Raw genomic sequence first — 70160 nt, forward strand, 5'->3', positions numbered from 1 at the left:
GTTTTGTAAGTTTTCTCCAAAATGTGTTTTCCCCACTTAACCAGTTCATCCTCCATGGGGTCTGCCTGCCCTTGGTCACCTGTCTCAAGGTAGCCCGAAACCAAGGGTTACTGCCTTCCTGTGCTCAACCCATAGCAGGGGTCTGGGTACCTGGCTTCGCTGGGGCGAGTGGGCCAAACACGGAGGGTCCCTGAGGCGCCCTTCACCTTCACGCACCCACAAAGGGAAGATGTTTGGGGTAGAGAGTGGGAGGATTTTTTTTTTCAGCTCTTCACCAGTCTGAGCCTGGCTCCTGTTACCCAACTTAGCCCTCCCCCTCGGAACGTGGGCCTTTCCGTGCCCGGACTTCCCCCTCCCAACCCAAACACACACCAGCGTCCCCAACCCCAACCTCCCATCCTCCCAGTCCCCTTGGGCACAAGTGGTATTCAGGGACGCGAGTTTTGTTTACAATCTAATTTGTTCAGATAATTGCCTCGATTTTGCTCTGTGCTTGGCCCGCGTGGATCCAGCCTGAAGCCCCTTCTCCATTGGTTCTCACAGCACTTTATAGGAAATTCCCCTTTGCAGACCGAGGCGGCAGCGCGTGCGCGCCGGGTTGGGGGAAAGACTGTTCACAAAGCCCAGAAAGAGCCTCCCCAGCCCCAGCCCCCACACAGTGGGGAGTCAGAGGGAGGCGCGGCAGGGCCCGCGCTGGACGTCGGCTTCGGACTCGGGGGGCCCCCTGACCACTCCCCGCGCCAGGCGCAGCCCGCCCGAAACCAGTGAACCGTGTGCCAGCAGGACTTGGCCGTACCTCCAGGCTCTTGGAAAAGGCCAGAGTTAATAAAGCGTCCCATCGGATGGGTCCCCAGTCCACCGAGAACCTCTACGGCCTATCGACTCTGGCAGATCTGTAGCCCCACGTCCCCATTTTTTCCTTCCCCAAAGTTTGGTCCACGTGGTCCTCTTCGGCTTGCCGCTGGCCGTCTCGCAGGGGGGAAAAGTGGCTGCACCTGCTTTAGGCGAATTATGGTAGCACTAGAAGTTAGTCTCCCCTCCCTCCGCCGCTCGCTGGTTCGCTCCCTCCTCCCCGTCGCTCGGCGCGCTCCCTCCTTCCCTCCACCCCTCCGGTCCCCCGCCCGGTGCGCCCCGCCCGCGCGCCGATCGCTCGCAGCCACTCGCAGCCGGGGCTCAGTCGCAGCCCCTCGGAGTCCGGAGCCGGTCGCCCCTGCGGACCGGACAGTGCCACCGGCTGCCGGGACGGAGCCCCCCAGCACGCGATCAGGGCGCGGCGCAGGCGGCCGCGGCGCGGCGGGGAGGAGCCCGGGCCGGAACCAGGGCTGGGCCGGGGGCGGGGACGCCGGGGTCCCGGAGCCCCGGAGCCGGAGCGAGCTCAGGAGCGTCGCCGGAGCCGGGGGAAGGGCGATCGGAAGCCGGAGAGAGCTAAGCCATCCTACAAAGTGCGATGCCCCCAAGGGGCTGAGGCGCGCGGCGATCGGCGCTAGAAAGATCGCTTCGGAGCGGCGCGGCGCGCAGGGGCAGCCCCGGCGAGTGGCGGCGGGCCCGGGCTGCGACCCGAGCGAGCCCCATGCCCCGTGCTGGCTGACGGGCCGGAGCCCGCACTGAGCGGCCGGGCCGGACAGGTAGGTGGCCGATTCAGGGACCCCAGGGACCCGGATGGGGGCTGGGCCAGCGACTCGTCCAACTCCCCAGCTCGCTCACTCTCTCGCCTGTTCCCTGGCTCACTTTGTGTTTGCAAACTGCCCGCCCGAGGCGCGTCGGGCGCCGGGAGGAGCCCGGCCCGGGGCCGGAGCACTTTGTTCCAGCTGGGCCGGCCGCGGCGCACTGACCCTGGTGAGTTGCGAGACCCTGCCCCCGGCCCGGGCCCCTAGCGGATCGGAGCTGTCTGGGGAACAGGTGGGGGCTGCGGAGCCGGGCTGGGGGGCAGCGGGAAGCCGGCCGGGAGTGGGGGACAGCTTGGAGAGGCCACTGAGGCCCGCCCTGCCCCAAGAATCTGGGCTCCGCCCCCTCCTGGCCTCGCTGCTGGGAATGGGGTGTTAGGGGGCGCGACCCCCCCTCCCGGAGTGAGACAAAGAATACTTCCCGGCCCGGACTTTCCTGAGCCGGGAAGGGAAGTGGTGAACTGGGATCCCCCCCAAGTCCAGTCTGCCCGGGACTCCCCAGGACAAACAGAAAGACGAGTGTGTGTGTGTTGGGGGGGTGGGAAACAATCTCAAACACCTCGTCGCCTTGGTTTGCGGAGGTCACACTTCGGAAGTGCCGAGACTAGTCAACCCCCTTTCCTCGCATCCCTTAATCAGATCTGAGATAAAGCGGAAAACTTCTTGGGGACTTGTGAGAGACTGGTAATGGCCCCTGTGATTTTTTTTTTTTTTTTTTTTTTTTTTTTTGTGCGCCGGAGCTGGTCTGTGGGGGACTGATCTAGTGGATACCCTCCTCATTCGGACACAGCTCCTGCGGGAATAAGGGAATAAGGTAACAGAGAGTGGGCCCAAGGCCAACAGAGATGAGGCTGCCGGAGTGACCAATCTGGACTCCATTCCCCGAGACCGAGGACTCTAGTGCCTCGCTAGACGTCTGTCTCTCCAGCACCCCTCTGGCCCGCGGCCATCCTCCGCGGCGCTCAAACCTTGCACTTTGCTTCTCCGTAAAACTTCTACTTCTTGGGCTTCACCGGAGCAGAACCCGGTGGCGCCCGGTGGTGAGGTGTCCTAAGAAACCTGGGGCCGAGGCCACCTGTGTGAAGGAACGTGTGATTTCGTGGGACGCGGATTCGAGGCTCTAACCATCACGGATTACCCCCCCCACACACACACACACACACTCCCCAATACTGAAGCGACCTCGTGAACGCTCTGATATTGCATCCGGCGACTCTAGGTTGGGAGGGCGGGATATTAGCGGGGATCCTTTCTCTCAGACAGTGACCCTATTTTTTGCACCCTGAGCCTCTTGCGCCAACACTGCCCCGTGGGTTTCCACGTTCCCTTGTTTCGCACCTGAGATCTCAGCTATCTGGAGATCAGCGCTTGTGGCGTGCCCCCTTGCACCGGTCTCCTTACCCGGAGGACCGCGGCGCTCTGATTCGACCTGGGTAGATTTGGGGGCCGGGAGGAACAAACCTGAGTCCGGAGCCATCCGTTTGGCGGTTCCGGAGCAATCCCAGAATTTTGGCTAATGCGGGATTTTTACCTCGAACTTAAAGCGTCGTTGCCCGAGTTGGAGAGCACCCGCCTAGACTGGCAACCGACGGCGTTGGGTCTGTAATTCAGGGTCGGGAGAGAGAACGCAGTTTCAGCGACAGTCGCTGTGGTTTGCTCGAGTGTCCCACGAATAAAGGAAAGAGTGGTCCTCGCTGTTCCACCGCTACCTGGAGAAGCTTAACCTTCCACCATCCCCTTCCCATCCCCACCCACGTGAACCTCAGTGGGTTGGCCCCTTGGCCTAGGTACCCTGCGGCACCGGCATTTTAAGTCCCTGGTTGATTTCTACAGAGAAGCCAGGAGGAGCCTCCTGAAGGGGAGCGGTCGGCCTCAGACGACCTCTGCCCGCCCCCGCGGAAAACCGCTGTGGGGAAGTCTGCAAGCTTTTCTTCTTTCTTTCTTTCTTTCTTTCTTTCTTTCTTTCTTTCTTTCTTTGCTTCTTTCTTTCTTTCATTTCCTTTCTTTTTCTTTTTCTTTCTTTTTCTCTCTCTCCTTAAACTTAAGAAACTTCTCCCTTGCTGGCTCTGAGGTGCCCTGAGAACAGAGAGTGTGAAGACTGCAGTGGACCACCAGTCTAGGCTGTTGGGCAAGGTGGCCTGGAGTATCGGGGATGTTGTGCCCCCCACTCCCCACTTGCTGCAGATCCTGTGATATCCGAATCTCAGCTTGTGGAGATCCTTAAGTGCCTCACTGGTTTCTTGTCCTTCCTGTTGTGTTGTTTTATTTGTTTTCTGGGCCTGGAGGGGAGACTTGAGACAGTGTCTCTTATGTTGCCTAGGCTGGCCTCACACCCAGTGTGCTTCTTTCCAAGTAGCCTCTGGGATGCTGGGATTACAGGTGTGCCACACACACCCCACCAAGGCGCCTACTTCATTTTATCCTAGTTCAACCTTGGCAATGAGACGGAGGAGACCGTGGCTACAGTCTCTTCTGGCGCTAAGGCTGGGCCCCTGGAAGGGGATTGGAACTGAGGAACCTCTGAACATAGGGGAGCCTGACTGGTCAGGCTAAACTTGCTGGAGAACCTGCTCTCTTTCCTTCCTAGATTACCCACCCCTTTCCTCTACCTTTGGATAGAAACTTCCTTTCTGTCTGTCTGGCAGGCCGTTCCCTTTTGGCCAGGAATGTGTATATCCTGCTGGGCCCTGGCTCCAAACACACCTTTTCTTAGCAGGGCAGGGCCCCCAGAGGAGTGGAAGACGGTGGCTTTCTTTGATCTGGTGATCTGGACTCAGTGTTTGCTGAGTCCCTACCCTGTCTAGGCAGATCCCAGGCTGGGTACTAGGGTCCCCTTGTGCTGCCATCAGAATCCTGGAAGAGAAAAAGATATGATTGGGGGGTGGTGGCATGGAAGGGGTTTGGTTTCAGAGGACTGGAAGGACTCAGAAGGACTGAGGCAACGAAAGGGCATCTCCCCCTGAAGCCATCCTTTCTGCTCTGCATTTTAACCCTTTACTGCCCGTGGTACTTTTTGGAAGGTCTCCTTTCCGAACACAATATGCTCCAGCCTGAGCCTTTATTCTTATTCCCTAAACAACACAAAATACTTCCTTCCATTCACGGGGCTTCTCGGTTTCTCTGCCCCCCATCCGCCCTCTCAGCTGCTCTCAGCCTCCCCAGGCCCAAGGCAGCCATGGGCCCATCTTTTTTTGGTCAGGCTTCTGTGCCTCCATTGGCCAAAATAGCTTCCTCTGAGGTGGTTCCAGAGCCCTAGAACCCAAGGCACAGAACTCATGCGTCCCTAGGGCCATCCGTGTGTCAGAGTGAAAAGGGCTTTGGAACTTGGCACTAGAGATAGGGCTCTAGGGAACTTCATTGAGCTGCTGGAACCTCTATTTTCTTAGCTTATAAGTAGGTCAGCGGTGCCTGGAGTAAAAGCAGCTTTAGAGTTGAAGCAGAGGTAAAGTGTCTGGCCAGCCTAGTGCCGTCACCGATGGTCCTTGATACATTTTCTTTCTTTTTAAAATTAGTTTGCCAGCACTGCCAGGCCACTTGTTGGGCCGAATGCTGGAAACGTTGGAGTATAAAACCTTCATTTTACAGGCTGGGAAATGGAGTTAGAGAGAGGTGGCAACATCTGTGAAGTTTTCTCCTGCACCGGCACAGAGCTGGGACTAAATTGCCCGGCTCCAGAGAAACCAGAGGCTGGAGCCTCTGCTGTGGGTAAGGGAGAAGGGTGGGAATCGAGGGGCTGGCCACTCCTTTCTGCAGTCTTCTCTCTCCCTGGTGTGTCTGGGCTGTATTTCCTGCTTGCTTTTAGTAAGGGTCTGCACTCCCTACATCCACCTACCCTGGCTTGTGCCTTAGGCCTTCTTAAGTCTCTAATAGAAGCAGATTTTGGAGATAGACTTCTCCAGAAAGCTGAAAAGGAAAAAATTACTGGACCTGGTGTCTTTTCTTTTCAAGAGGGAGATTCCTAGTGTTTGGGAGTAGATGCTCCTGTTCTCGTAGAAAACTGTCAGGCTGGGAGTCTCAGATTTAGGAACTACCACTGAAGGGTTGGGGATTTAGCTCAGTGGTAGAGCACTTGCCTAGGAAGCGCAAGGCCCTGGGTTCGGTCCCCAGGAACCAAAAAAAAAAAAAAAAAAAAAAAAGGAACTACCACTGAATGGTCATCTCAAAGAGGCAAGAACCTTTCTTGCTAGGAACCTGAACTTGTTGGCTGTCCTTCCCGTCCTCTGTGGAAATGAAAACACCTTTGCTTGCTCCTGGGGGAACCCTGCTTCCATGGCCTCTGACTCTGTGCTTACTCAGAGGGATTGGGGGACGCTGATGGGCTGGAAAAGGAGCACTCTACACAAAAGGTCTTCTGCATAGAACCACAGGACCGCAAGTCATTCAGTCTTCCTTGTTGGGTGGCCCTCCTTGGTTCCAGGACAGATGGACACACACACACACACACACACACACACACACACACACACACACACACACGTATCCACTTACCTGCAGTAAATCTATGAATTACCCGCCCCCTACCCCCAGCCCTATTAGGCCTGTGTCTTCATCCCCAGAGGTCACCTCATCACCTGAGTTCCTTCTTTACCACTGCCTCAGCCTCAGGATAGCTGGGCTGCATGTGTGATGCCAGATAGCAGTGAGGGGGATTTGCTCCCACCGTGGTTGGTTCTGACGGATCTGACCCCAAGCACTACTGTGAAAATAAATGTGCAGGGAAGTCCATGGTGGGTTTCCACATAATAGTAGGCCAGTGTGCAGAAAAACTGAAGTAGGGAGTGGGGCAAAAGAAACCCAAATTTATCTGTCTGTCTATCTATCTATCTATCTATCTATCTATCTATCTATCTATCTATCATGATGTGGAGCATGGCACGTCTCAGAATTCTGAGAGGCAGCAGGCAGAGAGGGAGAAGTGATGGCTGCCCGGCTTGGACAGGACTCCAGAAATACAGATAGACTTTGCAGCATGTCCGGTCTCTGAACCCATCCATCCTGTGTGCTACAGACACACTGGAAAGACCCAGAGAAGAGAGGAAATGAGAGGGGCTCTCTTGCAACTCAGAAAACCCAAAATTGAGCAAGTAGGGGAATGTGGATCATGGAGATGAATTGCTAGGGACAAGAGAGGCCAGCTGGGGTTCTGACGGGGTGCATGTATGGGGGTAGAGTTCTTGCCTTACTCCTATCCCACCCCAGCGTGAGGGGCTAAGTGGAGGGGTGGGCAGGTAAGGAAGCTTCGTTCTGCTTTTTTCAACCCTGCTCAAATGGAGCTGGTTCCTGGGATACAGTTCTAGCTGGTCTGCATTTCTGGGAGTTCGTACTTCTGGTAGACCTTAGCCTAAAGAAGTCACTCCCAAGAGAGTGACTTTCTCCTTTTCTGCAGGAATTCCCTGAGTGAGGAAAGGAAAAGGCCCTGCCATGGAGAGTTTAAGGGGAATAATGAAACATCAAGATATACCCAGGGTCCACTGAAGGGCAGCTGCTGGAAATGCTGGGGGCGAGGGGAGCCAGGGGCTAATGGCACTCAGGGGCAGTAGGCTGTGTTCAGGGTCTTATCTTTGGTCCCCTGGGACAGTCTCTCCTGCTTTACTCCAGAGACCACAGCTACCTGCCCTTCCCAATTGGAATACAATGGAGGTTCTGAATGCCTTCCGCAGACCCCACCCCATCTTCTCCCATCCCCAAGAGCATCAAGCATCCTTGCCCCTTGATGGGAGGTCACATATAACTAAGACCTACCTGGGCCTAGGGACGGAACTGTGCATTGTGGGTGCTCAGACTTTACCACGTACACTTTGCTCTGGAGCGCCGCTCAGCGCCATGCTCCGAGTGCTGAAGGGTGATTTTGTGGCTCCTTCAGGTACTCCCCGGAGGGTCCCGCAAGGCATTGTTACAGAGTTTCTAACTCACAGCCTGGACTTTGGCCTGCTGTTCTCTGCCGATATCAGGTTTCCTACTGTGCAGTTGGTGATCGGACAGCCTCCTGTCTCTGGCCTAACCTTCTTAAGGATGTGCACAATGTTTGTCCCAACCGTGTATCCCTGGCCTACTGCCCTTGAAGGGACTTCCTGAAGGGGGCGCTGTGGAGTTCAGGGCAAGAAACCCTGTGACTCTTGAAAGCCTCCTTTTTGCCAGTTAGGCAGAGCCTGACTCAAAGGAGTTCTGTCCGCCTCCTCCTGCCTGATCCCCATCGACGAGATTTCCCTTCATCAGAATCTCACATCCTCCAGAAATTAATTTGATGTCTCTTGTTATCAATTAATTGAATCTCGTTGGGAGAGAGAGCTCCAAGAGGCAGGCTGCAGCTTGGCCCTTATGTGTTTCTGTCCCCCCACCCCCAACACCCACCACTTAACAGGTCAGCCTAACCCTCCCTCCCCCAAACTCTTTCTTTCTGCTCTTAATTTCATATATATATATATATATATATATATATATATATATATATATATATATTTTAAATGAAAGCGCTGCTGTGAGCCTCTCAGCCAGGTTTGACTTGAACGGCTCCCTCCGGCGGGGTCCTAGTTGGACCCACCTTTACAGACAGTCTTTCTCTCTCTTTGGTTTCTCCTTAAACAAACAAAGTCTCACCCTTCCGGGTTTGTCTCTGACCCTGATCCTGAGTGCTCCACGGGCTAGAACTTGGGAGGGGTTGGGACAGCTACATCCTAGTTAGGGAAAGAGACACTTTAAAAAAAAAAACATTTTGTGTGTGTACACATGATCATGTGCCATGGCAAACATGTAGAAGTCCAAGGACAACTTTCGGGAGTCAGTTCTCTCCTACGACACGGGTTCTGGGACTCAAAACTCAGGTTGTTAGGCTTGGTGACATCCTTTACCTGCCGAGCCACCTCACTAACCCATCCTCCCGCCATCTTGTTCCAGCCCCTTTAGGAGTCATTTAGAGGTTGTTGCCCTTAGTAGGGCAAAAGGCACCGGTATGGACCCCCTCCCCCAGCTTCCTAATAGCCAGGGTAACCATTGGCAGGAACCAGATCTCAACTTCATTCAGAAACATGTGGAATGACTGGATCCATCCCTTGAATGAAAGATGGTGGAGGGAAGGCTCCATAAGATGCTCCCCGTTCTCGAACTTACAAGGAAAGACGTGCTTTTCGGGAGTTCTCAACCGGACACCCTGCACATGAGATATTTACCTTACTGTTCACAGCAGTAGCAAAATCACAGTCACGAAGTAGGAAGAAAATGATGTTACAGTTGGGATTGCCACAGCACGAGGCGCTGTATGGTGCGGGTCGCCACAACATGGGTTTGCAGCTTCGGGAAGGTTGAGAAGCTCTGCTTTCCAGGTTCATCCTGATCTGCCCCACATCCTGGAATGACCCCCAAGGTGTGGTTATTATTGTCATGACAGCTCAAGGACCCAGGTCCAGAGAGGTGCTCTGACGTAGCTGGAATCTCCCGTCCCCTGGGACGCATCTCTTGAAATGCTTCATTATTGCAGGGGGAGGGGGGTATCACCTGGTGACCCCTGGCGACTTCCGTGGATTCCCACATAATCCAACCCATTGTAAGTGTCACATGAAATATTCCCCGCTTGGGCTTCCTTGGGACAATCACAACCTGCCTTTCTGTGCAGGGAGGACATGTTGAAATTGAGTGACAGATGCTTCTCCCCTGGCCTCTTCAGAAGCCATCATAGCTACTGGGGGCATATCACTTAGCATCTTTTTTTTCTTTTTCTTTTATGTGTATGGGTGTTTTGCCTGCATATATGTCTGTATACCACATGTGTGCCTGGCTCCAACAGGATCCCTTGAAAGAGAGGCCATTGCTCTTAACCACTAAGCCATCTCTCCAACCTGGACCCCACCCCCACCCCCCTCCTTCCCTCTCTCTCCTTCCCTCCCTCCCCCTCTCTCTTTCCTTTATTCCTTCCTTTCTTTTTTTAAAAGATTTTATTTATTTTATGTATGTGAGTATACTGTCACTGTCTTCAGACACACCAGAAAAGGGCATTGGATCCCATTACAGATGGTTGTGAGCCACCATGTGGTTGCTGGGAATTGAACTCAGGACCTCTGGGAGAGCAGTAAGAGCTCTTAACCACTGAGCCATCTCTCCAGCCCCTTTTCCTTCCTTTCTTTTTCCTTCCTTTCTTTTTTTTTTTTTTTTTTTTCCAAAACAGGCTCTTTCTGTGTATCTGGGGCTGGCCTTTTTTTATAAATTTATTTTTTTTAAGATTTTATTTTATTGTACGTGAGTACACTGTAGCTGTCTTCAGACACACCAGAAGAGGGCATCGGATCTCATTACAGATGGTTGTGAGCCACCGTGTGGTTGCTGGGATTTGAACTCAGGACCTCAGGAAGAGCAGTCAGTGCTCTTAACCGCTGAGCCATCTCTCCAGCCCCCGGGGCTGGTCTTTAAGTTCATATATATTCTGTCTCTGCCTCCCAATCCCAATTCTGAGATTCTAGAAATTAAAGCTGGCTAGCATCTTCCACATGGATGTAATTAGCTGCTCTCCGTATTCTTTAAGGAGTCTTGGGGTCAGGGCTGGTTAGGGAGAAGCTGCCTCGAAGACTCAAAAGAGATGTGTCAGAGAAGATGATAAAGACCCTCTGACCAGATCAAACTCCCCATGCTGCTGCCTAAGAATTGACGATGGCGTGCAATTCTTGTTGGATTTTGGCGGTACTAGGGGTTGAACCAGAAACCATTAAACTGAATCATTTCAAGTAAGTCTATCCCCCCTTTCTCCTGTGAAGTGAATTGTAAGGCTCATGCCTCCAGAGGCTGTGCAAGTTCAAAAGGAGCCACCAATCCCTGTCCGGGTAAGGCTCTCCACTGCAGAAATTCTTAGCATTTCTCTTCTTCCCACCCAAAACGTATCCTTCTTGTGTGGGCAGGAGCCCCCACCTCCTACCATTCCCCAGGGTTGAGATTTCCCCCTCACCAGAATCTCACATCCTCATGAAAATAATCTGATGTCTCGTTATCACTTAATGGAATGGGGGGAGCAGTCCTCTAAGAATGGGACCACGAGTGGGTTCTGGCCTATGGAGGCCTAGGGAGAACCGAGCACTTCTGAAACCAATTGGCACGGGGACAGAGAGGTGGTGCAGGGGCGTCGAGCCTTTGTGTGTTTGCATGTTGCTGTTATAGATGTCTTTGAATTGATGCCTAAGATCCTTCTGAATGCCGTGCTTAGAAATCTTCTGGGGAGAGAGAGAGGGGCCAGGGCCAGGTCAAGGGTCCATGGAGCACCAGACCAGGTGGTCTGCTGCAGGCCTACAGGAGCCCTTGGTGCCAAGGGCACCACCAGAACCAGACTCCAGACAGGTTCCAGATGGTCACTTGGGCCCTGAATGAGTTGCCCCTACCCCTGAACCGGCAGGCCCCCCACGTAAGACGTCACTATTTAATTAGCTGTGTCTGATTAACCAAACTTGGCATTAGACTCCTCTTGCCCTCATCTTTCCCAGCTCCGAATCAATGGCTTTGATATGCTAATTAGGGAGTAATTTAATTTCAAAAGGCCGCAATTAACAAGGGTGTTGTGGACATGCTGTAGTTAAGCGGAGTAATCTAATTTGCATTAGTAACAAGCAGGGACTAATTAGAAGCTTAATTAGACACTTAGATGGCTCTTATGTTTACCTTCTTAATGAGATGGAGTGGGCTCTTTGGTTCTCTCCGTCTCTCTGTCTCTGCCTCTCTGTTAATCCTTCCTTTTGGTCATGGTAATAGGAAGGCGCATTGAATGAGGCTTCCTTGCCAGGGCCTGGTGGAAGCATTGTGATGTCCCCATTCTCCTGGTAAAAGGTGAAATGGAGAAAAAGTGTCGTGCGTAGTGTCTCAGGTCTGTGGATTTGTCACCGCTGGGGTGGGATGCTGGGAAAGGTCTGGGGCTAGACGACCCTGTCTAGTTTGCTGTCTTTGAAGACTGGTTCCTCTTTCAGAGTAAGCCCCAGGCGTGTGGGGAAGAGAAAAGGATCTGAGTGAGGTGGAGGCGGGCAGGGACTGGGAGTGGAATGGCTGTCGTTAAGAAGCACAAGATGCACTTGGAGGTCTAGACCTATAATCAAGGCTAGTCAGGAGGCTGGGGCAGGACAGGCACACATTTAAGATCTGTCTAGTTATAGAGTGAGTTCAAGGCTAGTCTTGGCTCCCTTGGGGAAACCCTGTCTCCTACTTTAGGGGGGAAATGTGTTTTGAAGGGTTGATGTGGTAATAATACCCTTGTCTGACATACATAAGAATCAAGACTCAGTCTCCAGTACCGTATGGAAAGGAAAAGAGACACACAGAATGACAGACACACAGAGGAGGTCTTTCCAGAACACCACACCCTGTTGGGGCACCCATCCTTCTTCCTTTCAGTGCCTAACATAACATTTGCAGAATGGAGGGTGTGTGTGTGTGTGTGTGTGTGTGTGTGTGTGTGTGTGTGTGAGAGAGAGAGAGAGAGAGAGAGAGAGTATGCTTTTCCACCCTGGCTGCAAAACTGTTGGAGGTACCCACTCGTGCCTGCATCCCACTCTGCAGGGTCTGATTTAACTGACCATGGGTAAAGAGGAGGAGCGGTTTATTTTTAAGGCACCATCCGTCCCTCGGAAGAGCCTTAAACACCTTTGTTTGCTTAGGATTCTTTTCACTCTGCCAGAAGCCAGGGCTGTGTTTTCTTCACCTCTGTTTGCCAAGATTACCACTGCAGAACAAGGCCCACTCCCACCTCTGTTCTGGGGTTTGAGCACGCTGCACAGACTTAGGGTTGGGTCCTTATGTGGGGCTGAGACTGTCTGGCAGAATGAGCTGTAAGGATTGGAGGGAAATGGCCCCAGACGTTTCCGAGCCTTCAGGATGAAAGGTCAAATCAGTGGACACATGAAATCAAGAGCTTTAAAGATACACAGTTAAAGAAGCTGGGCGGGGACGCCACAGGTGGGAGATCTGAACACCTGGGCAGTGGAAGCAGAAGAATCAAGGGTTCAAGGTCATCCTCGGCAGAATCGCCAGTTTGAGGTCAGTAGGATTTTGCAGGACTGTGTCTTTGTAGTCAGGAGATTCTCGGGAGTTCCAGGCCATCCTGGTCTATCCAATAAGATCATGTCTCAGGAAACAACAAAACCAAAATGAAGGACAGAGAAGGTGAAGAAGAAGAAGTGATTGTACCTTCTTCTAAGCGAACTGTAGCGGATCCTGTTTTCCTAAGTGAAGGTAGGTGATGTTCAGGTCTCAGACTCTGGGGCTAACGAAATAAACTCTGAGGGCTTGAGAGATAGAACTTGTTAGGTAGACCGGGCTGACCCCAAGTTCCCAGTGACCCTCTTGCCTCTGCCTTCTAAGGGCTTGGATTACAGGCTTATGAAGCCAGACCTGGGTTTTTGCTTTTTTTAAGACAGGATCTAACTGTGCAGCCTGAAACCTCATCCTCTGGCTCAGCCTCCCCAGAGCTGTGATTATAGGCATGGACTACCATACCCAGCATGCATCCTTCCCTCCCAGAATACTATACCAAGATGTATGTCTGTTGCTTTTAGCATTAGAAAATAAAAATTTCAAAACTTAGTGGAGGACCCTCCTCCAGGAGATAGACCCTCCTCCCCCTCAATGCTTCCCAGTCAAAGGCTGTGTGGGTAAGGTAAACTTTTTAATGGGTCATCCTTGCCCTGCCCCTGAGAGGCCTAGAGTTGGGGGCAGGTAGCTCTTAAAGTGCCACACATCATTTAGGGAGGGTCTTTGGATTGGTGCTCAGCCATAGGCGAATGGAGAAGCTGAGATGTGGGCCTCTGATCCACAGATGGGAAGGTTCCCGTGTTCCAGGAAGAAAGGAACTTGGGGACAGGTTTGTTTTGGAGATGAAACCCAGGGCTTTGCTCACTGTGGACAACTGCTATGTACTGAGCTGGGTCCTCAGCCCTGAGTGGCATTATACTTGTGGGTCCTACCTTAACTTTTCTCAAAAGCTGAACAGAGAGCTGGAAGAAAGGGACCGGGCGAACCTTTAAACTGCTACAGGCCCTTTGGGAGTCTGGAACTGCCTTTCTCTGATGGTCTCCTTTGTGCTCGACATCTTATTTGATCCTTGGAGGGGAAAGTTTACCCGTCCCAAATTGAAGATCTGGACACCAAGGTTCAGACTGGTGACCGCTCTGTCCCATGTCATGAATCGTGCCAGGAAAGGGTTAGCAGTAGGATGGCTGCTTGTTGAGGTGGCTGTCCTGCTGAATCCTCCCTACTCCTGGTAGCCTGCAGCCTGTGAAGGTCAGAGCTGCACTGAGAGAGGCCGTGCCTGGGTCCTTGACTTGAGATGCACACTCAACTGCCTGTAGGACCAAGGTCGATGGCTCCGAAGAGCTATTTGCTGTCTGTTTCTTACTAAAGATCCGTTAGCGGGATACTCGGAAAGGACTAGACCGCTAAGGGCTCCACACGTCACCCCATGTCGTGCGCATGCGTGTCTTTGTATGTGCCTAGGAAATGTCACCGCGTCAGAGACCCGTAGCGCTAGAAAGGTCTGAACCCAGTAGGCTCTCTTTTGGGAGATGAAGGCCTTTGCGTGTGCTTTTGGAGCAGACAAGCTAGAGTGTGCCTGACCAGGCCTAGTCATCCATCACCGTTTAGCCTACGCATGGTTCAGCAAACGAAGCTTGCCCTTACATTTGAGGCAGAGCCCCACAAGCGGTTTTATATGCTCCAAAGACACTGTGCGTATATATGAAAGTCTCGAGGATTAAAACCATCATGTGTCTATTTAAATTAGAGCCCCATTTATTCTGTGTACTCATGTCAGACAGAATTCATCTCAGGTGAGAAGGGCTATGTATCATTTCTCTCCCCCTCTGGGAATGTGAGCTCCAGAACTGCAGGTTGAAGCCTACTCTAGGCATACCCAGCCCGGTACACTGTCATGGCCTAAATGCTGTTTGAGACTATGGGTGAAGTACCATTGTTAGTCCAACACCCTTACTTCTGGCTGGCTAGCCGAACACAAGGAGAGACACCCCCCCCACACACACACACACACAAGCGGCCACACTTCAGAGACAGACACTCAGGAAGACAGGAGAGGTCTTGTTGCCACCAGTTGCCTTGGCTGAGCTGAGTCCTTTCGGACTGTTCAGAAAGAACTGCCCTTCAGGCTCTTGTGGCTAGATCTAAGTTTTTAGCTTAATTGGACCCTAAGTGCTTGTTGAGTGAATTCATGACCTTAGTGGCCCATCAGATTGGACCACGGGAAATCTCTTCGCTGAAGTTTGCTCTGGTCCTCGGAGCTCTACTGCCTTAGACAAGCAGGTCAGCATCACTGGGGATATTCAGGCAATACAGATTAACCATCGTATTCAGACCAATAGAATTAGCCTCTCTGATGGAGTTCAATACAAGCACGCTGAAGTTGTGGCTGATTCCCGGGCTCCTTCTCCTCTATGGCATTAGGTTTTAGGACCGTCTCTGTACCCTTGGCAATCAGTTTCCTCGGCTCCTTTTGGAGTTTTAAGTAGACAACATTCACTTTTACTGACCTCAAGTGCGTTCAGCAAGTTTTTGTGACCCACAGGGCTGCAGCTAGACTTAAGTATCAGGCTATCCTCAGGGCCACGATCTGCTTCGGGGGGGGGGGGGGGCACCAGGACTCCGGGTACAGGTGACTCATGGCCACGCCCCCATCTGCCCCCTCGCCAGCTGCCCGTGCGCGCGCTGCTTCCCCGCGGACGTGCGCCCCGAGAGCGCGCTGAAGCTGCGCGGTTCCCTCCCTCCTTCCCTCCCCCGCGGGTAAACTCCGGGCATCCATCAGTCTGTTAATTGCACTAATTAGAGATCGCGGAGGTGTTAATTGGAAAACCCTGGTATTGTGCCTGTTTGGGGGACGAAAACGTCAATAAAAATTAATTGATGAGTTGGCAGGGCGGGCGGCGCGGGTTCGCGGCGAGGCGCAGTGTGTCGTGGCAAATGTTACGGCTCAGATTAAGCGACTGTTAATTAAAACGCGGTGGTAATTAATACTCCCCACGCCATATGGGCCCGCGAAAAGGCACAAAAGGTTTGTCCACGTGTGGGGCTCTGGTGTCTTCCTCTCCTCTTCCTCAAAGCACCTCAGTGCCCGGAGTGCCCTTTTGGCCCCTAGCTAGGTGCAACTCGTCACTTCCGGCAGGGAGGGGACAGGGCGGACCCTGGCTGGTTCAGAGAAGGCATTGCTGTCTTCGTTCCCGCTGGGGTGCGTCACAGAGGCAAAAGCCTCAGGGAAAGTGGGAGCCTCAGATGGCCACAGAGTTCCCCAAAGTGAACGAAGGGTCTGTGGCTTTGACCTAGCTTTCGGACGATGCCTGCTGGAGCCTCGGCCTGGCTATGGCTCCTTACGTGGCCGGACTTTACCAAGGGAATCTGAAAAATGGGAGACTAGGGGGCCTCCAATTCCTGGAGCACACCCACACCATCTAAATTGTCCTCCACTACCCAAAACGACGTATAGTGGGAGAGTAATCTGGGAATGCTCTGGTGAGAGAGCCTAGTCTTAGCAAACTTTAGGGAAATTTTAAAAGATTTGGTGTCCACTCCTTATTGGCTTTTTGAGGGAGGGAAAGGCAGAGCCTGTTGGCTGCTAACTTACCATTCAGCTGGGGTTGGACTTGAACTCCTGATCCTCCCTGCTGACCCTTCTTGAGTGCTGAGATTTGGTAGCACACACCAAGCTCTGGGGGTGGGTGTGTGATTATTGTATGAGGAGTAGCACAGTGGTGTGTGTGTGTGATTATTGTATGAGGAGTAGCCCAGTGACTTGCCCAGGCCACACAACTGGGGCTAAATAATTTAGTCTCGTCTTTACTTTCTCTTCAGCTGCAGATGTTGAGTTACGGATTGTTGCGGGAAGGGATGACTGTGTATTTAGAGGGAACAGGAATATGTAAGGTGGGAGTGTAGGAATGAAGGGGTGGCCAGAGCAGCCAACTAGGATCCATGTTGGGTGGAGCCTTTAGGATAAGGGACTGCGTCTGTGCACTTAGTGGCATCCTGGTGGCTCCCAGCAGCACCCAAATACCACTAGTTTCATATCCACCAATTGCCCTAGGGACTTTTGCCACTCCCCTACCCCCAAATCTTAGGAGCTTCCGAAACCACTTTCTTAAGGAGAGAAGGGAAACTGAGGTCCAGAGATGTAGGAAGGCAAAGGGCTCTTGGCTGACTTGTGACTGAGTTTAGGCTGCCATCTCTCCTAGTTCCTAGGCATTGTAACAAGTCACATCCCAGCACCCCATCCCACTGAACCCTCTAGTTGGCTGGGCCCCAGACACCAGTGCCTGTTCACCCACAGAACAGCCAACTTTGTTACAGCATCCTGCAGAGAGGTGGGTAGGAGGCCTGAGGCTGTTGGCTGTCCGCCTCAGCCTTAGAGAGCAGGTGAGGATTCCTAGAGGGGCTGGTGCTCGTGGGTGGGTGGAAACCTGGAAGCAGGTACATTAGGTGTGTGTCAGCAGGCAAAGGCCACGAGAGAAGGCAGAGCCCTCCATAGGAATGGCTGCTATTCATCCACAGCGCAGAAATGACTTTTTCAAATGCATATAATCTCAAGCATGCAAATGAGAGGTTTGCTTCACCCTGTTCAATTCGAATGATCGGCCCTTGAATAGCTATTATTACACGGTACACGGCCACCATTATGTTGTTCACTTGGTTTTGCTATAGTCCTCCTGCTCCCAGAAACAACGGGCTGGAGGGGACAGGTCTGTTGGCATCCTCTCTTGCAGTCTCCCTTTTCAAAACTTGCTGTTAGAGCTACAACTTCGCTGTGTTCCTGCGAAGGTTGGAAGGGGACCACTTTCCCTTCCCTGGGGGAAGTAGCTGCCAGATTCTCTTTGCTTTCTCCTCTGCGTGCTTACACCCCTGAGGCGCTAGTCTTTGTCCCCTGGGGCCCAGGAGTTCTCAGATCTCAGAGCAGCTAGTCTGGGATGCTGAGCTGGCAGCTGCTTTCTACCCCAGCAGGGCTGGAATCAGAGGAGCCGGAGAGCTGAGTGGGCAGTGGGCTCCCTGCTGTCTTCCTATTTCCTCACACCCAGCTGAGGCACAGGCCTGAGTGGGGGAAGTTGCTCCTGTAGTTTGAGGGGTGGGTGGTTTCAGGGGAGGGGGCTGAAGCCCTGGGCTGTGGTGGGTGGAGGCCAGAGCCCACCCCATCCATCAATTGGTAGCTACCAGCCCTGGGGCTGACACTGCCATTAAAGGCTTGGAACCAAGTGCTTAATCTCTTCCAAACCATCGCCCCCATACCCTAACCCTGCTCTAGCTCCCCTCAGAACTCAGGAGTGGGAGCCACTGACAGGAGAACACAGTGAGACTAAGGCCACTTCAGCTGTATGAGGATTCCCTCTCCCAACCCTTACAAGAGACAGTTCAGAGTCAGAAACTGAGAAGACACCCAGAGCAGTGGCGTGGCCTCTCTGCACCCCCAACCCCCTCCCACTCTGCCTCCAGCAGGGATAAAGACTGAGCAAGTGGTCCAGGGGAGCAAAAGAAAGGCTTAAATGTAGGGACGAGAGGCAGAAGCTACTGGGAGGCAGAAGCTACCCTGGGAAGAGGAGTAATTCAGCTCCCTCCTACAGGTTCCCTAATTTGAAGGGCCTCCTCCAATTGGCTGAGAGAGACAGTGGGCTCAAGGGGCTTGATTGCTGTGTGATGTCAGACAGACCTTTAACTTCTCTGAACTCATCATCTCTGCCCTCACAATTAGGTAGATGGAGAGTGGTTTGGGGGGGGGTTAGGGAGGGTGTTCCTTAGGCAGGTGCTTTGAGTGTCTTGAAAGAACTCCAAGAGACTAGGACTAAATACTTTTGACAGACAAGGAAACTGAGATTTAGAGAATTTGAGACGTATGTTAAACCAGAATCCATAGTGGGTACCAACTGTTCCCTTTAGGGTGATTATTCATGGGGTAATAGAATATAGAACTGGAGAAGTGCTTTGTGTCTGTGTGCCCGTGTACGTACGTACGTGTGTGTGTGTGTGTGTGTGTGTGTGTGTGTGTGTCTGTCTGTCTGTCTGTCTGTCTGTCTGTGTGTGTGTGAATGTGTGTGTGTGTCACTAGTTGTGTGTCACTAGTTAGTGCTGGTTAGGGGTGTAGCTGAGGCAGTCTTACTGTAGAGCTCTGGCTAGTTAGGAATTTGTAATGCTTCTGGGTCGGTTGCAGGCATGCACCTGGGGTCAAAGGTATACACACTTCTAGCCTCAGAGTGGCTTTTTATGCTAAACGTCCCCCATCTGAGGTCTGTATGTCGAGCTGGTGAGAGGTTAGACTTCTACAACTAAGGGAAGGGAACTGAGCTCTCCCTGTGCCTCCCTGCTCCAAGCACACCTCTCTGGAGAATTCACAGCCACTCCATGTCACCCATACCTCAGGAGAGGGATTTAGGCCTTCACACTCAAGCTTTGAGTAAAGGGATGATGGCTTTTAATTAATTCATTTGGACTTTTTATTTTTCAGATTGTGTGTGTGTGTGTGTGTGTGTATGTGTGTGTATGAGTGTGTGTGTGTGTGTGTGTGTGTGTGTAGATGCTCACTTGTGTGGGTGTCTGAGGAGGCCAGAGAGGTCGTCAGATGGCCTGAAGCTGGAGTGATGACAGGCAGTTATGAACACTCCTTTGTGGGTGCTGGGAACTGAAAGCAAGAGCTGTTACCCTCTAAGCCATCTTTCCAGCCCTGTGTTTCTATGTTTGAGGCACAGTCTACAGTAGCCCAGGTTGGCCTGGAAATCCTCCCACCACACCTCCCAAACTGAGATTATACACAGGTTTTTTTTTTCCTTCTTTCTTCTCCCCCAACCCCACTTATATAGACCGCTGGATGGGAATGGAAGGCAAACCCATACTCTATCCTTAAATTACATGGGGCAGGGCTTGCTAGGACTTGATCTAGGGAATCCAGCCTGCCGAGCCTTTACCTAAGCCTATACCCTCAGCCTCCGTTTTCCCATCCGTGAAATGGGTGTTAAGTACAGACTTCACTGCGCTGGCGAGGACGACTCCCGTGCTGTGTGTAGTAAGAAATAAGATAGAACAGCTGCTTTGGTAGCTAGGCTAAGGGCTTAAGACTTGATGGAAGGTGAGAGCTGGCGCTGAGGACAGCTGGTCTCCTGTGTCGTCTATGTCTAGGGACTTCTGTGACCTGGGGAAAGCAGTTCCTGCCCCCAGGGGACTCCATATCTATGTAGGAACAGAAGCAAGGGCCATTTACTGGTGGAAAAGGAAGAGATTTGTTAGGTCCCAGCTATGAGGAGAGACTGAAACAGGTTTAGGACCCCGAGGGAAGAAACAAGGGCTCACCTCCTACCCTCCCCCATTTAGTCTTACTGGAAAGGGGAAATGGGAGATTGCAGGGAAGAAGCCTCGGCTTCAGTGTGTTGCTGGCTGCCCCTCATCCAGGTTCCTAAGGAAGGGATGGCACTAAGAGGGTCTCAGGAGGAGCTCCTGGGAAGTTGAGGAAGAGACACCCCAGAACGGGAGTGGGGGAGGTGGCTGGTGGTGGTGGGGCAGCTTTCAGTTGCAGTCCCAGGTAGAACCTGCTCTGCCCAGCTCTTCTTGAGCCTCAGCCCCTCCCCCATGTCTCCACTCCAGGTCCCGATAGAGCGGCAATGATGGTGGAGTCTGCATCGGAGACAATCAGGTCGGCTCCGTCTGGTCAGAACGGCGTGGGCAGCCTCTCTGCGCAGGCTGATGGCGGTGGTGGGGCCGGGACCGCAGGCACGGCCCCGGCTGCGGGCAGGGACGCCTCAGGCAGGGAAGCGGCCAGCGGAGCTGACAGCAACGGCGAGATGAGCCCCGCGGAGCTTCTGCACTTCCAACAGCAACAGGTAGGAGCAGGCTGACCTCCCCAGGCCTTTATCCCCGCACCCTCTGGGGTCAATCATTGCTCTGTCTCGCCCAGCAGCCTGGCTTTCGTAAGAAGGGCCAGCCTCCAGGGCCTTCCCTATGTGTTTCCTGTTCTGATGGCTAGCCTGGGCCTGAGGAGCTCTAAGTGGTACTGGGAGCCCAAGTTTATGGAGTTTGAAATAGTCCCAGCAAAGCCATAAGGACCGACAGCCGCCTGGCCAGCAGGCTTTGAAAGTCTGTTTTGAGTGTGTGGGTGTCTTGGCTCTTGTAGGCGTGTGGCTGGGAAAGTGGCTATATTAGCAGGGTTGGGAGAGGTGCTGTGCACACTGGAATGTCTTTATTTCTACTTTGAGCCATCCGCTATTCCGAGTCTACTTAGGTCCCTGAACCGTGCTGTGAAGAGGTTGAACTTAAGGCACCGATGGCCAAAGCATCTAGAAGAGGTACTAGGAAAGCAGGAGAGAGGCAGTCGCATGCATACATACATGCATGCATGCATACATACATGTGTATATACTACATACATACATACTACATACTATATACATGCATACATACATACATTCTTATTAAGATTTATTTTTATATCTTTAATTATGTGTATGTCTGCATTTTGCACACTTGTGAGTTTGGATGCCTGCAAAGGCCTGAAGTGTCAGGTATCAAGAAGCTGGAGTTATAAATGGTTGTGAGCAACCTGATAGGGGTTCTGGGAATCGAACTCAGGTCTGCTGGTTGAACAACAAATATTCTTAATATTTGTTGCCACCTCTGCGGCCTGGGCTTGTTTTAAAGGCTCACACTAGGACCCCAGTGTGTGTTCCCTTTCCTCTTCTATGACTGAAATGTCCGCCCTGAAGGGCAGCCCCCGAGAGTTCAGGCCCGGCCTCTCTGAAGCTGTGGGGGCATTAGGTGGAGAACACAGTTATGGATGAACATGGCCCCTTGGTCCCAGCTCCACCCAGGGGTTAGAGTGGAAGGGGTCACACTTAAAGAGTTCAGAAGAACCAGCCCAGCCAGCCCAGCCTTGGGGTCTTTTCTGATTTTGCCCTGGCACTTAGGGGCTCAGGGGGGAGGGTGGAACAGGAGAACCCCAGATGTACCTCACACCACCCTTCTCTGCTCTGTAACCAGGGCCTTCATGCCTCCTCCAGCCTTCTCTCCAACCCAGGCTCCTAAACCACACCACACCACATCCCCATAACACCCAAGGCTTCAGGCTTTAACTGAAGGTTACTGGTACTGCAACTGATGAGAGGGCTTCAAAGCAGGGACAGAAAGAACCCGTCCTCGGTCTCAGCAGGATCAGAAGCAGACAGGTATGACACTCATTCAAGTAGGTGTGAACAGGTTGAGGACTTACAGGGTTCTGTGAGGGTTGCTTGCATATGTGCGTTCCTGCGTGTGGAGGTCAGCGATGGATTTAGGGTGCCTGTGGGGTTTTTGGTTTGTTTCTGTTTGTTGGTTTTGTTTTGAGACAAGGTCTCACTCTGTAGCATGGCTGGCCTGGAACTCAGAATTTCTGCCTCTGCTGAGATTAAAGGAGTAAGCCACCGTACCTGGCATCTTTTTTTTTTTTATGTTACATTTGTGAGTATGTGTGTGTGTCTGTCTCTGTGTGTGTGTCTGTCTGTGTGTGTGTGTGTTTGTGTGTGTGTCTGTGTGTGTGTTCATGAGTGTGTGTCCATGTGTGTGTGTATTTGTGAGTGTGTGTGAGTGTGTGTGTATATCTGTGTGTGTCCGTGAGTGTGTGTCTGTGTGTGTGTCTGTGTGTGTGTGAGTGTGTATATCTGTGTGTGTCCGTGAGTGTGTGTGTATCTGTGTGTGTGTGTATATCTGTGTGTGTGTCCGTGAGTGTGTGTGTGTCTGTGTGTGTGTGTCTCTGTATGTGTGAGTGTGTGTATCTGTGTGTGTGTCCGTGTATGTGTGTCTGTGTGTGTATATTTGTGTGTGTGTCTCTGTGTGTGTGTGTGTCTGTGTTTGTGTGTGTGTGTCTGTCTGTGTGTCTTTGTGTCCGTGAGTGTGTCCGTGTGTGTCTGTGTGTCTGTGTGTGTCTGTGTCCGTGACTGTGTCCGTGTGTGTGTGTGTCCATGTGTGTGTCTGTGTGTGTGTCTCTGTGTGTGTGTATATTTGTGAGTGTATGTCTGTATGTGTGTCTGTGTGTGTCTGTCTGTGTGTGTCTGTGTGTGTGTGTCTCTGTGTGTGTCTGTGTGTGTGTCTGTGTGTATGTCTGTCTGTGTGTGTCTGTGTGTGTGTGTGTCTGTGTGTGTGTCCATGTGTGTATGTCTGTGTGTGTCTGTGTGTGTCCGTGAGTGTGTCCGTGTGTGTGTTCGTGTGTGTGTGTGTGTGTGTGTGTGTGTGTGTGGTGTTCACATGCCACAGTGCATTTATGAAGCTTTGGAGAGTTCTTTTCTACCATGTGCGACCGAGGGATCAAACAGTCTTCAGGGATCTATGGTCCTTGGGAGTTGGTGGTCAATCTCCTCTCCCTTCCTAAGCAGTCTCTGTGGGAAGAGACCCACTGAGTCTGTGCTTTCTGATGGAGCAGAATCCTATTTTTTTAAATATCAAAACCTAACCAAACCTGGGCTGGAGCAGTGACCCAACAGTTAACACCACTTGTTGCTCCTGCAGAGGCCTTAGGCTTGGTTCACAGTACCCATGTGCAGCTCAACTCCAGCCTCGGGGATTTGGTGCCCTCTTCTGGCCTCTGTAGGTACCTGCACTCATAATTTAAAATAGACATAATTAAAAATAATTCTTAAAAACTGTACTCCTAGAAGTTTCCAGAGGCCACGTGTTTCATATGACTGTTTTGGGCCCCACTACATCTCTTTGCAAAGAGAACTATTCAAAATTTCAGTTGTGGCCAGGGGTCAGAGCATCCGCCTAAAATAAAAACAACATAGGACCAGCAAAATGACTCAGAGGCTTGCCACCAAGCCTGACAACCTGAGTTCAATCTGTAGGACCCACAAGGTAGAAGGAACTCACTGATTCCAACAGGCTGCCTCCTGACCTCCACATATGCACTGTGGCTCCTGTATGCATATACATCCTCACAAAATAAATAAATGAAATGTAATTTTCAAAAGCAAAATAGAAGGCTTGCCACGAGGCATAAACACAGGCCTCTGGGTAATGGGGGAGATGTTTGGGTGGGAGAAGGAAGGACCATCTGTGCCAATCAAGTTTCTGGGCTCTGCCCTATACACAGGCCACGACTTCCCATCACAATTCCATGGTCCAGTTGTTCCCGTTTGTTTTAAGTACCATCCCAAAGTCCTGGAAAATCCTGTATCGCCTTCACAAATAAACCGGGATGGGGATATGGAGGCGGGCAGAGACCTGTTTTATCCATTTGGGCTCACCCTGGGGGAAGTGCCCAGGGCCAAGGAAAATATGTGAGACTTAAAAAAGGAAGGTTTCATTGGCTCTAAGACTGACATTTTTAACCAAAGTGAAACCACAGTGTGAGGGTCGTTCTCCCACTTCTAACAGACAAATGGGGGCTGTGTCCCTACCCACCCCTCCACACACACAGATGTTATGTTATTATTGGTAGGGTAAGCAAGATGGAGAAAAGGAAGTTGCTCTGTTGGGTCTACCCGCCTTTCAGCCACAAGCAGGAAGTCTGCAGAAGACAGCTTTTGGATTTGCCCTGTGTTAAAATGTCATTAAGTTACCTTGCCCTCCCTGGGGCGGGGGCCATGTCATTCCCACATCACAGAAGAGGCAGCACAGACAGCTCCCGGCTGCCTCCTGGCTCAGCACTCCCTCCTTGTGGCTCCCACTACAGGTACCCAGTCACCTACATGATGTGGAAGGAAGAGCTCCTCACACACAGTAGGTGCTAAACCAGCGTGTGCGTGCTTGGCGAGTGTGAATACTTCTTGCCTGACTGTAAGGGTCTCTTTTTTTTTTTTTTTTCTGGAGCTGAGGACCGAACCCAGGGCCTTGTGCTTGCTAGGCAAGTGCTCTACCACTGAGCTAAATCCCCAAACCCTAAGGGCCTCTTAAAACAAGAAAAAGAGACAAGACCCACTGGGTCATTAGCTGAGTGAACGCAAGCTCCTGAGGGCCATAGTGGATGAAGAAACGCAGCAGTGGAAAGTTGTCCCCAGGCTCACAGCGTAGCGCTGGGGCACCGGTGTGCACCTACATACACACTAATAAAAACATTAACTAAAGAATGCAGAGGGTTGGGGATTTAGCTCAGTGGTAGAGCGCTTGCCTAGCAAGCGCAAGGCCCTGGGTTCGGTCCCCAGCTCCGAAAAAAAGAAAAGAAAAAAAAAAAAGAATGCAGGAAACAAAAGCAAATTTAAAGCCAAGTGTAGTTACACACGCCAGTAATCCCAGCACCAGGAAGCTGAGGCCAGAGCACCTCAAGTTTAAGAACCGTCTGGGCTACTTGGTGAGACCCTGATCAAACCTCAGTGGTCCTGGGGCTCTGGAGATGGCTGAGTGAAGACGGTGCGTACGTGAGAACCTGAGCTTGGATCCCTGGCACCCACATAAAAGTTGGATGTCATGGGACAAACCTATAATCCCAGCATAGCGTGTCTGGGTGACAGGGAGAGAGAGGAATCCCCCGATATGGCTGGCCACTTAGTCTAGTTTAAACTCTAAGCCCCAGGTTCAGTGAGAGACACTGTCTCAGTAAGGTGGGAATCTGCGCCTGCAGGGCGAGGTGTGTGTGTGTGTGTGTGTGTGTGTGTGTGTGTGTGTGTGTGTGTGTGTGTTACAATTTAAATACATTGCACACATGTCCATAACCCTTGAAGCGTAAATAATTAAAAAAACAGTAATGTGATAAAGCAACGGAGGAAGATATCCCACTGTCAGTTGCTGACCTCGACACATGCACCTGCACAGGTGAGCATGCTGGCACACACGTGTGAACATACACACACACGTGTGAACACACATGCACACACATGCATCCCTGCGGAACATGGTAGTACAAGAAAACACAAAGGCTGGATGCCAAGAAAGTCAAGTTCGTCCTCAGGCACCCAGAGTTGGAGGCTTACATGAATCCCTGTGTCAGAAAAAGGGACACAGGGAGGACTCTGCCCGCTGCCCTAAGTGGCCACTCTTGGTGCCTGCTTAGAGGCAGAGAGGTTTGACAGAATAAGTCTGCAGGTCACATTTTGCCCTCTTGCCTTCCAGGGTGTCCCAGCCCAGATCCCTTTGTCTGTGGGTCCCTGTCTGTCTGCTGTGGGTAAACAAATTGAGTCCTGGCCTTTGGGAGTAATGAGTTGAGAGACAGCTAGACAGGGCTGGTCAGACGGCAGGCAGGCAGGCGGGCGGGCGGGCGGGCGGTGACAGGACCTTAGGCTGGAGCAAACAGTACGGAAGAGGGCAACCACATCACTTCAGAACAAGAGCGGGTGCTCCTGTTTCCATTGCAACCCCAGGCTGTGACCTTGTTTAAACAGAGGTGAAGGGACATCCCGGCTTAGCTGCCAGGTAAGTTCTGGCTGCACTGAGTCTCTTGCTGTCCCAGTTCAGTATTTCCCAGAGCCTTTATTAGTAACAGAGTCACTGGGGTGCCAAGCTCTGTTGTTAACTCTAGGGCTTTCCTCACATCAGTTGCTACACTCTCTGCGGAGACTCGATCCTCTGATGGTGGTGTGGGAGGACTTTCAGATGCTTTAGCAGAAACACTAGGGCAGGGGGTGAGGCTCAGTCGGTAGAGTGCTTGCCCTACATACACAGTGCCTCGGGTTCGAGCCCCAGCGTAAACTGGGCACGATGTCACAGGCCTGTAGCACTCATACTTGGAAGGTGGAGACAGAAACGTAAGAAGGTCAAGTTCATCCGCCACCTTATGGAGTTGGAGGCCACCCTGAGCGAGGGACAGTGGAGCCTTATTTTGCCTCTGCTACTGAAAATGCTGTGTGGACCCACAGATACCCTTTGGGTTTAGGCTGTGAGAGGTGGGCCCCTGGTTTTGGAAGAAGGTCTTAGACCTTCTTGGTTTGCTGTCAGCCAGCTGGACTTGGAGCCAGGAAGGCTGGACTGGCAGGATGGGGATATGCAGAGCCTCTGGCCATCGAGCTGAAAGGCTCCTGGGCCCCTGGACCCAGCGGTTCCCATTGTCCTTGGGTTGCAGGGGTGACAGGTCAGGGAGGGTCACCAGAGGGTTGCCTAGCGGCTGGGAACTCCCACTGCAGTTGCCACAGCAACCGGGCCAAATCCCACCCTGGTCACATCCTGTGAGGGAGATTCAAAAGGGTGGGGGGGCTCAGCACAGTAATGGGCTTTTAACTCACCCCCTCTGAAGAGAAAGAGGTGGGGGTTGGGGAGGCAGGGGGTTGGGGGAGGGGAGGAGAAGACTAGAAAGAGTCTTTCCCCCATCTGGCCCTCTTCTGCCCAAGCTACTTAGAAGGGCTGGGTGGAGAGGGAGCGTCCAGAGGGGATCAGCCCCGCCCCACTGCACACAGGCAGCCAACAGTTGTCTGAAGGCTTCCTGCTGGTCAGGGGCCCCCGTGTCTTCTGTACTCCAGCCTCATGCCCTGGATTCCTCTGTGTCAGCCTGGCCCCTGTACCCAACTTCTCTTTGTCCAACTGGGGATGGACTTCCTCCCCAGAGGAGCTGGGGTATAGGGACAGAGACTGCCCAGGGCGAGGAGCGCTTCGGAATTGTACTTCAGCGCAGAAGTATATGGGGAAAGACTGCCCTCCGTTTCCTGAATTAGTAAGCCAAAGGTCATCCTCTTGCCAAGAGGTAGCCCCTTTAGGAGAGAGGAAAGGGCCCAAGGCCTGGGTGAGGGCCCCCCTTTCACGGCAGAGGGTTTGTCCCCATTGAGGAGGATTGAGGGGCTAGAGGAGGATTTGTGGGATCTTTTTTTCACCTGAAAGCAAAGGGCTTAGGGTAGGGTTGTATCCTAGCCACCCATAGGGCTCCCCTAAAACCTTCAATGGGAGCTAGTGTTGCTCTGAGATGCTCTTATAGGAGTCCTGGGGAAGGAAGGGATCTGCCAGTTTGTAGTCTAAACCCAGCCCCCTGTAGAATTAGCTGGGGCGAGGCAGTGCAGACAGACCTGCTTCCAGAGAATTCTACAGCTAAGACAGAGAGAGGACCTGACTGTGAACTACGCTCTCCACCTCTGCACTGTCCTTGTCAGTGGCCGGATAGCATCCCTTCAAACGCTGAGAATGCTGTCCTGTCTCTCGCAATACTGCAGCACCTTGCCAAGCTGGCTGTGGCTGGCACAGGGAGCTAGGCTGTCGAGAAGCTCACCTGTGTTGGTGTCTGCAAGGGAAGGATGGAGGAACCTTCCAAGGACAGAGTCCTTTCTGTGCTGCAGACCCTCCTTTGCTCTGCACCTGCAGAGGCCAGCCTCTTCACGAGGAGGGAGCCCTCTGTAGAGTTGGCAGGGAGAATCTGCGACTGTACCAGGATGTCTTCCACCCTCCGGGGCCTGTCTGCGTGTGCTTCGCTGGGTTTCATTTTAATGGTTCTAATTTGAGAATGTGCCGATGTCATTTTTACGAGGTTGGTGTAAAAAAAAAATTTACAGCCTTTTCCCAAAAAGCTTTCTTGAGAGAGAGAGAGAGAGAGAGAGAGAGAGAGAGAGAGAGAGAGAGATCCAAAGGAAGAAAAGTAGAATCACTTTGGGAGTTTTATAGTCTCCCCCACCACACAGTTTTTGCCTCCCCCTTCCTGTGTGATTTCCTCTTTATGTCTCTTCATTGGAGGACAAAGCCTTACTAGTCAAGAACCTGTGTCTTTTCCTGAGGTTAGTTCCCTCCGTGCTGCTTGACACGGACCTCAGGCCTCTGACCCCCTCTCCCTGCCACCCCCTCCTATCTGTCCAAAAAGAGTTCTAAGGAGTGAATGAGTGTGTATGAACGCTTATTAGACGCCTGCTGTTTACTAGCTGGGGGTTAGGTATCACTTTCTGCTCAGAGTCTTCGGATGTTGAATGAGGTAACCTTCATCAGACCATGCCAGTAGTCCACGCGCCAAGAGGCTGAGGGAGAAAAGTCATACGCTTAAGGTTAGCCCACAAATAGCAAGATCGCCTTAAGAAACAGAAATAGATGGGGCTAGAGAGATGGTGGAGTGTTTTAAGAGCACTGATCCCCAGCACCTACCTGTCTTCTCACAACTGTCGGTAATCTGATGGCCTCTTCTGATCTCTGTGGGCACCAGGCACGTATGTGGTATATAGACACACGTGCAGGCAAGAACAAACAAAAAGATCATACATACTAAAAGAAAAAAATATTAAAGACAGGATGGAGAGATGGCTCAGCGGTTAAGGGCACTGACTGCTCTTCCAGAGGTCCTGAGTTCAATTCCCAGCAACCACATGGTGGCTCACAACCATCTGTAATGGGATCTGATGCCCTCTTCTGCTGTGTCTGAAGACAGCTACAGTATGTATAAATAAATAAATAAATAAATAAATAAATAAATAAATAAATGCATACATACATAATAAACCTTTTTTTAAAAAAGTATTTAAAAATTATATTCAAGACAAAAACCAACAGATGAGGAATGTAACTCAGTCAAGTAAAGTGCTTGGTGAGCAGGCATGAAGACCTGAGTTCTAGTCCCTGTGCCCATTTAAAAGGTCTGGAATCCCAGTGCTGGAAAGGCGGAGACCAGCAGTTGGCCAGCTGGCTCAGCCAAATGGGCAAACTCATGAGAGATGCTATCTCAGAAAAGCAAAGGGAGCCCTGTTGAGGAAGATACCCGGTGCTGATCATTGGCATCCACATGCAGATTCGCACAGTAGGCCTCCAGTTTTGCCTTTTCTACCCCCCCATCCCCCCTGGCCTTTGCACTGGCTGTTTCTCAGCCTTGAATACTCTCCCTGGGAAGGGTTCTTCGGGGCCTCTATGGTGAGGAGTTTCCTCAGAAGTCTCCATGCAGTGTTTAATGTGGCTCTCCTTTCTCAGCGTAGGACTTAGCTGCCTCAGGATTCGTTTGTCTGGTGGTCATTCTGCCCGCTAAACTGGGTAGCCCAGGTCATTAAAAGTTGTTCCTTGAACTTGACAGTGGCTCCTGGGACAGTAGGCCATTGACTGAGTTGTCAGGGGCCTGAAGCTGAGAGCTTAAGAAGGCTTCTCCGATGTGAGACTCTGGGAGGGGCCGGGTGTAATTAGTATCCCTACAGGCCTTCTGGGTTTCTCTTTACCTAAATCCAACCTGCCCCCAGACACATCGACGATCAGCACAAGACCAATATGGTGGCTTAGGGGCTAAAGTTGCTTGTCCTGCATGCTTAGTGATCTGAGTTTAATCAGCTCACATAGCTATCGACACAATATGGATGGGACTGAATTCCAGTTTTGACAAATATTTCCAGAGGCACACGAGAAAGTGTGGCATTTACGGTTTGGGGCTGCCCTCAGCACCACCCGTGATCATAGTTTGTTGGTGTGGAGTCTCCCATTACCTGCAGCAGGCTCGTGCTCCTCTTCCCTGAAGGGCCCAGCTTTAGGTCTGGAGGATGCTGGTCTGGGTGAGTGCTGAGTCCCTTTCTGGCCTCACCGTGTTCTTTGCTGACCTAACATTCCTTTACTGATAGGATATTCAGACCAATCATTGGGTTATAACCAACCATTTGGACCCCACTTGATTGGATACTCTCCAACACTCAAGGCTCCCAGGCAGAGGATAAAACAGTGTGTTCTTCTAGCTTATCCCTAGGTTCCCACACACACATGGAGGGGGTGGGGAAGGGCCAACACAAACTGGGGTCCTCAGCCTCTGAACATCTCTGTACCCATCTTTAACCACATAGCCCAGAGGTGGGAGATCCCTCTTCCCTGAGACTTGTTCTTTCCTTTTTTAAGATTTGTTTATTTTTGTTTTCTGTAAGTTGGTGTTTTGCCTGCATGCATGAGGGAGATGGATCTCCTGAACAGGAGTTACAGACAGTTGTGAGCTGCAGTATGGGCGCCGGGAACTGAAAGCCAGTCCTCTGGAAGAGCATCTCGGAGCCATTTCTCCAGTCCCCAGACTTGTTCTTTTCAATGCAGCCAACCCTGTTCTCAGCTCGCAGCTTCTGTTCTAGACCCTTGCTGGTTGCTTTCTGATTCTATCCACCGCCATGGGTGCGTGTGGAGGTTCTGCTGATGACTTAGGGGTGCAGGAAGGGCGTTCAGCTCCCTTAGGGAGTTCTCAAACGTGAGGAGGTACATGGGAGGTTGTGAACCAGGAAAGGTGAGGCAAGCCAGGTACTGTGCAATGGCCACAAGGACTCAGTGGAAGTTCAGCGATTATGAGAATACTTTGGCTCTGCGTGCCAGGTGCTGAACTAAGTCCTCTTTGTATGTTGTCCTATGTGTTTCTACACGGGTTCCATGTGAAAGAGAGTCAGCTCACTCCAGCTTTTCAGAGGAACAGATTGAATGAGGGTCAGGCTTTGCTAAGGTCACTCAGCATAAAGGGAGAGGGGAGAGGTCTCTGTCTCCTCCCTTTTGCCAGGGTCTGTGTGCTGACCTAGAGGAGGCCTTGTCCCACAAACATGGCATAGTGTGTGTTGGGTTTTTGTTTTGTTTTGTTTTTTTTTTTTTTTTTTTGGTTCTTTTTTTCGGAGCTGGAGACCGAACCCAGGGCCTTGCGCTTCCTAAGCAATCGCTCTACCACTGAGCTAAATCCCCAACCCCGTTTTGTTTTGTTTTGAGATTAGGTTTCACGTAGCTCAGGCTAGCCTCAAACTCACTATGTATTTAAGGATGGCCCTGAACTTACTTTTCCTCTTCTTCCTCCTCCTCTTCCTCCTCTTCCTCCTCTTCCTCCTCCTCCTCTTCCTCTTCTTCCTCCTCCTGCTCACCCTCCTCCTCCTCCTCCTCTTCTTCCTCCTCCTGCTCACCCTCCTTCTCCTTCTACCTCTTCTTTGGTTTTGGTTTTGGCTATCCTGGAATTCCCTCTGTAGACCATGCTAGCCTCTGAACTTGGAGATCCACCTGCCTCTGTCTCCCAAGTGCTGGGATTAGACATGTGCACCGCCATTGTCGTGGTCCTGAACTTTTTTTTTTTTTTTGGTTCTTTTTTTCGGAGCTGGGGACCGAACCCAGGGCCTTGCGCTTCCTAGGTAAGCGCTCTACCACTGAGCCAAATCCCCAGCCCCGGTCCTGAACTTTTAATCCTGTGCATCTACTTCCAGAGCTGAGGTTACGGGCACTTGCCACCTAGACTGGTTTTATGTCATACAGGAGATGAACAGGTTTCATCCTGTTTCATGACTAGAGCTTTGTGCACGCCAGTCAGTCTGCTACTTTAGGTGTAAGTGGTATACAGTATATACGGTAAGCTGCATGGTATACAGTATATATGGTATACAGTATATACAGTAAGCTGCCTCCCCAACCCACGCTTGCTTTTCAGTTCGAAGACTGGGAAGAGAACAAGAGGGCTGGGGGGCAGGGTTGTTCCTAATTTTCAGTCCCATCAACCTTCTTTCCCCCTCAAGATTTCCCTGATGACACAGGCCTTTAACTCCAGCACTCAGGAGTCAGAAGCAGCCAGGTCTCTGAGTTTGAGGCTAGCCTGGTCTACACAATGAGCTCCAGGGCAGCCAAGACTGCATAGTGAGACCCTGTCTCAAAAAAAAAAAAAAAAAAAAAACCAAAAACCAAAAAACAAAAACAAAAAAAAAAACAAACCCAGAAACAAACCCCAAAAGATTTCCCTAGTGGCTTGTCACATGTTGGGCATCTGACTAGCTTTCCTTCTCAGGGGCCATGCTGAAGAAACTCTGGGATAGCCCTGGTCTCCTTCCCCACCTCAGCCTGCTTCACCCACCCTGCCTGTTCAGAGTGCTAGAAGCTTGGACCTCACAGTTTTGCTTACAGCCTTGTGCTACTCCTGAGGCCCTGTTACTATGGGCTGTTTCCTTGTCTTTAAAGTGAACAAAGATTTGTTTGTTTTTTGTTTGTTTGTTTGTTTGTTTGTTTGTTTGTATATGAGTGATCTGTCTTCACACACACCCAGAAGAGGGCATCGGATCCCATTACAGATGGTTGTGAGCCACCATGTACTTGCTTGGAATTGAACTGAGGACCTCTGGAAAGGCAGCCGGTGCTCTTAACCACTGAGCCATCCCTTTGTCCCTAAAGTGAACATAGTTACACCTGCCTGGCCTAGCTGAGTTCAGGGAGGGCTCCTGCTGAGTTTTTTCAGTGTCCACAGAAGTACTTTGGCTCTAGCACTGTGGGCCTCTGAGCTACCCTGACATTCTCCAGATGTTGGAGACTTCGAGGCTTGAACTACAATCAGCCTGTGCCAGCCTTCCACACTTAGTCTAGACCCACACGGACTTTGTGTGCAGGGATAATGACTTCTGTGAGCTGTGAACTGTGAACTGCGAGCTCACCGCTGCAGTTGACAACATCTGTGCTCCTAAGTGGCTTCTGATCCAGTGAGGTGACTTAGTCAGTAAAGGGCTTGCTGTGTAAACCTGACCCGAGTTCAGACCCTAGAATCCATGTAAATTTGAAAGGGGAAAACTGACTCTACAAAGTTATCCTCTGATCCTTATGTACATACACGTGCATGCACACACGCGCTCACACACACTTACATGCACACAAACTTACATGCATAGGTACACACATGCACACATATGCACAGATGCACACACACTTACAAGCACAGGTGCACACCCATTTACATGCACAGGTGCACACATGCACACACACATGCACAGGTGCATACACATGCACACACATGCACAGGTGCACAAACATTTACATGCACAAGTGCACACATATGCATACACATATAAGCACACATACATACATGCACATACACAAACACACAAAATGGGTGGCTCCAGTCTGGTCAGCATCATTAAAATAGGTGAGCCTGGCTGTGAGGTCAGTGCCTGTCGCTTCCATATCTCAGAGACTATGGGTCCAGTGGTTCAGGTAACCCTCAGTGGCAGGGCCAGAAAAGACCTTGACACTTGATGGTCTACACTGAAAGATAAATGAAACTCAGATGAAACCTTGGTGTCTTAGACTTGCCTGATCCGTTAGACAAGGATTGTACAGAAAGAGCCCAGGGTTGGGGGATGCCCCAGGCTCCAGAGCACTGCCCCTCAGCCGGAGCCCAGATGCGTGGACGGCAAAGCCCATGGCTTTAAATAGAGCCCAGAACAGCAGTCATTGCCCACTAGCAATGCGTGACGTGCCATGGCCATCCAAGGAAGGGAGTCTAGATCACAGCCCTGGAATCTGCCCACACGCATCACTTGACACCTGCAGCATATTCTTTAGGTGGTCTTAGGTTCCAGCTGGGTCAAGGCTGCCTCTAGGCAAGCATGAGAAAGGACCTTACTTTGTCCACTATCGGCTTCCCGATGTGGTGGGAAGAAAAGGGTGAGTAGTGAATGAATGAATGAATGAATGAATGAGTGAGTGAGTGGGTGGGTGACTGAGGTCCCTGGAGACAGGATGCCCAGCTTCTGGTGCTCCTGGTTCCTTCTGCAGTCTTTTCTCTTGCCTCCCCAGCACAGTCAGCTTTCTGCCTGCTGTGGGAGTTATTTCCAGCCCCCCCTGCTCCTGCCACATGTCATTTCCTGTGTGCTGTCACACCAGAGAAACACCTCCTTCTCCTCCTTGTCCCCTTGATGAGCTGGTCCATCCTCCAGGACTCCCTGGGAGGCCTGCTCAGAGCTTCACAGCACATGAGGTCCTTCCATGTAGGGACAGGAGCCCCTACCACCTATCGTGACCTAGCACACAGTAGGCACTTTATGCTAATGAAGGTGGGAAAGAGAAGGAAGGCAAGAACAGACAGTTCTGTCAGGTAGAGTGGGAAGAATCTGACCCAAGCGGGAGATGCCTAGGGCAGGGTGGAGGGAGGGAGAGAAAGCTTGTGAGGTAGAACGGAGGGCCTGCCACCTCCAAAAAGTGAGATTGTAGGGCTCTGTCATGGCCCCCACACCCTGTAAATCTTGTAATTTCATGCTCCAGGGAACCACAAAGTAAGAGAGTGGGTAAGGAATGAATTCAACTCCCCTGGCTACTCTGAAGCTCCAGAGACTGGGCAAGCTCTTCCCCCCCCCCCCTCACCCCACCATTTCCCCAGAAATCCCTCTGAGGATGCCCCCCCCCATCAAGGGTCTGTCCCCTTCCCACTGACCAGTGTCTCTTTTGAATCCCCTGTGCTGGTCAGCTCTGGGGTCAACCCCCACTCCCACAAACCTCGTCTCTGGACCCGGCTGCCTTTCGTGTTCTCTCCAACTTTAGAGGACAAGAAGCATTATGTAAGGTTAGACCTGGAGGTCAGTAAACACTAGGCAACAGAGGCCAGAATGCCTTCCTGAGGGACCCTAGGCTACCTCCTCGCCTCTCCTCACCAGCTTCTTAGAGTCTCTTGACCCAGGAAGGTCAGATTTCTGCTCTCTAAAGAAAACCTGTTGGGAGATGGCAGCGTTCTGACTCCGCCTGGAAGTCTGGAACATTTAGGGCGGGGAGGAGCTGGGGTGGACAGGGTCCGGGGCTGCCAAGGAGCACACGTTCCCATAGATACACCAGTGCGTATTTAGATAGTGTCCTAAGGTAAACTAGACTGAAACCCCAGGAAGCCGTGCCAGTCAACACTGCGAACGGCCACGCAGGTGGATTGTATATATATAGTTACACTGGGTACACACTGGGTGCTCAGAGGGTGTTTGCTGAGCTCTGAGTGTCCACCACACACGGCCCTGGTACTGCTGGAGCTGGAGGCATGGCTCACTGGGAGAGCTCTTGCCTAAAGGTGTGTGGGAGGCCCTGGGCTTGATCAAATGGGGGAGCATAGGGAAGAGGGAGCAGGGGAAAGGAAAAGGTTTCATCCTAAAAGATTCTGGGGTAGAAGAACGGGACCCACGTGAGAAAGAAACAGGTGTGTGTGGCAGTGTGAGAGCCAGTCACAAGTTGGACGCCTTCAGCTAACCCGTGTGGGCCGATGGGGGCTGCTAAGTAGGCAGCCACCTGGGTATTAGAAAAGACAAAAACGTCCAGAATGCCAACAAGGTGGAGGCAAGCATTGGTCTTTTAATCCCTCTGAGTGATCCTGACGTGGGTCGTGTCCCAGTTTTACGGATAGCAAGAGGGATAAAGAGACAAGTAACCACTGAGACACAGATGACTTACCCAAGGTCACACACAGCACACAGCCAGGGAACTACGGAGCTGGGACTGCAGCCCATGTGTTCCTGGTGCCAGAGCCCTGCCTCCAGGGCCTGTATCCACGGCTTCCGTCAAGCTTCCAGGCCTTAAGGAACCTGGAACTGACTGGACAGGTCTCCACTGTCACCACCTCCACCTGAGTCTTAGGGACAAGGTCTTGGCTGGGCCCCTATTCCTGGCCCAGACCCATATCCTTGGGTCTCCTTCGTCTGAGGTCAGACTTACCACTCCCCACCTATCTCTGGCTGCACCCCACTCCACATCCTACTCCTGTGATCCCCTGAGCTATCCTTTGTCGCTGTGGCCGCCAAGCCCAGGCACCCATGTGACTAATCATTTAGACACAGCCTTCAAATATGATCAGTTTCCTTGTGACCAGGGACCCCTCCCCTCCCCCCACCTGTGCGCCCTAGCGGCACTGCTAGACCCGCTCGCCGCCCCTACCCCCACCACAACCTCGTAGCTCCTTGATGGACACCCACCCTCTCCCCTCCTTAAATCAGACTTCCCGGACTGATCAGCTGATCTTGGGACAAGTTACTTACTTAACTTCCTAAGGATTTAGCGGCCTCATCTGGGAGAGGAAGCTGATACACGCTACCTCACGGCTTCATAAAGAAACACCAAGACCTTGCCTGCAGCCCCGAGTGATGGCAGTGGGTCTCTGAGTTCAAGGCCAGCCTGATCCCGAAACATAGTGAGTTCCAGAGCAGCTACAGTCTTTCTCTAAATAAATAAATAAACAAATAAATAGGTAAACAGATTGCTAAACAGATAGAAAAATATCTGTAAAACCCCAGTCACGTGAGTGCCCAACAAAAAGCAGCTCCTGTTCTACCCTGAGCTCACCCTCCTGCACTTTAACCTGGAGTCCTTTTGACCTTTGACTCTCTCATTTGTCGTCTCAATTGGAAGCCCATGGACTCTCCGAGCCCTGGGTCAGTCCTCGAAGGCTGCCCTGTGATCCTGTTCTTGGTGACTCCTACCTCCATCCTTACCCCCAAGGTCATAAGGACCGGCGATCCTCCCTGACGACCTTCTGCCTTCCTCCTCACTGCCTGAGCCCACCTCCCCACCCCCCACCCTGCTTCCGTGTACTCGTCCCTGATCCCAGCCACCTCTGAAGGCATTGCTGGGGCCTCTCACTGACTCAGCCCCTGTCTTACAGGCTCTCCAGGTGGCCCGGCAGTTCCTGTTGCAGCAAGCCTCCAGCCTGAACTCCCCGGGGAACAATGACAGTAAACAGTCGGCCTCTGCAGTGCAGGTGAGAAGGGGGGACCCACCCATGCTAGGCAGGAGTACAGGGCTGGGGGGGTATTCTTGGCAGGGTGGGGGGCTGTCAAAGACCACTCAGAGGGCCAGACTTTCTAAGCCCCACGCTCCTGAAAGACGTACAGTCATGCAGGGCGGGGTGGAGACACTAACACCTCTCTTGTCTCCACCTGGTCGGTCAGGGCTGGGTCTGCCCAGCTTCTTTGTCTGCACCTCTCTGGACCTGACTCACTGGGGTTCCTCCCACTGCGGCCCTCCTTCCTCCCCACGTGTTACCCTGTCCCTAAACTGAGTCTAGGCCCCGCTCAGGTTTCTCAGTTGAAGAATCACTAAGTCTCCCCTCCCCCAACTCTCCCAGTCTCTCCCCGTTTCCTGTCTCTTGACATCTCTCTGTCTCTTCTGTTTTCCTTTGCACAATCTGCCCTTTTTTTCCCTTCCCCCCTCCCCCCAGCCTGTCGGCCCATCTGGCTGGCTGGAGGGGGAGGGGGAATAAGAGGGGGTGGGGAAGCCTGGCCTTCTGTTTACCTTTTGTGTCACAAAGAACTTGGGAGAATTGCAGTCTGGGTCCCAGTGGGTCACTACTCTGGCAAACCGCCTTCCTCCCAGCATCCCCCCCCAACCCTCCCTCCCTGCTGTGGGGGGGAGAGCTGGGGAGGGCAGGAGAGAAGATTAAGACAGGCTCTGAAAGGAAGTTTATGTAAGGGGGAATGGGGTGGGCACTGTGCAGTGTTGATCCTGAGCCCTCTGGGGCCGTAGGGGACCTGGAGGACCTGGGAGAACAGAGACGTGAGGTAGGTTCAGGGTGCTATCCGGATGCAGGCCTGAGCGTGGTCCTGGGAGAGGATCCATCTCCCAGAGACAAGTTATCTGTGCTTGGGTTTTCTTTTTAAAGCTCGTGTTTGGGAAGGGTTTTGAAAAAGTTCATGGTGCCAGACAGCTGTGCGACCATGACCGCCAGTGGCCTCCTAGCAATCTAAGCCCTCCTAAGGTTCTCTAAGTTGGAAGCTGGCAAAGGGGTGTGGCTGAGGGGGGCACAAAGTCTGGAAGGGCAACAGAAGGAGGGAATGGGGACAGATCTCCAGGGTTGTCAGACTAGGTCTCATAGGATAAAGGGTCTCCCCTCAGATGTTCTCTGGGTCTACAGCTCTCCCCATGCTGCCCTGACTTAGGACCTCCTTGTACAACAGGGAGGGGTGAGCTGTGGAACACGGACACACACACCCCATCCACAGCTGCCTTGTGAACCCCAGCAGTACCAGAGGGGTTGGGTGGCTCTCGAGGAGAACCAGCATGGGGGACTTTCCAACTGGGGACTGGGAAGATGATCTGAAAGTCACTTCCCTTGTCAAAGCTGCTGGGTTGGGCTCTGAGAGCAGAAAGATGCCTCTTTCTTTACGTTCTTACTCCCGGGAATCTGCTTCTCCAAGCATTCAGCAGTTACCAGGTACTTCTTTTGTTCTTTCATGTGTGTGCACACGTGTGCATATCTGTGGGCACATATGAGCATGTGCGTGTGAAGGCCAGAAGGATAACCTCAGTGTCATCCCCACCACCTCCTCAGAGACGGTCTCTCAGTAGCGTCCTGGCTGGCCAGCAGGTCCCAGGAGTCGGTGCTGAAGTCCCAACTCCAGGATTTCTCAAGCATTTACCAGATGAGCCACCCTGCCCGTCCCACACCCGCCAGCTTCAATGCTTATCCAAGGCTGGCCCTCATACCCACGGGACAACTGCTATTATTAATCCATTCGCAAATGAGGAAAAAAAAAAACCAAGGCTCTGAGAGCATATCTAACTAGTCCAAAGTCACTCCGTGCCCTAATTTCTTTGCTGTGACAAAATACCCTGACAGAGAACAGTTTAGGGCAGGGAGGGTTTATTAGGCTCACAAGCCCAGCTAACATTCATTACAGGGAAGTCAAGGCAGGAACTCGGTGGCTACCCACATCACATCCGAGAGCGGAGAGAGCGAATGTGTGTGTGCCCGGGGTCGCTTGCCTTCGATCCTCTTAAGTGCAGGGAGAGATGGCAACAGGCTAAGTCCCACCCCTCCACACACCTGTCAGTTAAGGTTATCAAGACCATCCCTTACAGGCACTCTGACCGCACTCCGACCTGCCGGCCAACATGATCTAGAGGGTCCCTCCCTCATCGGGACTCTCACCTCAAGTGATTCTAGGTTGTGTGGAGTTGACGATTAAAACCGTCGCACCCGACAGACAAGGGCAGAGAGCATGCTGAGCCCAAAGAACTGGCTTCAGAGCTCAGTTTTATGAGAAGTCCAGTGCCATCGAAGCCCCTTGGGTCCCAGGGACGTGGGGGTCCTTGGGGCTGGCTGAAGCTGAGCTTCCCCGGACTCCTGTTTATCCTGCAGCCAGCTTTGCTCTCTGTGTCTCCCACCCACATGTCATTTTCACTGTCCCTAAGGGGGTCCTCATAGGGCCGGGGCCTAGGAACCTAGAAATAACACTGGGCTCTGGACTAGTGGGGAAATGAGAGACTAAGGCTGGCCCCTTACCAAAAACCATGTGGGACTTGAGTGACATGGGTCACAGAGGGAGGTTGTTGGGGCCCCATGGGTTCATCTTGCCCCTGGATGGGCTACTTGTCCCCTTGTCTCATTTCCTATCCTCCTGCAGCCAGCATCAGTGAGCTTCCAAACACCACTAAGGCTGAGGTGTATCCATCACTGTAGACAGGGAGAAATCGATTTCTGGGGGTTGAGCGGGCACCAGGAATTTCGAGGAGATAACCAGGGTCAGGGTCATTGGCTTGTCCGCTCCACAGTTCCAAAAGGGGTGCCTTTTCTTTGTGTTTTATGGAGTTTTGCTTTTTGTTTTGTTTGAGATAGGGGGTAGAGCACGCTTTCAATCCCAGCACTCAGGAGGCAGAGGCAGGCGGATATCTGAGTTCAAGGCCAGCTTGGTCTACAGAGCATGTTGCAGGAAAGCCTGGGCTACACAGAGACAAACTGTCTCTAAAACAAAACAAAAACAAAAGATAGGGGGTTGGGGATTTAGCTCAGTGGTAGAGCGCTTGCCTAGGAAGCGCAAGGCCCTGGGTTCGGTCCCCAGCTCCGGGAAAAAAAGAACCAAAAAAAAAAAAAAAAACAAAAACAAAAAAAACAAAAGATAGGGTCTTGTGTAGCCCAGGCTAGCCTCCAGTTCTGTATGTAGATAGAGAGGAAGAGGACCTTGAACTTCTGATCCTTCTCTCTCCACTTAGGACTATAGGCACACCCCCCCACCCCTGCACCCCCACCCTTGGTTTGTGTAATACAAGGAGTTAAAGCCAGAGCTCTGAGGGCGTTTTGATAAGTCTACCGCTAAGCTACATTCCTACTCTCCTTCCTATCCCCAATTTATTTAGTTCTTCGGAACAAGGTCTGATGGTTGTAGTCCTGATTGGCCTGGAATTCACTATATTGCCCAGGCTGGCCTCAGACTTGAGGTAATCCTCCTGCCTCAGACTCTATGTGCTGGGATCACAGACACTCCACTCAACTCCTGGCCACCACTGTCTTTATTGTATTCAAAGTGGGTCGAGGGCTAGGGCCCGAGCAGAGTTGGCTGGAAATTCAGCCAGCATTCTCCCACCATGGCACCATAGGCTATTAGCTGCCTAACCTGGTCTCTAGACAGGGGCTCACAGCTGTTGACCAGTGTCCATACTGACCCAGCCCAGCCCAGTGAGTCTGCAGGGACACCATGAGAGGGAGGGCCTCCACTCACTTCAGAGACCCACTGGGACAGCCCCCTGGAGACAGAACACAGAGTGAAGGCTGACTAGGTGTCCACTCACTGAGGTTTCTACAACCGTCAAGAGGCACAGGGACCAGAAATGCCTTTTACAATCATCTCTTCCATTCCCCTGCCTCCAAGTGAGAAAACCCCAAGGAAGAATAGGCCACATTGTCTGTCAGTCATTCACATCTTGGTGCCCAGAGGGACCCTATGGGTCTCCGTACTAGGCAGGACTCAGTGGTTGCTCTGGGTATTCCTGGAGAAATGGTCTTAAAGGGCTCAGCCACCAGCCTGGCACCTGCTTAAGTCAGCAGCATCTTCATTTGTCCTTTGTGAGGCTGAGAGGGGAAGGTGTTCAAATCCCAGGGGGCCAGGTAGGGACAATGATGCTTAGTGATTTCAAAAAGTGGGTAAAAGTGCCTGCCACACAAGCCTTGCTACCAGAGTTAGAATCCACGGTGGGAAGAGAACCAGTTCCCAAAAGTTGTCCTTTGTGGAGGTCTCTCTCCCTCCCCTCTCTCTCACGCACATACATACAACATTATTATTATTATTATTATTATTATTATTATTATTATTATTAAGTTATAGTTTTAAAAGTAAAAGAATAAACTAGGCAGTGGTGGCATACACCCATAAGCCCCAGCACTTGGAGACAGAGGTAGGCAGGCCTCTGAGTTAAATTCAAGGCCAGCCTGGTTTACAAAGGCAGTTCTAGGACAGCCAGGGCTATGCAGAGAGACCCAGAAAGGATCTCTCTAAGGCTGGGCTGCTGAGGCAAGACAGTGAAGCTAGGTCCTGGGCCTGCCGTTAGGTGCCTAAGAGCAGGTGGGTGGCAGCTCAGGAACTCAGGCAGAAAGCACCCCAACACTGAGCATATACTGTGGCTATCCTCCCCTTCCTCTTCTCATGGGGAGCCCCAGCTGAGAGGTTGACATTCTCATGCCCAAGTTCCTCAGTCAGGTGGCCTAGCTTCCTTGATCTGGTGGTGACTGTCTTCTTCTTTTCATTCGTTTATGTAATTTACTTATTTACTTTTGGGTTCTCAAGTCAGTGTTCCGCTATGTAGTCCTGGCTGTCCTGGAACTTGCTTTGTAGACCAGGCTGGCCTCAAACTCAGAGATCCACCTCCTGCGTGCTGGGATGAAAGGTATGTGCCACCCCCACTGACTGGCAAAGTTGTTGTTGTTGTTGTTATGATTATTATTGTCAAAGATAACACGAACTCATGATTCACCTGCCTCTGCTTTCTAACGTTTAGTGCGATGGGTGTGCACACCACACCTGACTACAGGGCTGGGGTCAACCCCAAGACGTTTTGCATGCTAGACAAGTGTCCTACCAGCAGTGTCACATCCCCAGCCGTGGGATTAAAGCTTCAAAGCGGGGAGTCATCCTGAGAGCTGAGCCTCATGGCCACTTTAAGTAAGGCTAGCCCAGTCCCTGTCTGCCATCCTCTAGGCCTGCCTGTCCTTTGTAGACAAGAGCTCAAATCCCAGGGTTGTCTTAGCTATCTGACCTGTCCGGTTCACTTCCGGGTAAGAACGGGACCTAAAAACAAAAGTCCAAAAGGGCCCTGGAGGCTCTAAGCAAGGTCTTGTGTGTGCCTGAGATTAACTGCCGGATTGTTGTCACCCTTTGTGGGGACTTCAATACAGATCTAGGCTCGGAGTATTGGGGAAAGGTCAGGAGCAGAGCCCAGCTGCTGGTTATGGGTGGGAAAAGAAGGCTTAAGGACACTGAGATGGTGAGGGGGGTCAGTGGTGGTGGGTTTGTTCCTCTTGCTTGAGAGCTTTCTTATCTCTGGTTTAAGGGTTAGCTGACAGTTAAGGCCTGAGATGGGGCGTGGAGGGGAGGGAGGGCAACTCCTCCTCTCCCTCACAGGCCAGACTGGGGTTGAGGGAAGGGTCCCCTAGACACCTAGCCTGTCTCCACCCAGCAAGATTTGCTTGCTGACTTGTTTCCTGACAACCTATCCCCCTCCCCTCCCTCTAGATCCTAGGGCCTACCAAGAAACTTCTGGTCAGTTGGGAAAGGCCCTTCAGTTAGCTGAGAACCTGTACTAGGGCATGGGAGTAAAAAGTTAGTCACGGGGTTGGGGATTTAGCTCAGTGGTAGAGCGCTTGCCTAGGAAGCGCAAGGCCCTGGGTTCGGTCCCCAGCTCCAAAAAAAAAAGAACCAAAAAAAAAGTTAGTCACCTGTGTGCCGGGCTCACCATGGCGAGGATACACACAGTTCCATGGGAGCACCCGGCTGCTACTATAGGACTGTGTGGTGGCTTAAACTCCATTGTTGTGGCTGAGGGAGCTCAGAGAGGATAGACCAATGGGAAGCTATGATGTCATCGTTTTCACTCGAGGCCACTTGACTGTAGGTGAATCCTGCACTTCCTAAAGAGTGCTAACTGCATCAGGAGACAGACAGCTCCTCTGTCTGGGCTTCAGGGATCCCAAGTTAGTTCATTTCTTGAAGCCCAACTACTGTGTTGGAGGACAGTGACCTTCCCAGAGAGGGCAGGTCTAGGCCTACTGGCCTACTATGCTGTGCACTCCTCTCACACGCACATCCACCAGAATGGCCTCAGGAGTTTGTGCTCACTGGGCCTCTGCTCTGGAGCACCAGGTGAGCTTATGTCAGGGGTGCTGCTCTGGGGAAGACAGGATCTCGCCGTATAGCTCTGGCTAGCCCGGAATTTGCTGTCTGCCAGACCAACGTTTAACTCACGAGATCTGCCTGCATGCTGGGGTTAGGCAATCATCACCGTGTCCAGCAGGAGGACGGCTTCTGACCATGCCTCAGCTGCCCTCCTGCGAAGGCTCACCTTGGCTAGTCATCCCAAACATGTGACATAAGAGCTGGAAGTGGCCCGGTAGCCCGGTGGCCTGTCCCAGTGCCATCCAATCTCCTACATCTGGAACCAGGCATCCCGCAATCACAGCCATTCAAGTAGGCGACAGCTACGAGCTAGCCTCTGACTGCTGTTCTTGTTAATGCTCTAGAAGCCTGAAGAGGTTGCCGCTGCTGCTGGTTACCTTTTATCAGAGAGCAGGGGAAATCATATGTCCAGAGCCAAAGCTCCGCCCTGCCGAATGTGTGGCTCATTCTGTAGTCGCAGCACTTGGAAGGCTGAGACAAGAGGAGTTCGAGACCAGCCTGGGCTACAGAATGAGAATGTCTTCAAATAGAACAAATGAAGGGTAGAGGCATAGACCTGTGATCCCAGCACTTGGGAAATAGGAAGATAGGACTTCAAGGCCAACCTGGGACATATGACAACACCCTATCTCATCGCTCCCTTAAAAAAAAAAAAAAAAAAAAAAAACAGAAAACAAAAAAAAAAACGATGACGACAACAACTATAATAGTAATATTAAATAACATGGAAAACAAAAAGTCAAAAGAGACACAGCCCCATAGGTGGCAGAACCAGACTATGAAGCCAGGCAGGTGCACTTGTGCTACTCTGCCGTGCTGTAGGTGGGGACCTGGGTCCTGCCTCTGACTCATGGGGTGAATCCCACAGGTGCCTGTGTCTGTGGCCATGATGTCCCAGCAGATGCTTACCCCCCAGCAGATGCAGCAGATCCTGTCGCCACCTCAGCTGCAGGCCTTGCTGCAGCAGCAACAGGCTCTCATGCTCCAACAGGTGAGTCTAGCCCCAGGGCAGGCACCCCCACACTCCCATGCCCACCCCACCCCCCGCCACTCCCTCCCTGAGCTGCACTGAGGACCTAGGCTGTGGCAGAAACCAGAGAGACTGCCCACACCAGATGGATCTACATTCCTCCGGGGCTCCTGGGCACCCCCCCCAGTATTTTCCACCCTTCTTTCTCATGCGCTGACCTCACTTTAGAACTCTGGGGGAGCAGGCTAAAGTCCTGGAACACCAACCTCCCTGTCGGTCCCCAAGGTCCCCAACACGCACACTCTGTGATGTGAGATTAGGTCTCTCTCCCTGCCTGGCTCTGTTCACTCCCCTGTCTTGGCTGCAAGGCAAGGCTGGTTTACTTCTAGCAGCTCCTGGAGCCACCCTCTCTTGCTCCCCCAGCTGCAGGAATATTACAAGAAGCAGCAGGAACAGCTCCACTTGCAGCTCCTCAGCCAGCAGCAGGCTGGGAAACAGCAGCCCAAAGAGGTGAGTTACTGCGGGGGGGGGGGGGGGGGGCTCCGTCTGTGATGTCGCCTGAGGGCTGCAGTCCCAGCACCTAAGCCCAGCCTTCTCTAGCCTTGCAGGAATGGTAGAAAACAGAAGGAAAATAGAGTTGTAAGGAAAGGGTTCTAGAAAGAAGTTAGGGGTGAATACTCACGTCTCCACGTATCCCCAACCCTCTTTTCTCTCCTCGCCTCAAACCGTATTGTCTCTGCACGTGTGTGTGAGGGTGTGTGCAGGCCATCAGATGTGTCTGATGGGCTTGGCTTAGATGCAGTGGATTCCTGTCATGTCGTGTCCCTGTTAACGTCCCTTGGAGAGTCAGCTGTCCCATCCTGAGGACTCGCAGCAGTACACCTCCTATACCTCAGGCTGCCCTAGCCTCTGTCCCATAATGCCTTGTGCGGCCCTCACCAGTTCATCCTTGTAACTCCTGAGCCCTGCCTTCTGCTCCACCTCCTGTAGCCCCGCTTCCCAGTTGCCCCCTCCCAGAAAGCTGCTCTTGCCCAGATGGTAGCCAGGTATTCCCCGCCCCCTCAGCCCTTCCGGCGTGCTTTCAACTGCCACAGATCTGGTTTTGATTCTCTAAGCTGTTTATCCTTTTGCCTCAATGAATTGCCACCCCAAATATATACCAGCCCACCCTCCAGGGCAGGCAGGCAGAGAGATGCTTGCCTCCCAAATATCCAGGACATGCTTGGCTCTCTGGGCTCAGGAAACTTGCTGACAGCCTGACTTGTCAGTGCCTGTATGAAGAACTGAATAGGGGGGGGGGGGACACATATATTGCAGGAGCTTGTGCCTGGGCAACAGTGACATCACTGTTCCAGGACTCAGCTGAGGCTGGTCATGTCCCGTCCACTCCTTTAGCACTGTATCTAAACTAGGACGGGATGGGGGTGTGAAGTCTCCCCCACTCCGAAGAAGGGGGCCCTGAGCAAGTGGGAAGGGTCTCCTCTAGGTGGGAGTGGTCCCCAGATCTGCCAGGCTCATCCATCGAACACTGTGATGAGAGAGAGACCCCCCACCATCACCATCACCACCACCACCCACCCTCCCCAGCACACAGCTGCGGCATGCATAGCAGAAGCTGCCGCCAAGGAGGAGGAGGGAGGAGGGAGGGCGTCGTGCTGCGTGTCTGGGTCTGGCTGTGTGTGTTTGCGCCTGTGCGTGCGTGCGTGCATGCGTGTGTTTACTGCGAGAAGGCATGCAGCCCTATGGAAGCTGGGCCGGGAGCAGAGAAGCTGCTGCTGCAGACGCTACCACGACAGCTCCAGGGGCTGACAGGCCCTGGGAGGGGGTGGCCGCAGCGTGGGGGCCAGATGGCACGGCTGAGGCCAACGGCACCCCTCTCTGCCCACCCCCTCGGGCTCCCTCCCAGGCTCTGGGGAACAAACAGCTGGCCTTCCAGCAGCAGCTCCTGCAGATGCAACAGTTGCAGCAACAGCACTTGCTCAACCTACAGAGGCAGGGGCTGGTCAGCCTGCAGCCTAGCCAAGCCTCAGGGCCCCTCCAGGCCCTCCCGCAAGGTGAGCAATGCCCAACCCCGCCCCCAACCCCACAGCCTTCACTAAGCCCTGAATAGGGCCCAGGCCCTACGTTGTGCTCCCAGCCAGCCAGCCTCTATCTCCCGCAGCAGCCGTGTGCCCGACAGACCTGCCCCAGCTGTGGAAAGGCGAGGGTGCCCCGGGGCAGCCTGCTGAGGATGGCGGCAGGCAGGAGGGGCTGGACCTCGCCAGCCCAGCTGCTACTGCTACCTCGTTCGCCAGCCCTCCCAAGGTCTCCCCGCCCCTCTCCCACCACCCCTTACCCAACGGACAACCCACTGTGCTCACATCTCGGAGAGACAGGTATGGATGGCCTTGGGGGTAGCACGTGGCAAGGCTCTGCTCTGGGTTGCACTTGGAACCCCGAGGGTGGCACTGTGGTGCGGACCCAGAGGGGGCGAGGGGCTGGAGCTCGGGGACCCAGGAGTCTGCCTTTTCTCCCAGGGTGTACAGAATGCTAAACCAGTAGTAGAAACAAAAGCTGGGCCCAGGGCTGCCTCCGCGGCTCTGACCACTACCCTTTCCCTCCTCTACCAGCTCCTCCCATGAGGAGACCCCCAGTTCCCACCCTCTTTATGGACATGGAGAATGCAAGTGGCCCGGCTGTGAGACCCTGTGTGAAGACCTGGGCCAGTTTATCAAGTAGGTGTCACCCAGCCTTCTCCCTGCAGGAACCCTCTCTGCCCAGCCTGCTCTTGTCAGGGGTCCTAATGTCGGAGCAGAGCTGAGCCAAGCAGAGCGGTGGGGTAGCCTAGCTCTTCCCCTGCTCTCCCCCTCCCCCATATTCCTGCTGGCAGCTTCTCCCCCAGCTCTCTCCCACTCCAGATCAGGGGTGTCAGAGGAGGAAGTCTATCTCTCCACATCCTGAAGAGTGATGGCCTAAGACGGCCAGCCGAGGACAGGCAGGGTGGGAGGCAGACAGGCGGCTGGCAGCAGGCGGCCAGCTGCCACCACAGTGCCAAGCTCTGTCACTGACTGATTAACTCCGCTGTCTCCCGGACCCTTGCAGCATCAGGGTCAAACAAATTGTTTTCACGCTCCGTCAGAGGTTTACTTAATTAGTTCATTTGCAATTAGATCTCTCTGTAGCCTGGTTTTAGCTAAGACATCAAAGGAGGCTGAGGAGAAAGCTTCCTCCACGGCCGCACCCCCCTCTTTGTTCCACCCTTCTCTTCTTTGTATCTCTTCTTCTGTCTGCTTCTCTGGCTAAGGGCTGGCTGACAGACTGGGGGGGTTGGAGGACGGGTTAGAGAGGTAAAGTAGGAAAACCCAGAGCTCATTCTCTTCCCTGCCCTCCTCCTCTCTAAGACACCTCAACACAGAGCATGCTTTGGATGACCGGAGCACGGCCCAGTGCCGCGTGCAGATGCAGGTGGTCCAACAGCTGGAGATCCAGGTGTGGCACAAGGGTGTGCAGGGAGGGTGCCGGGAGGGCCCCTGGGTCAGAGCCACCGGTGAGGATGGCTGAGCGGTGAGGGTGAGCGAGGCTGGGGCCCCACATGCAGGGAGCTGCTTCTAATGTGAATGGCTAATGTACAGGCCCGCTGTGTGGTTTGCTTCTGCAGCCATCTAGGTAGCTCGAGGCATCCTCAGAGTAGTCTGCCTGCAGGATAGTGTCATCCCCATATAACACAGGCCTTGGGAGCCCAAATAACTTTCAAGTAGCCAGTCAGGGAGTGGAGGGACTGGGATTAGAACCCTTGCTCCAGTATCAGCATGGAGTTCTTAAGAAAGTCACTGAGTCAGCCATCTATGTTTAACCCTCTCTGACTCCTCCCAAGGTGGAGAGAGGGTAGTTCTAAGAGATGCATCGAGTTTCTGAATGGAGGAAGTGAATCGTTTATCCGTTCCCACATTCGTCCTCAGTAGTGAGCCAGCAGGCACTGGGTGCTGTTCAGCCTTGGATTCTGCCTTCTGTGGGGAGAAGGGAAACATTGCTGACTGAGAGAAGTGTGTCAGGTGCTGTGAGCCTAGGACACCTGTGGAGAAGGGAGAGCTTCACATCCTGGTCCTGAGGAGATGAGAGTCCAGAGGGGCAAAGAGTGGCCAAGGCCTTTAGCAAGTTTTCAGAAGTGAGGCATAGAGGAAACAGATGCCTCTGGGGGGAGGGGAGGGGTGTGGGTCTGTGTGTGAGAAAGGAAAGAGGTAGGGAAAGGGAGGTAGGTGTGTGTGTGAGCCTCTCTGTGTGTGTGTGTGTGTGTGCATGTGCTTGTGACAGAGAGGAGAGAGAGGGGAGGGGTGTGTGTGTGTGTGTGTGTGAGAGAGAGAGAGAGAGATGGGAGAAGGAAGGTAGGTATGTGCGTGTGCGTGAGCAAGTATGCGTGTGTGTATGTGTGGTGTGTGTGAGAGAGAGGTGGGGTGGGGAGAGGGAGGTGTGTGTATGTGTGACAGAGAGATGGGGGAGGGGTGTGTGTATCTGTGTGAGAGAGTGGTAAGGAAAGGGCAGTAGGGGTGTGTGTCCATTTGTGTGCATGTGTGTGTGTGTGCGTGTGTGTGTGTGTGTGTGTGTGTGTGTGTGTGTGTGTGTGTGTTTTGGGACTTTCCAAGGGGTCCTCCCGGGCCAGTGACAGGTAGCCTGTAGGGACCCATTGCCACCCTCACTGTGCCCCTCCTTGCCTATGCCTTTTCACAGCTGGCCAAGGAGAGTGAGAGGCTGCAGGCCATGATGGCACATCTGCATATGCGACCTTCCGAGCCCAAGCCCTTCAGCCAGCCAGTGAGTACCCTGCCCCCACTTCCCTGCAACCCCCCCCCCAAGCCCTTCCACAGCGCAGCCCTGGCCCTCAGGGAGCAGCCACTTTTGGTGCTTTTCTCAGCACCTACCCCGTTGCTCACAGCTGAACCCAGTCCCTGGCTCCTCCTCATTCTCCAAGGTGACCGTCTCCGCAGACCCATTCCCAGATGGCCTCGTGCACCCCCCAACTTCAGCCGCTGCCCCTGTCACACCCCTGCGTCCCCCTGGCCTGGGCTCTGCCTCTTTGCACGGTGGGGGCCCTGCCCGCAGGAGAAGCAACGACAAATTCTGCTCCCCCATCTCCTCAGGTGAGGCTGCTATGGGAGGGATGTGCCTCCCCCCATGTGGGTTCCCCATCTGGCTGCCTCACCTTCTGCCTGTCTCCCCCAGAGCTGGCCCAGAATCATGAGTTCTACAAGAACGCAGACGTCAGGCCCCCCTTCACCTATGCCTCCCTTATCCGCCAGGTAAGCATGGAAGGCAAGTTAGCTGCACGCAGGCCTCCCGATACCTGACCCGTAAGGTCCCTTCCTCCTGGGGCCGTCTCTTCCTCCCGCAGGCTGTGGCTTAGGCTGCCTGAGCTCACTGGGTATTTTCCCATCCAGTCGTACTGACCATATCCACAGTGTGACGCTCGATTCTACATATGCCCCCTTCTTCTGTTCCTTCGCTCCTGTCCACAGTCCTCGTGATCTGATGCTCACACTCGCTATTCATAAACGCACGGACATACTCTTACACACGTGGCTATTCTGTGGTACTTCCTACAGGTGTCCATTCTCTCACACTCTCGGGGCACACTTTGCCCAAATAAAGGAAATTCCCAACCCCCTCAAAACTGGTGCTTACGTGCTTCCTCAGGGTAGGGCTCATGGAGCCCTGTTTCTCCCCTCACCCCCAACCCAAAGAACACCCCCAGGTCCCTTGTGCACATGTGCAGCCACTGGACGCCGGGCTCCCAATACCCTCAGCTCTCTTAGCTCATTCACTCCCAACTTGCCCTCAAAAGACTCTACCCATCTGGTTCACATACACTGCCATTGGTTCCTGTCCTTATGAGTGAGTCGGGGGCTACCTAGAAGGGTGGAAACACAGGGCCGTGAGGCCTCCAGATCCAGGCTGAGGGTCTCTTTGCCCTTTCCTTGCCTGCAGGCCATTTTGGAGACTCCAGATAGGCAGCTGACCCTAAATGAGATATATAACTGGTTCACCAGGATGTTCGCCTATTTTCGAAGAAACACGGCCACCTGGAAGGTAAGGCCTGCCCTATCTCCCTCATCCTGACTTTCTTCTCTACACTGCCACATCCTACTGAGACCAAGGCTACCTAACACTCTGTCCCCTCAACACTTCTGCAGAAATAGCCCCCCCCCGGGGGGAGGGCACAAACAGCCCTCACCCCGATCCTCTCAGGAATGCCAGTGTTCCTAACTCCCTTTTTGTCAATCAAGGGCTTGGTGTATTGTCTCAGCTGGTCTTAAAACCCTGGGTTCAAATGATCACCCTGCCTCTACGTCCCTGAGTGCCAAGATTTCAAGTGAGCATCACCACACCCAGTTAGGCAGTTGCTGGGCATGGAAACCAGCCCTTTGTGTGCTAGGCATGTACAGTGCCTTCCTTTTAATGACCTTGGCCGGCCTTCTGATGTTGCTTTAGTGGGAGGAATTACTTCTCTCTTGTATGGTACGAAGAATCCAGCCCCCTGAGACAGGGCCTCGGGAGGGTTGACAGTCAGGTTAGTGGCAGGTCCTGGGGTAAATTTATGGGTCTAAATTCCATAACTAATTAAGTCCAGGAGGAGGCTGAAGGTGTATGCTGGCCACAATACATGGGTAGACTGAGGCTCATAGACCATACCCAGGGACACAAATGTATCGATACACACACCATCCAGCTACACCAGTGGCAGGGAGATAACTGTTTCTATTCAATTAGTCATGTAACACTTTCAGCCATAAGCATTTTCCTAGGAGACCGGAGGAATGCAGGGCCCTAGGAAAATGGGCCAAGGGCTGGGACGCCAAACCGTTCTGTGGTTGAGATAGGGTGTGCGCGCACACCGCGTGTGTGTCTTACACTGTGCAGCGGGATGGGAAGGTGGTATCTAAAGTAAGGTGGAGTTGGAGGGGGCGTTGGAGTAAGGAGGAGGAGGTGGGGGTGGAGTATTGGCCCTTTCAGGAAGTCTAGATACAGGAGAGGGCAGCTCTCTCAGAAACCTAATTGTATCCCTGGCTCTTGAGTCCCCCTGCTGGCTAGTGAAAAAACTACAAACAGATCACCTCCTGCAACGTGATGGGTCTCTCTTAACTGTGTCCTCCGGCACCGCCCGACCACTGGGTGGGATCTGCAGTTGCCCAGCCTTTTCTACCGTGGTAATGTACAAAGGACCACTAGAAGGGCCGATCGCGCCATCTTTCTTTTCTATGCCAAGCTCCCAAAGCTTAGAGAGACTGTGTAGCTGGGGCAGCCACTCTGATTGGCTATGAGTGATGTCACTTCCTGGCAACCATGGCCCTGCCCTCTTTTTGAGGCAGCATCATGTTTTAGGAGCCACCTGGTCCAACGTCTAGGCCAAGTCAGATGGCAGACTTTACAGAAGATACAACCCCATCACCTAAAGTTATTCAATAGTGTAGATAGCGCTGGTTCAGGTGGTTTTTATAGTTTCTCAGTGGCCGTGCCGACAGCCTCCTCTTGGTCTCTGGTTCATCCCGCACACACAACCCTAATCTGATTCTGATACAGTGTAGCTTGTTGCTACCTGCACCACCCAGGGGTGCCACACTGCCCTGTCAGGTTAGTATGTTGGCTTGAGATCCACACCGACTGAGAGTTCTTTTCAGCCAGCCAACTTCATTTATGCTACTGGGGAAAATGTAGCCTGTGGTTTCTTCCCTCTGCCTCTGCCCTGCTTCTGCACCTTCTCCAGGTCACCTCTCTCTACATCATTTGGGTTTCTTGATCCCCACCCCCACCCCTTCTGGTCGCCTTCCATAGGCTATGCCGGCTGCATTAGACCTAGAGCATCCAGGCTCGGGAGTGGGCGTGTGCCAAGCCAGCTGCCATTTCTTAGGGACAGAGCTACCATCTGCCAAGTCGACGGTCCTCAGCAGCCCTCCCATGTCCGTCCCCTCCTAGGGCCTGTGTTGTGGGCCCATCCTTTTGTTTACGCAGCCCTCGCCAGACCCCTTAAATTGCCGTTAATGTTTCAGCGTAACGAATTAGTCTCTCGTCACGAATCAGGCTTCGAAACGAGGGAAAAAAGCCCCGGCGAGGCCACCCTCGGAAATTGGGGTCATTCTCATTTGCAAGGTGGAGGATCGGAGCCCCGTAATGCGGGCAAATTTATTCCGAGGCAGGAGCCCCGGCGTGATTAGGCTCTTTGTAATTATCGCTCCGTGAGATTCCACTCCAGCCGCCCGCCTCCCTCGTGGATTAGCAAGCGAGTCGGAAAAATACACAGGATTTAATTAGAGGCAAATTAAAATTGGTAATGAAATCGGGCCAGTTGCAAGAGGCAAGAGTTGGATGGGAGAGAGGGAGAGGGGATCTCCAGGGGCACCCACTGCCCGCCCTGCCCGCTTTCTTCCCCGTTTAGAAATGTAAAGAGGAGACGGGCATAGGCGAATTGGAGGAGACTGGTGGGGGGGACAGGTAATGGGGACAGGGCTGGGGCTGCTGGCGAGAGACAGAAAAACTGAGAGCGGAGATATGGAGGTGGGACCAAGGGACCTGGGGACGGGTGATGGGTGGATCAGAGCCCTCACCCAGGCTTCCAGAGGGAAATGGGCCCAGCAGCCCCGCCCATGTGTCCTACCAACCAGGTGACCTCAATTTCTGAAGTTCGCTTTCCAGGAGGAGGTAGTGACAAGATGTCTTGTTGTCTCACCGTTGTGCGTTTAGGCTGTCTTTTTCAAGTCAGAACTTAGTTTCCAGGTGTATGTATTAGGCTCCACTCATACCTGTGCTCCCAGGAAGCTGTCTGTCCAGAGTCACAGCCCATAGCCTCGGCCCTCGGACTCCTAGGGGTTCGGTAAGGGTAGTGAGGTCTGTGAGTTAGCTGAAATGCTCCTTGTTTGCCTGAAGTACAGTGTCCCAACCTCTCCTAGCCACCAGGGTCACTTTGCAATCTTAAAATCAGAAGTCAAGAATGATTTCTGCCAGTGCATTTGGTCAGTGAGAATGGAGAAAGGAACAATTTAATTTTGTTGATAATAGCATTTTCTTGAGACGGGGCCTCTATGTAGTCCAGGCTGGCCTGAATCCCCTATATAGACCAGGCTGGCCTCTGTCTCCTGAGTGCTCAGATTAAAGCATGTACCACCTCACCCTATCCGAGAACTTTACCTCTCAACTATCCCTGTGCCTGGAACGTGGTTGTTGTTCCTGGGACATGACATGTGGGACCACGGGAGGATTCTCCATGTGTGTTCACTGGAACGGAGGTGAATCCCATTCACTGCCTCCCCAGAATGCCGTGCGCCACAACCTCAGCCTGCACAAGTGTTTCGTCCGCGTGGAGAATGTCAAGGGGGCCGTGTGGACTGTGGATGAGCGGGAATATCAGAAACGGAGACCGCCAAAGATGACAGGGTATGTGGGCCCTAGCTGGGTGAGCGGCCCCCAGCCTGGCCTAAACCGGCTCAGCTCCTGCTTCTTGGGGACACCCTGGATTCCAAATGCCCCCCCCCCAGAAGAGAATGAGTGTGTCAAGGGTAGAGGAGACCCGCGTGCTTGGCAGGCCACATGGATGTAACTGACAACCCCGAGATGAGATGGGCACTGCCATCCTCCGTTCTCACTTCTGACTGAGAGAAGGAGTCACGGGGGACAGGGTACCAGAGGGATCCGCCCACAGTACTCATGGCTATAGCTGGGGTGTGAGCTGGGGTGACAGCTGCCGTTCCAAACTCTTCCTGCCATAGAATGAGAATCCTGGACCCCACATCTTTATTTCACTGTGGAAGAGTTGAGTGGAGGGGCCGGGGGCTGGCGGGAAGCCAGTGGGAAAGCAGGTTGGTGGCACAGCCAGGTCCATGACCAGGCCTCACACCAGGCCTCACACCAGGCCTCAGATGCTCTGTTTCAGCGCACAGTAGGTCAGAACCTTTCCTTATCACACCAGCAGCTGCTTTCTTGCCTACATACATTGCCCCCCGGCCCCGGGCTCAGGGGAGACCTGAAGAAGGCTAAGATACCTTTAGCACCCAATGTCTCTTCTCCCCAAGGACAGGCTTGCTGGGCAACTGCAGAGGAGCAGGGGAAGGGGTGAGATGGTGAAATGCCTTACCACACCCCACATTCCAGCCTCCACGCCTGGTAGTGTTCTCTCATTGCCAGCCTGGACTGCTCCTCCCCTCCTGTGCGACCTCTGAGAGGCCCTATGGGGGCAGGGGAGGGCCCTAGCCTTGGCTTCCCCGGTACCACTGGCTTCTGGAGCCTGCTCGGTATGTGGTGCTCCTGGGGTCATGACTCATCTGTTCTAAGTTCAAGAATTCCGGAAAGGGGACTTTGTGTAGAAGGAGTAACATACAGCCATAGATCAGGCTCCAGCTTGCCAAACGTCAGAAAACAGGCATGGTGGTGCGTGTCCGTGATCCCAGTCCTCGGGAGAAGGAAGCTGGAGGATCAGAAGTTCTCTGTTTTGTTTTGTTTTACCAGACAGGGTTTCTCTGTGTGGGCCTGGCTGTCATGACACTCATGCTGTAAACCAGGCTGGCCTCGAACTCAGAGATCCGCCTGCCTCTGCTTCCTGAGTGCTGGGGATGAAAGGCATGTGCCCTTGGGGGTAGGGACTAGGATATGAGAGAATGGTCAGAGAAACTGCTGGCCATGCCCTGTGAGAGGGGAATTCTGGGAGTCCTGCTCCTGCTTCCCAGCTCTCAGCCCCAGACAGCTCTAAGGCTGGAAGTCCCTGCTTTAAAAACAGATCAGAGAGGATGACAAGGATCCAGCTACAGACTCCATTAGCAACAGGGGAGCAAAGTGCATCTCCTCATCCCAGCTCTGGGTCAGGGGAAGGTCGCCTGTGGATGTGTGAGTTGACATTGCCTTCTCTCCCCTAGGAGCCCCACTCTGGTGAAGAACATGATCTCCGGCCTCAGTTATGGGGCACTTAACGCCAGCTACCAGGTGACTGAGCCCACCTGCTCCCTTCTGCATGGGCCTCAGGCTTTGCCTAGCCTCCTCCCCTAGAGGAGTAGGTGGGGAGGAGGGTAAAGACCATACCCCACTCTTGGCCTCCGCCCCACTCCAACTCCATACCAGCATGTATCTCTGATCTCAAGCCTGAGTTCAAGAAAGGGTGGGCATAGCACATACAGATTGACACAGACGACTGAGTCCTGTCCCTCATCCCCTCAGACTAGGGTCCTCTGTCCCTCGGTGGGAGGGGGTCATTGCTACGTTACAATTTTCCAGAGAAGCTGAGCAGTGGGCTGAAGAGTTCTTGCTGGGGTGTGTTGGGGTGTGTTGGTGGGGGTTGCTAAACTAGATCAGTCCGCCCCCTGCACGAGGGCTCTGACAACAGGGAAGGGTCTCTAGCCACTGACAGTCCCATCCTGTTTGCTCCAGGCTGCCCTGGCAGAGAGCAGCTTCCCTCTCCTCAGCAGCCCCGGCATGCTGAACCCTGGCTCAGCCAGCAGCCTTCTGCCCCTCAGCCAGGATGACATGGGCGCCCCTGGGGAACCACTACCCAGCAATGGGAGCAGCAGCCCCCCTCGCCTCTCCCCTCCTCAGTACAGGTGAGCACACACAAGCCCCTGGGCTCATTCATCACACAACGACTCTGTGGAGCAAGCAGTCTCCCCCATCTTCATAAGACAGCTGTGGGCCTCCTCACAATTCTCTGTCCTCCTTCTCTCCCCTACCCCCCCCCTCTCTCTCTCTCTCTCTCACTCTCTCTTTTTTTTCCCTCTTCCTCTCCCTCTCTCTCTCTTCCCCCACCCACCCACAGAGACTGGGGAGAGATGGTGGGGTCTTAGCAGGGCTGTGGGCTTCTGGATTGATCTGTGGGAGGAAGGGGAGGCCCAGGCAACCCCATATCCACATCACCCTTTCCATGCAGTCACCAGATACAAGTCAAAGAGGAGCCTGCTGAGGCAGAGGAAGACCGACGGCCGGGACCTCCCCTGGGCGCCCCCAACCCCAGCACTGTGGGGCCTCCAGAAGACAGGGACCTGGAGGAGGACCTGGCAGGAGAGGACATGTCCTAAGGGCTGGGTGGGCAGGCAGGGCAGAACAAGACCCTGCCGCCCAGTCTGGACCCCGGCCCACCCACCCCACTTTACAGCCCCTCCAACCTCAAGGCACTTCGGGGACTTGGACAGGGGAGACCTGGGCCCCACGCCACCTGACTGACAGACGCCTGGGGGCAGGCACATCCCTGCCTCCCCAAGAGAACACAGAATCCTTGGACTGGGACCTATAGAGGACATGGAGGGCCCAGACCCTCTCAGCCCCTCCCTGTATTCCCAACCACCACCAGCAGCAGCAGGGCTCTCCCTCCCCACCAGCGCTCCCCTCCAGGGCCCCTTAGCACAGGGGAGACCCGCAGGCGGGGCTGAGCCACCCCCACAAACCCTACCTTCATCCCCTCTGCCCTGTCAGTGGCAGAGGTTTCTGGCCAGAGGACCCTTCCTGGTTCATCTTCCCTCACCTTCTTTTCCCAACTGTGAAAATTAGTTCTCCAGCCCCAGCTTCCCGTTCGATGGGGCGAGCAGGCTGGGGGTACACCTGCAGGCCAGCCCCTCAGCTGCTGGGGTGGAGCAAGTTGTGCCCTGCCCTCCCCTACCCCACCCCCGACCTGAGACAGGATCCAGACTAAGCAGGCCTCCACCCCACCCTGTTTGCTGGGTACTCCTGCGGCACCCCGACTTGAGGAAGCACTGAGGGACCCCCATGCTGGGCACCTTCAGAGCTGTGTGCATAGGTGGCCTCTGCCCAGAGCATCACAGCACGAAGTAAGCCAGGCTGGAACTACCCTCACCCCAGCCTAGGGGTCCCCTGAATTGGGGTCCTCTCACCCCCCTCAGCACCCCTTCCTGTCCCCCCTCCCCTCCCCTCCTCCCAGTTAAACGGATGACCAAAGACCTTTCTTATGCCGGAAGCAAAAACCAAAACTTTTTGTTGGCTTTTTCTTTTGCCGCCTCCCCGAGCATCCTGCCCTCCCAACCCTGCCTCCTGGCCCCAGGCTGGAAGCCCCTCCTTCACTTAAGTTATTGTTTTAAACCAAAGTTTACAGTGTCTGTTGGTGGCAAGACCCCCTTTCTTCCCTCCCCCCAAGGGTCCAGGGGTCCTATTCACTTCCCCCTCTGCTCTTACCTTGCCTACGGAGATAGGAGAGGGCAGAACCCTGCCCCAACCCTGGGCTGCTTTCTGAGGGGGCTCCTCAGATGCCTCCATAGGACCAAGTCCCCATCATGCCGGGAGTGTGGATTCTAGCAGAAGAGCTAGAAACGATGAGATTCCACAGACCCCCTATGGGGGACCCACAACCCAAGGCCACGCACGGACTGGGTGTAAGGGATGCCTAGAACACCCTGACCAGGCCCCTTCCCTTAGAAAGACTTCTTGGGTATTTCCCAGGAGAACCCCACATTCACCACCAACCCTCTATCCCTACCCTACACACAAGCTGCCCTCCTGAGAGGCAAGGGGCACCCCCCGGCCTTCCCCTATGTATCCCCACCTGTGTTCCGTTTGACCCAGCACAGAAATATTAAAATCCTCTATTTACCGGGCCCTGTGTGTGTCACCGAGGTGAGAAAGGAGAGGGCCCTTGGAACCAGATGACCTGCTGAAGGCAGGAACGGCAGGCGAGTCTGGCACAGGTGACCCTGGGTTCCTCCTCTCAGCTGTCACTGTGAATGCCAGGCCTCTGAGTCCTGAGTGTCAGGCCCTGGATTTGCAGCTCAGACTGGTGACAGGGTTTTTCTCTGCCAGGGCGCTCTGTTCCAGCTGGGAGAGTGTTACAGCTCATTCATTACCTTGGGGTCTGTCACTGTGGCTGTGCTGCTCCACACATGGTGCCCTGCTAAAGCCATCATGTCCCCTGGATGGGTATATGCGCATCATGACACTACAGGGTGGGTTTCCTGTTTGAGCTAAGGCGCATGTGTCTGCAGAGGCACAGTGCAGGTGGCTCTGGGTTAAGACCAGATGGTTTAACCCGTTCGGGGAGACCCTGGGTAGTGAGGAGGAGGAAGAGAGAGGAGAGAAGTGGCCCAACTATTAGTCCCAAGGTGAGTTCTACCCATGGGCGACGTCACCTTTGAGTACTGCTCTCCCGGGGCACACACTAGGGTCTCACCTCTCATGCCAGTCGGTGTTGATTTGCCAGTGCTTGGGAGGTTGACGGGCTAGCGGGAATGGGGGATGGGGCGCAGGAAGAGAAGTAACAAACCTAAGTGCAATCTCCCTGCAAGCTACTGGCACTTTCCAGCCTCTGCAGCTGTGGCACGGAAGGCCTGCTGACCTCCTCTCGGCTCTAGTTAGCATCTAACCTAGGCTCACTGACCCCTCTCCCCAACCTTAGCGCCTCCACTCCTCCACCTGGTCCTCTATACACTTGGCAGGAGTCTTGAGATATAGCTCCTTGTGTCTGTCCATCCACCCCTACACACACACACACACACACACACACACACACACACACACACACACACACACACACACACACACACCATCTGGAGAGGAACCGGCTCCTTTTGTAAACCGGCAGACGGTCACGGGTGCGCATGCGCGCCAGCACACAGCCCACCCTGACAGGCGGCACTACCTTGATCTGCCCTCCCCTCTCTCCAAAGGGCAATATGGTGTCTGCTTACTCTCGACAGCACCTGCAGCTTGGTCTAACCTGACATGACCTCTTAACACCTTTGCCCTCCTTTTCCCTCCCAGACCCACAGAAGGCCCCAGGAGAACCCGGAGATGTTGGCTGCCAAGCACCTAACTCCCTTACCCTACCCCTGAAAAAAGAGGATCTGTTCGGATAGCAGTTCCCAGGGGCAGCCTGCTTACACAGACCCTAAAAGGGACAAGACGCCATCCTTTCCCTAACTCCCAGCTTTGTACTCAGGATAGTTCTCCCGGTAGTCTAACTTCAGTTTCTCCTGCTTCAACCAGAATTCTAGTGGGTTTTGTTTTCGTCTTTGCATTCCTCCATAGAGTGATGGAAATGTTTATCAGAAATATTAAACTACGTCGAGAAGAAGAGTGAAGATCTACTTGGATGTTGATGAAAACTCCATACAGTATATGACATAGGAAGTTGCTAGGATCGTTTGAGCTTAAGTCTTCGGCTTTGTTTCTGAATCAGGATCTTCCTATTCAGCCCTGGCTGTCCTGGGACTTAGTATGGAGACTGGGCTGGACTCAGACTCCGGCGAGCGGCCTGCCTCTGCCTCCCCAATACCAAAATGACAGATGTCTGCCGCCATGCACCAACAGTCTTTCTGTCACCTTCCCACCAGGAACTCCTCCATGCAGTCTAGCTTCCTACTCTTGTTTTATTTACAGAGTCCTGTTATTTATTTTTTAAAGGTTACTTTACCTGTATGAATTTCTTGCCTCCCTGTATGTAAGTGCATTATGTAAGTGCCCGGTGCTGCAGAGGCCAGAGAAGGGTATCACATGCCCTGGAACTGGAGTTAGAGATGGTTATTGAGCCACCATGTGGGTGCTGGGAACCAAACTCCAGCCCTCCACAGAAGCAGCCAGTGCTCTGAACTGCCGAACCTTCCCCCAGCCCGAGTCCTTTCCCCATTGCCTAGGCTGCGGCCAGCACCTGGTCCTGGTCTTAGCATGTCTGGCCCTGGTGGAGAAGCTCTCTGGAACCTTCCCTCCAGAGCTCACTCTGTCCCAGGGCTTGTTGTCCGGGGCCGGCAGAGGGCGCTTCAAACAAAGCGGACCTGCATCGCCGGCCGCTGCGAGCTCAGAGGGTGGAGCTAAGTCCTTTGAGAAGCCCTCGCCTCACCCAGGGTTTCTGTGGTTGTTTGTTGGGGCTTTCCAGATTCTTCCAGCATGTGGCTTATGAGACATTCTACAGAAAATCGGAAGGAAGGAAGAAGAGTGTGGGGACCCAAAGACCGCCCCACCTGCTCACTCGGGTCACAGGAGGGATGAAACCAGTTCTAACAGTAATTATTATCAATATTTAGCCTAGTGTGGTGTCCTGTACCTGGGATCTCAGCACGTGAGAGGCAGGAGGGTCAGGAGTCGAAAGGCATTCTGATTCATACAGACCTAGGCCAGACTGAACTACACAAGACCCAGTCTGAAAAATATCCCTCAAAAAGTATTAACATTTAATGAGACTCTACTGTGTGCTAGATGCTTCTAGAAGCTTTGCATTTCATTCCCCACAGCTCTGGGTTAGATATTGTATCCCCATTTCTCAGATAGGGAAATTGAGGCATGGTCTAAATAGCTAGCAGGTTAGTCTTCTGATAGCAGTGGCTCATACCTGCTGTCCCAGTATTCAAGAGGCTGAGTTGCAAGACCAGCATTAAGTTCAAGGCCAGCCTGGGCTACAGAGTGGGAAGGAGCCTAAATGTGCCCCCTGGGGGGAAAAGAGAGATGCTTGGTACCTGCTGCCTTGGAGATATTTAGCATGGAAATTGAGGTACAGAGAGCCTCAGAGGCTCAGTGGCTTTCCGAGCCCCCAGTTGATCTCTTCCCTAGGCAGAATGAGGTAAAGCCGGGTTTGCAGCGGAGCAAGGCTGAACCACCCTGAGGAAATAATCACACAGGGCCTGAATGCAGCACCTCCAGGCAAGGCAGACAAAGAGAGCCTTGTCCAGAGTGGGAGCCGATGGCCCCACATGTGCTTGCACACACGTCATTGATTGGTTTACACCCTGAGGCCCCATCCACAGGTCTCAGAGAAGTCCCACCACCACTTGGGCCTGGCCCCCTCCCTGGGCCTCGGGATCAAAAGTTTAGAAAACGGGGCTGAGATGCCAAGCCTCATGACCTGAGTCCAATCCCCAGGACCCACACGGTTTCTCTGAGCGGCGCACTTGAGTCCTCCCCTCCCCATAAAATAAATAAATGATGTAAAAAAAAAAAAAAAAGGCAGCCTGTCCCTGTGCCTGCCTGGCCTGAAAGGTTCATTGTCCTAGCGGGAGGGTCCAGGCAGGCATTGGGCTGGCCACCCTTGGTAGCTGAGCTAACTGGCAGTGTCAAGGTGGGATGGGTGTGTCCTCGCGCCAGTCCCACCCCCAGGACCTGGATTGACCCCAGACCCCAGGTTACGCTCTAGGGAGCAGGGTGGGTAGGACAGTGACAAAAACATCTGTCGGGGGACAGTTGCTTCTATGGCCCAGAAATAGATAGGGATGGGCAAAGTCCACGTCCTTCAGGGCAATAAGCTGGGTCTTGCAAAGTGTTGGGTCAAAAGATGGGCAGAACCCCAGGTGTGCTACAGTGGAATAGTCTGCAGCGAAGAAAAGGAATGAGCAAGAGGTCCCAGTAGCTCTTGGGACCTCTTGCTCATTAATGTAAGACTAATGTAAGAGAAGTGGTGATGACGATGATGATGGTGGTAGTGACAATGATGATGATGGAAGACGTAGAGAGTTCTTAGATTTATAGCATGTTTGAAACCATGTGTGGCAATGTTCTATCGGAGATATAAATGTGTGTGTGTGTGTGTGTGTGTGTGTGTGTGTGTGTGTATATATAGAGAGAGAGAGATTTAGTGTACCTATAGGAGTGCTAAGCCCTCAGGATCCGGCTGTCCTCTGGGGAAGGGGATGTAAGAGGGGAGACCCCTCAGAGGGCTCTGATAGGCTACTGACGTCAAGTTTGAGCAGGGCAGAAAGAGGGTGAGTCATTCTGTTACCTAAGCTGGATGCTACATTTTTCAACAAAAGGAACCTGAGGCAGGAGGATGGAAAGTTCCAGGCCAGCTTGGGCTTGTCTCAACCTGTGTAACCCTGTCTCAAAACATAGACACAAATAAGAAAAAGAAGGGCTGGAGTCAGGGAGATGATAACGTTCCTTAGTGGAACCTGAGTCCAATCGCTGGGGCTCACTTGGTGGAAGAAGGAAGCAACTTCTAAAAGTTGTCCTCCCACCCCCGCATGCTTCCACAGCGCATGTGTGCACACACACAGTGAGTAAACAAATAAGGGTGGTCAGGATTTCAAAAAGAAGAGTGGCGCTGGACTGGTATGGCACTCATGCGTCTTAAGGGTGAAAACAGGAGAATCCAGGAATTTAAGGCCAGCCTTGGCTATATAGCAAGTCCGAGGCTAGCCTGGTGGAGGAGGGAGGGGCAAGGAGAAGCAGCTAGACATGGTGGTATATGCCTGTAATCTGACTACAAGCAAGGCTGAGGCAGAAAGCCTTAAGAACTTGAAGACAGGACTGGAGAGATAGCTCAGCTGTTGAGAGCGCTGACTGCTCTTCCAGAGGTCCTGAGTTCAATTCCCAGCAACAACATGGTGGCTCACAACCATCTGTAATGGGATCTGATGCCTTCTTCTGCTGTGTCTGAAGAAAACTACAGTGTATTCATATACATAAAATAAATCTAGAAGAAGAGGAAGAAGAGGAGGAGGAGGAAGAAGAGGAGGAGGAGGAAGAGGAAGAAGAGGAAGAAGAGGAAGAAGAAGTAGAGGAGGAAGAGGAGGAGGAGGAAGACAAGGAGGAGGAGGAGGAACTTGAAGACAGTTTGGGCTAGAAGTAGTTTATCTCCAATACAATCAACAGGTGGTGGCAAGATGGCTCAGCAGGTAGAGACAGCTGCCGAGATCTGAGTTGGATCCCCAGGACCCTGTGGTCAAAAGAGAGTCGGCTCCCATAGGTTGCTAACATGCATATAGTGGTTATACACCTTCCCCAGTAAATAAATAAGTCAGGAAAGATTTCCCCCAAGCCTGAGGTACAGCTCTGTGTTTGTGCTGATGCCTGAGGGGTCCGTTCTCTATGGAGGAGGAAGAGGAAGAGGAGGAGGAAGAGGGGATTATTCCAAGGTGTGAGGCCTATGTCCCAGAAAGAATCCCTACCCACTGAACTCAGGCCAGAACAAAGCAGCTTAAATCTCATCAAAGTATGGAGACACTAGAATGCCCGTGCCAGGCAAGTGAACCAATGAACATTAGTGAAGCACAGCACGTCTGGCTATGGAGTAAGAGGCGTGGCCACTGGGGGTTGGGGATTTAGCTCAGTGGTAGAGCGCTTGCCTAGCATGCGCAAGGCCCTGAGTTCGGTCCCCAGCTCCGATAAAAAGAACCAAAAAAAAAAAAAAAAAAAAAAAAAAAAAAAAAAAGAGGCGTGGCCACAAAGGAAGCCTAAAATAAAGGTGGAGACTCTCAAAAGGTAGACCCAGGAGAGAGGGCCAGCCATGGCAGGGGCCCATAGAGGCAGAGGCCTGAGAATGCACCCTAAGACAGAACAGTTCCCAGAAGGACTATGTCAGAAGACATCTGGGGAGCAAGTGCAGGGGACTGGAGGTGCTGGGGGATGGGGTATCTAGAGCTGAGGCTCTGTTCCAGAGATTTTAGTCACAAGTGGGAGAGAGCAGACCTTCTGATGATGAGGGAAGGGGTCATGGCCTCGGACTGAGAGGTTCCAGTATGAACCTCACCTAGGATGACTTCGTTGCTTTTTAAAGTGAATAGAGGATTCTGAGATTGCACGGGGTCGGCCTCCATCTTCTCTGGACCACCTCTTTACCCCTCCCCCTCCAACCTTCCCCCTTACACACACACACACACACACACACACACACACACACACACACACACAAAACCTAAAAGACTTTTCAAAAGAACCTCCTCTAGCTGGTTGCAGAGGCAGATTGATCACTGTGTGTTCTGGGCCCAGCCTGGTCTACATACTGACATCCTCCTTCCCCATCCCCACCGAAGGAAAGAATTTATTCCCATCCCTTCTGGTCTGAGCACTTTTCCATGGGGAGAGAGTCTCTGACACGCCCGCGTGCCTTAATTATTTAAGAGGACTCCAGTAAGGAGGGTTATTAATGTTTGGCAGTGAAAGGCAGCCTCAGAGAAGGAAGAGAGGTAAGTAATGAACTGGAATGGGCCAGTCACTCACACATTCAAAATTGATGGAGACTGTCCTGCATACAAGACCCTGATGGGATCTTAAAATATAGAATGTGTTAGACAGTCTCTCCCCTCAAAGACCTGGAGAGCCAGATGATGAGCAGAGGCAGGAGGAAGGGGGACATAGGAAAGGCTCTGACCCTGTAATTCCCCTGGGCATTCGAGTGGTGGGAGGCAACTAGGCAGAGGGAGGTACTGGGAAGGATGGATGGGCCCTGAGAGACTGAGGGAGGCTTCAGCCCGGAGCAGAGTCAGATGGAGGAAGCTACTGCTCACCCCAGAAACTTAGACTCTTGCTCTGGACAGCATCAACCATGGCAACAGCAAAGGCCTGGGGATGTAGCCCACTTTATGTGCGGTGGCTGTGACAATTCTTCCCCACCCCTCTGAATATTTTATCATTGCCGTTGTTGCTGGTGGATGTGTGTGTGTGTGAGAGAGAGTGTGTGTGTGCATGTGTGTCACTGTGTGTGAGTGCGTGCATGCATGAGCTCACCACAGCACACATGTGCAGATCAGAGACTCCCACCTGGCAGGCTCCCTTGTTTCTGCCTCTGTGCATTTATACACTCTGAGCTCTCTGACCCTTAGGTGTCCATGCCTTGCTCCAGGGTCCACCTCCCTCTGTAGCAGGAGCGTTGGGACAACAGGCGTTCATCAGAGCATTAGCTCTCTGTGTGCTGCAGAGATTAGACTCCGGTCTTCACCGCTGCCCCTCAAGAGCCCTTCCTGCTAAGCCTATCATTTCCTGGTTGGTTATGTTTTGCTGTTGTTAGTTTGGGTTTTGAAAAAGACTCTGGAGAGATGGCTCAGTGGTAAAGAGCACACTGGATGCTCTTCCAGAGGTCCCGAGTTCAATTCCCAGCAACCACAACGGTGGCTCACAACCATCTGTAATGGGATCTGATGCCCTCTTCTGGTGTGTCTGAAGACAGCTACGGTGGACTCATACATAAAATGAATGAATACGAAAGAAAGAAAAAAGAAAGGAAGGAAGGAGGGAAGGAAGAAAGAAAGAAAAAAGAAAGAGAGAGAGAGAGAGAGAGAGAGAAAGTAGTCCCGGCTGGCCTAGAACTCATTATGTAGACCAGACTATCCTTGCTGGAACTAAAGGCATACATCGCCATGACTGCTTTGTTAGTTTGTTTAATTTTTTTCTTTTCTTTTTTTCGGAGCTGGGAACCGAACCCAGGGCCTTGCGCTTGCTAGGCAAGCGCTCTACCACTAAGCTAAATCCCCAACCCCTTAATTTTTATTTTAAGCGTGTACCTTTATATTGCATGCATGCAGTGCCAGAGGAGGCCACAAGAGGGCGTTGGATTCTCCAGGACCTGGAGTTACAGGTAGCTAAGAACCATTATGTGGTTGCTAGGAATCAAACCCTGGCCCTTGGAAGAGCAGCCAATGTTCTTAATCACTGAGCCGTCTCTCCAGCCCGAGTCTTAAAAAGAAAAAAATATTTATTTTATTTCGCAATTATGAGTATGTGTATTGGGGTGTTGTGTGCATGTAAGTGCGGGTGTTGAGGCCCAGAATGTCCTGAAACTGGAGTTCTGGGCAGTTTGAAGCTGCCCGAGGTGGGTGCTGGGAACTGAATGCGGACGGTCTGAAGAGCAGTGCGTGCTCTGAACCCCCGAGCCACCTCTCCGGCCTCCTTCCTCTGTTTCTTAAACAGAATTGTTAGGGACACTGAGGTGGAAGGCATCATGAGTTTGAGGCCAACCTGGGCTACATAAGGAGACCCTGCCTAAAAAATACAAAACAACAAAAGCTAAACACGAACGGAAGGAAACCAAGACCAGACAGACATTTTCATTTTGTAGATCAGCTGTGAGGGCGAAGCCTTTCATTCCTGCCCTGTTGAGAGAAGACAGGTCTGGGCGGCAGCTGTGAACAGAGAGGAAGGGGGTGGGAGGGAGCCATGAGGAAGGAGAAAAGGGTGACCTTGTTCCACAAATAGGAGGCAAGGAAAACAAAGATACAAAAGGGACCCTATGGTTTTAAAGCTTGGGTAACAGTGGCGGAAACCAGGGGCGGGACCAAGGGTATGGGGGAGGAGCTTATTTTGTGGTGGAAGATGAAAGAGAGGCTCCGAGTCCAGGAGAATTTGAGGTGACAACAGAAAACCCAACTGGAGCAACTTCTAATTAAAGATGGAGGACGGACAGAGTTCATGCCCTTCCCCTCCTGCCTCCAGAAGCCGGAGACGCTACGGGAGACATTGTTTTATTTTAAGGACTAGAACCCAGAAGATGAACACAAGACAAGATGACAAGCTGGGGAAGTGGGAGGGAGGGTGGCTGAGGCAGCCAAGTCCTCAGCAGGGAAGGAGAGCCTAGGTGCAGCCAACCCTCCCTTCATGAAGGACTCACCGGTGCCTCAGCTCACGGCCACCTGCGCGCGCGCGCGCACACACACACACACACACACACACACACATGCATACACACACACGCTCACACACTCAGCTCACAGCCACCTGTACACACACACACGCGCACACACACGCTCACACACTCAGCTCACAGCCACCTGTACACACACACACGCACACATACACACACACGCACACACACACACGCTCACACACTCAGCTCACAACCACCTTCACACACACACACGCATACACACACATGCTCACACACTCGGCTCACAGCCACCTGTACACACACACGCACACACACACACGCGCTCACACACTCAGCTCACACCCACTGATACAGGTGCCCACACATTCACACACTCAGCTCACGACCACCTTCACACACACACATGCAAACGCACAGAAACACACACTTAAATAAACCTTGAATAAACTTTTTCTCTTTTGCGATGGGATTTCTCTGTTTATCTCTGGCTGTCCTGGAAGTCTCTGTGTAGGTCAGGCTGGCCTTGAATTCTCGGAGATCCAAATACCTCTGCTTCCCAAGTGCTAGAATTAAAGATGTGTGCCAGGCTGGGGAGATAGCTCAGTGGTTAAGAGCACTGACTGCTCTTCCACAGGTCCTGGGTTCAATTTCCAGCAACCACATGGTGGCTCACAACCATTTGTAATGAGATGTGATGCCCTCTGCTGGTGTGTCTGAAGACAGCGACAGTGGACTTATAAATAATTAATTAAATTATTTATTCTGCTTGAGTAAACCTCTGCTTAATTTTTCGCTTCTTTTCTTTTCTTAGGCAGGGTCTTACTCTGGCCTCAAACTCACAGAGATCCACTGGCCTCGGCCTTCTGAGAGCTAGAATTAAAGGTGTATATTACCACGCCTGGCCAAAAATAATCATTTATTCTAGATACCATGCTATATCCATAAAATACAGGTCATGTGATATAAATATAAGCATTCTTAGGACAAAATGAAGCCTTAGAAATTAAAAATATAATACATAGCAAAAATGAAAACCAAAGCCAGGAAGACTGGAAGTTAAAGAAAGGGTCTGGCCAGGCATGATGGTACAAACCTATAGTCTCAGCACTGAGAAGGCTGAGATAGGAGGGCCATCCTGGGCTATACAGCAAGATCATGTCCTTAAAAAAAAATAAGGCTGGGAGCCTGGCACTCCAAAGGCAGAGGCAGGCAGATCTTTGTAAGTTTGAGGCCAGTTTTGTCTACAAAGCAAGTTCCAAAACAGCCAGGGCTACACAGACAGAGAAACCCTGTCTCCAAAAACAAAAACAAACAAACAAACAAACAAACAAACCAAAAACAAAAACAACAAAAATAAAAAGCAAAAACATAGGTCCAGGGACGCAGTTCAGCCAATACAGTGCTTGCCTAGGATGCACAGGCCCCAGACTCAGTGTCTAACACTATATAAGTCAGGCAAATTTTTATGCCAGTGACTGAGGGGTTGAGCAAGGCAGGAGGATTGGAGTAGGAGCTCAAGAACAACTTCTGTTAACCAAGGAATTTGAACCCAGTCTGGGACATGAGAGATCCTATTCTCAAAATAGAACAAAGTAGGGGCTGGAGAGAGATGGCCCAGTGGTTAAGAACACACCATACACTTCCATTGGTAACCTAAGATAGCATCCGCATAGTGGCTCAGGACCATCCGTAAGTCCAGTTCTATGGGGGATCAGCGCCCTCTTCTGGTCTTCAGCAGCATTGCACACATGTAGTACACATACATAGGTGTAGACACCCATATAAATAGAATAAAAATAAATAAATCTGTAAAGTAAGTAAATATTTTAAAACTGGAGATAAATTATTACTTATTAAAGTATAACAATGATAAAACAAAGATGATATTAAAAGTAAACACACACACACACACACACACACACACACACACACACACACGCACCCCGACCATAAAAGAATACAGAAACGACCCTGGTACCTGTCGGACCAGCCTCTAAGGAGGCCAAGGCAGGAGGCTTACCTCAGCCCAGTTCTTCAGGGCCAGCCCAGGCAACAGTGAGGAATTCTCACAAGAGGCAGGTGAGGGTGAGTTGGAGCGGGAACCGGGGAGGGAAAAAATGAGCAATTCAAGAGTTTTTCAACTTGAATTCCCAGGTCACATAAGCCAAAGAGCAAGTATAAACTTATCCCCCAAGAGCGCGGCCACGGGACTTCAGAACACAGGCAGGAAGAGCAGATCTCACCGACTCGCAGGCAGAAGGCGGCGGCACATCAAAAGCGTAGCGCTTGACTGTTCCACCACGCCAGTAAAAGAACCGCATTGCATTGCCTCTGACATTCTAAGGGGAAATTAGCCCCAACCTGAAACTCACCCCGCCTGACTACTAATTAAGCACAAGGGGGAACCGTAGAGACATGCAAATTCCCACCCAGAACTCCCGTTCTCCGTGTCTCACAGCAACAGGGTGGATCTATGGCTCCCACATACAAGGCAAGGAAAGCCCAGGGCCAACCTAAGAAGTGTGGAGACCTTGAGCCAGGGACAGAGCACGTCACACTGGAGAAGTCCGAGGCTTCCAGAAGGTCCAGCCTGACATTTTGGAGTCTAACCTTTTTTTTTTTTTTTTTTTTTTTTTAAGATTTATTTATTTACTTAATGTATTTAAGCACACTGTAGCTGTCTTCAGACACACCCAACCCCATTACAGATGGTTGTGAGCCACCATGTGGTTGCTGGGATTTGAACTCAGGACCTCTGGAAGAGCAGTCAGTGCTCTTAACCACTGAGCCATCTCCCCAGCCCCCGGAGTCTAACCTTTGAATGCGTTGTAACGATATCTACCCTGTAGGTTTAGGGAGGGTCTTACCACTAATATATACAAAGAAGACAGGCACAGAAGAGGAGGCAGGAGTCCAAAGAGAGGGAAATGTCTAAGGAAAGTCATAGCAGCAGAAAGTCTGTTTGTGTGTAACACTTAGCCCTGATTGCAACAGCACCGACCCCAGGTAACCAGGGCCGATCTCACACTGGAGAGGAGACAGGCGCTCTGAGAGCTGTCACCCTGTGGATGAGGAATTTTAATCTGTGTTTTTCAGAGGAAGGCTTTAACTGATAGCTAAAGGGGAGGATGAAAGGGTCACAGAGTCTCTTTTGTGTGTGTGTGTGAGTATGGATGTGTGTGTGTTAGTGTGTTTGTGAGTGTGAGTGTGCTTTTTATGGGTGAGCATTAAGTGTGCATGTTTGTGTGTGTTTGTGTTTGTGTATATGTTTTCATGTGTGAGTATGAGTGTGTGTTTGTATATAGTATAAGTGTGTTTGTGCGGGAATGTATGTTTATATTTGTATGTACATATATGCATTTGTGTGGTGTGTGCATGTGTGTGTGTGGTGTGTGTGTGTGTGGTTTGAGTGTGTATGTGTGTCTGTGGTGTGTGTGTGTGTGGTTTGAGTGTGTATTTGTGTCTGTGGTGTGTGTGTGTGGTTTAAGTGTGTATGTGTGTTTGTGGTGTGTGTGGGGTGTGTGTGTTTGTGTGTGTGTGTGTGTGTGTGTGTGTGTGTGTGTGTGTGTGTGTGTGAAGGATCAAGACCACACAGACACGGACCAGGCTCCATTCACCATGTTGCCTGAGCA

General features: G+C 52.5%; 1 protein-coding gene across 8 annotated transcripts; it reads left to right on the top strand.

The window, feature by feature from the left end:
* Positions 1-1175: 1175 nt before the first annotated feature.
* Positions 1176-57826, top strand: Foxp4 (forkhead box P4). Of its 8 annotated transcripts, none has more exons than XM_087566586.1 (17): positions 1176-1625; positions 20241-20476; positions 36811-36906; positions 44178-44300; positions 44703-44789; positions 46186-46333; positions 46441-46654; positions 46889-46993; positions 47660-47747; positions 48984-49067; positions 49168-49393; positions 49476-49552; positions 50238-50339; positions 53557-53678; positions 55151-55217; positions 55659-55828; positions 56152-57826. In XM_087566586.1, exons 2-17 carry the CDS (start codon positions 20258-20260, stop codon positions 56297-56299), a joined length of 2076 nt encoding a protein of 691 aa, XP_087422712.1. In that variant the 5' UTR covers positions 1176-1625; positions 20241-20257; the 3' UTR covers positions 56300-57826.
* Positions 57827-70160: the final 12334 nt, after the last annotated feature.

The sequence above is a fragment of the Rattus norvegicus genome, chromosome 9, assembly GCF_021556685.1.
Source record: "Rattus norvegicus strain SHRSP/BbbUtx chromosome 9, alternate assembly SHRSP_T2T, whole genome shotgun sequence".
Taxonomy (NCBI): Eukaryota; Metazoa; Chordata; class Mammalia; order Rodentia; family Muridae; genus Rattus; species Rattus norvegicus.

Excerpts from the sequence above, each read along its gene's own strand:
- Foxp4 (XM_087566586.1), top strand. The coding sequence starts at position 20,258 with ATGATGGTGGAGTCTGCATCGGAGACAATCAGGTCGGCTCCGTCTGGT. Across the intron at positions 46,334-46,440 it reads CCTCCAGGCCCTCCCGCAAG|CAGCCGTGTGCCCGACAGAC; the intron begins GTGAGCAATGCC and ends TATCTCCCGCAG. Across the intron at positions 46,655-46,888 it reads CTCACATCTCGGAGAGACAG|CTCCTCCCATGAGGAGACCC; the intron begins GTATGGATGGCC and ends CTCCTCTACCAG.